This window comes from Muntiacus reevesi, chromosome 2, assembly GCF_963930625.1.
Source record: "Muntiacus reevesi chromosome 2, mMunRee1.1, whole genome shotgun sequence".
Taxonomy (NCBI): Eukaryota; Metazoa; Chordata; class Mammalia; order Artiodactyla; family Cervidae; genus Muntiacus; species Muntiacus reevesi.
The window spans coordinates 271,683,033-271,737,872 of record NC_089250.1 but is presented as its reverse complement, the minus strand read 5'-3'; the positions used below and the strand labels follow the sequence as shown (position 1 = coordinate 271,737,872).

Sequence of the window (54,840 nt, the reverse complement as noted above, 5' to 3'; positions counted from 1 at the left end):
GAGGGAAGGAACCGAAGGTGCCAGGAACAACCTGACATCCTTCACCAGAGACTTTGTACTGGAGCTGCAGGGAGGCGGGCAGAATCAACAACAGAGCAGATGTTAGAGTTGCTGGCTGAACCTAGGGCTCCAGAAAATGCCCAAGTTCCAAGTGAGTAGTTTTCTGCAGATTTGTTTTCTTTTTGGCTTTCTAGTGGATTTTAGGAGGTTAAATAATACATATGTTAAGAGAAAATGCTTATTCAGTATTTATGAAGGCTACTCTATACCACACACAGCATGAAAAGATGAATGTCTGATTTCAGAAAAAGTACTGAGACAAAAGATCAACTTCATAGTAAGGTTACAACAAGAATTTATAAATCATATGTTTATACAAATTGTTTGAAGTTAGAACATAGATTATAGCCTGTGAGGCTCTGCTGCTGCTGCTAAGTCGCTTCAGTCATGTCAGACTCTGTGCGACCCCATAGACGGCAGCCCACCAGGCTCCTCTGTCCCTGGGATTCTCCAGGCAAGAATACTGGAGTGGGTTGCCATTTCCTTCTCCAATGCATGCATGCATGCTAAGTCACTTCAGTCGTGTCTGACATTGTGTGACCCCATGGGCAGCAGCCCACCAGGCTCCACGGGATTCTCCAGGCAAGAATACTGGAGTGGGTTGCCATTTTCTTCTCCATGGGAGGCTCTAAATGTTTAGTAAAATCGAGCACATGGGAGTTCTGTGCTCCAGTCCTGGCAGTCCAGTGGTTAAGACTGTGCTTCCACTGCAGGGGGCATGGGTTTGACCCCTGGTTGGTGAACTAACATCCCACCATTCCTCACAGTGCACCAAAAAAAAAAAAAAAAAAAAGAGTACAAACTTGTCTGTGGTATCCCCTGTTTTTCCAATTATCTATTGTTGCCTTATTACCCCAAAATCTAATGGTACACATTTATAATCCTCATGGATTCAGTGGGTATAAATATTCTGTCCACACAGTGTTTTTGTGGGACACTGAATTGTAGGATGGATCTCCGAGTGTTTACATGTGTCCCATGAGTTATGGATGTTTCCAGAGAGCTTATGTAGGAGCAACACATTACAAATTTTGAAAAAAAAAAAATTAAGTATCCTGGAGTGCTTTTTGGATACATAATACATTTGTTCTATAAAGAGTGAGAATTTCTTAAATATTACAAATGGTGATGCAAATATACTAGCTTACAGATATGTACAATGTACTACTTTATGCTTCAAAAATGCAGGAAGATTTTATATATATATATATTTATTTATATAAATATATATATATATAAAATTTTAGATCTAATGAACAATTCAGTGGGCCATGTGGGCCATATGGGCCCTATGGGCCCTATGGTGATGGCGTGTATCTTTTCAGGTTTCAAAGGCCATCCTCAGGTTCAATGATTTGCTATAAGAGCGCAACAGTACTCAGCAATGCGTTTATTCTCATGGTTATGATTTATTACAATAAAAAGATACAGATTAAAATCAGCAACAGAGAAAGGTGCGTAAGGCCAGGTCTAGGAGACACCTGGCAGAAGCTTCCTGTTGTCTCAAGGAAGTCACTTGGATTTTGTTTCCTTTTCCCAACGGTGATTTGTAAGAACACATCTCGTGTGTGTGCCCAGCTGCTTCAGTTGTGTCCGACTCCTTGCGACCCCATGGGCTGTAGCCTGCCAGACTCCTCTGTCCATGGGATTCTCCAGGCAAGAATACTGGAGTGGGCTGTGCCTCACCTGGGGATCGAACCCGCATCTCTTACATCTCCTTCATTGGCAGGTGGGTTCTTTGGTTCTTCACCAGTAGCGCCACCTGGGAAGCCCAACAACACATCTCCGGTATTGCTAATTAGTGTCGAGGCTTTTTATTTGCTGTGGGTCACATAGGCAAGGCTGACTACATCAGTGGCTGACATTGGTGTCCAGCCCGTGGACAACTTCAGAAGTCAAGTTGCTACAATGTGGCCCAAGACCTCTAACATAAGTCACATTGATAGTATTAGTGAAGCTTAAGATGTTCTCAAAGTTTCATATAGTCCAAAAGTTTGTAGAGTTAAACCCATATGTTCCCCATCAGTCCTTTTTCTTTACCTGCAAGATAAATAATCCAAAAACTTTTATGTATATTCTTCTGACTTCCTGTATCAGTATTCACATATGTACATGTGTATTTGTATGAATTTGAGTTGAGGGTCCATGACTCAAACTCAGTGATTCTCTAGAAGACCTCACAGGACTCAAGAGAGCAATGTGTTATATTCTCTCTGTAAGCTAGTGTGTTCCTTCAGAGTAAAGGAGAGTCTTCCTTACAAAGGAATGCTTAATACATTGTCTGGCGTAGGTGCATACATACAGGCTATAGGTGGTTTCCAGATTAAAGATTTAAGGATGTTCTGTTCTTTTGTGAATGGATGAACATGTGAGTCTCAGGATGATTGAATAGAAGCACAAAAGATAGGCTATTTTAAATTTTAAAAAATTGGCTTTTCCTACAAAGTAGAATGCAAAACTTGTTACACAGAAAGCAGTCAAGTAGCTCATCATGGGAAAACTTACAGGAAAACTTATGAGACATTCGTATTTATCTTCATAGTAGTAACCAATGATAATTCTTTTAGAATGAATAGGAATGTTCTATTACAGGACTCGGTGTCATTCAAGGCTGTGACTGTGGTTTTCACCTGGGAGGAGTGGCAGCTACTGGACTCCCTTCAGAAGAACTTGTATCAAGATGTGATGCTGGAAAATTATATCAACTTAGAATCAGTGGGTAAGAAGAGCATTCTGGGTACTGTAGGCAATGGATTGCCTTTTCTTTCTCAGGGATGAAAGGGGCAGAGTCTTACAACTGTCTTAATTTTCTAGACTTGAGTTTCATACATAACAGATTTTAGTACCTTCTGGCCTCTTAGTTTTCTTTCCCACTTCCAAAGCAAAAGTCCTTTACTTGGCCAAGTTGGAATTTGTTCAACCCCTTAAATATAACCCTATCTTACAAAGGACTTGTATTTGGGTCTGTGGGCCCTCTGTAATTCCCCTTGAGTAGGGTATCATGTTACCAAAGCACATGCATTCTACCAGTTGCAACAAGAAGCACCATGGATAACAGGAAAAAATCCAGAGTCAGACTCATCCCGGTGAGTGAAAAACCAGCCCCATGGGATAAATGGAAGTATCAATCTTTGTTGACCAGAAAGAGGGAGGCACCTCAAAAATATCTGGAGAAATCTTGAAATTTTTAAGCTCTCAATATGACTCAGAACAGCTGACCTGAGTTCCCATGTAACATGAACATTGACTCCTTTTTTCTTTTCTTTTTTTGACCATGCAGCATGGCTTGCAGAATCTTAGTTCCCTGACCACCAGGGATGCAACCCAAGCCCTTGGCAGTGAAAGTGCTGTGATTTCACATTTTAATCTCTCTCATACTAGGTTTCCTGCATTGGCAGGCGGATTCTTCACCACTGAGCCACCTGGGAAACCTGTATTAGGTCTCTTTTGCCTGGTTTTAAAAAAAAACAACACACATTTCTTTATTTTAGATATTCTGATCAGATCCCTCTCTAGTCCATCTTGGAACTTGCTTTCCTAATTAATCTTTCTCTCTGTTATCCTCAGTGTACTTGCCTTCTCCTTGTCTCCATCTCCTTAATCCATGTTTATATTAATAGCTCTCTTTTCTTATATATTCAAGCATGCATAAATTCTCCATTCTTCTCATTCTGTGTATCTCTCATGCCTCTTGTGCGTGCATGCTAAGTTGCTTCAGTCGTGTCCAACTCTTTGTGACCCTATGAACTGTAGCCCGCCAGGCCCCTCTGTCCATGGGATTCTCCAGGCAAGAATACTGAAGTTCGTTGCCATGCCCTTCTCCAGGGGATCTCCCGGACCCAGGGATCGAACCTGCATCTCCTGCATTGGCAGGCGAGTTCTGTACCACTATCACCACCTGGGAAGATACTTGTAGTTTATTCCTTTTTTCTTTTCATCTTTAAATCTCCTTTTACTTATAAATGTCACAGACTTTAGGTATATACTCACAGTCTCCCTTCCTTTTTTCTCTTTGGCCTTTGCTGAGATTCTCTTCCTTCTGTTACATGGTTATTGTGGATTCATTGGTCTGTTTCTAGAAGACACCTGGCAAGTTGATAATTACAGAGACTGGCATGAAGTAAACCATGGCAACCTGGAAACTACGGAGAGTCACCACAGAGATAATGCATTTGGAAAAGTATCTTCTCTGAGCTTAAACCTTGAAGTTTCTTTAGCACAAGTATCTCATATACCTGACATACTTGGGAAATACTTGAAACCTAATCTAGAGTGTATTACTCAGAATAAAAGCTATGCAAAAAATGAAGTTGGATTTAATCAATATGACAAGTTATTTCTTTATACTAAGCATGAGAAAATTCTTAATAGACAAAAATACGACAAATATAGTGAACACATGAAAGCTTTCAGCCATAAGTCACAGCTTATTAAACACTGGAAAACTCAAATGGCAGAGAAACACTACAGCTGCACTGACTGTGTGAAAGCCTTTCCCCAGAAGCCAGACCTCATTAAGCATCAGAGAACACACACTGGAGAGAAACCCTATGGGTGCAGTAGGTGTCAGAAAGCCTTTAGCCGGAAGTCCCATCTCATTTTACACCAGAGAACCCACACAAGAGAGAAGCCCTATGAGTGCAACAAATGCAGGAAAGCTTTTACTGATAAGTCATGCCTTAATAAGCACCAGAGAACTCAGGAGAGAAATGGTTTGAGTGCCGTGTATGTCAGAAAGGCTTCAGTGATAAGTCACAAGTCACATTACATCGAAGAACACATACAGGAGAGAAGTCCTACAGATGTGATGAATGTCAGAAAAGCTTCATCAATAAGTCACAGCTCATTATTCATCAGAGATCTCACATGGGAGAGAAACCCTATGGTTGCCATGAATGCGGAAAGACACTTCCCCTTAAGTTTAGCCTCATTTTACATCAAAAAACACATACAGGGGAAAAACCTTATGGATGCAGTGAATGTGGGAAAGCCTTCATCCAGAGATCTGAACTCATCAGACATCAGAGAACTCACACAGGAGAGAAACCTTATAATTGCAGTGAATGTGGAAAAGGCTTTAGTGAAAAGTCACTCCTCAACACTCACTGGAGAACTCATACAGGAGAGAAGCCCTATGGATGCAATGAATGTGGAAAAACATTCTCCATCAAATTTAGTCTCATCCTGCACCAAAGAACTCATACAGGTGAGAAACCCTACAAATGCCATCTGTGTCAGAAAGCTTTCACCCAGAAGTCACATCTCACTATTCATCAGAGGTCTCACACAGGAGAGAAACCCTACGAGTGCAGTGAATGCCACAAAGCCTTCAGCTGGAAGTCGTATCTCCTTATTCACCAGAGAATTCGCTCTGGAGAGAAGCCTTATTAATGCCACGAATGTGGGAAAACTTTCTCTCATAAGTTTAGCCTCATCATTCATCAGAGAATCCATACAAGAGAGAAACCCTATGGATGCAGTGAATGTGGGAAAACTTTCCCTATGAAGTTTAGCCTTGTTTTACATCAGAAAACACATACGGGAGAAAACCCCCACGAATGCCATGAGTGTCAGAAATCTTTTGCCCAGAAGTCACATCTTATTATACATCAAAGAACTCACACAGGTGAGAAACCTTACAGATGCAATGAGTGCTGGAAAACTTTCTCCCACAAATTTAGCCTCATTTTACATCAGAAAACTCATTGAGAGAAGTCATGAAGAAAGTCAATATCCAAAAGTTGTCATTAAAAGGAAATAGCTCATTATACTCCTACGTGTAGGAGTGAAACCTTAAAACTGAAGCAGATTTGGGTGCTTTTCAGATTCATACTATGTTACTTTTATCAGACAATGGTATTGCATAGAATGCTAGACAGGAGGAAATACTTTTCCCAATAAATGTCAATTGAATGTAGGCTAGAGGGAACAAATAGGAACTTCTGTGTATGTATTAATGGTGGGGATGTTGTCAGTATGAAATTCAGCTACAGAGAATTAACATTTAGGGGGCAAGTCATGCTTTCATGGTATCATTTATGAGGGATTAATTTCCTGTAATTTTGACATAATACACAGCATTATAGAAATTATTAAATATGTAAATAAATACAGTAGTTAGAAAACAAAGCAAAAATTATATCAGAACCATGTGAAAATATGTAAGTGTTGTGTACCTATTTTAATAATAACATGATTTTCGTATTTGGGAATTGTGTGTGTGAGCATTAACGATTGTGACTCCCTAGTTCATGTGCTTAAATGTCATAAAATTTTACCACAGGATATCTGCACTGAGTCTTTGTATCATCATAATGCTACATGAATTATAACTGAACTACATGGTTCATTATTTTAGTAAAAAAATCTTATGACTCAATATCTTGCCACCTCTACCATGCCCCACTGTATGCTTTATTAGTAAGTGGGCCTGGAAATTTCTGAGTCTTTCTTGAGTAAAACTTTTGTTTTCATTGATCCGAAGATGGAAAAATTGTCCTGTGTATTAATAACGCTTAAGTTAAAATGCAGTACACAGTTGATTGCTTGACATATTTAAATGGAGAACTGGGTACGTAAAATATTAGTGTATCATACAACCAAAGGTATCTTAGATTGGATGAAATACAGTAGAAATCATCATCTTTATAATATTCTTCTAAACCAGCCAGATATTTAGGGTTTGAAGATGATGACTATTCATAGGTTTTATATACCCTCTTTGAATTCTGAACAGTTTGAGATAAAGTCCCTGGTGTCAGAAGATAAAATTAAATATTAGCTTGAGTCCTGATATTGCCTGATTGGATGTGTGGTTTGTTCCTAAGGACAAATAAAATATTTCCTATTTCCCCCATACAGCACAAGATGCACTTCCTTTTGAAAGAGCATAAACCAAACTTTAGAGATGTTTTTATTAATCCCTTTCTAGAATGTAATGCAAAATCTCAATTTTTTTTCTTAAATGGGAATTAAACTCTTAAGTTACAAGGAGTTTGACTCTGGTTTCCTTTTCAAGCACATTTTACATTAAAATAAAACACAAACCTTAAAGAACAATACACAGACTGGGAAACTATGTCTCAATGCTTAACTGAAAAAGATGAAAACTTAGAGTATATAAAAAACTCTTATGAATCTGTGGGTACAGAAAAATTAGGATCATTAAGACAAAGAGGACTGCTCACTGTCCAGTTTTGACAGGGGGCTTCCCTGGTGGCTCAGAGGGTAAAGCATCTGCCTGCAATGCAGGAGACTCCAGTTCGATCCCTGGGTCGGGAAGATCCCCTGGAGAAGGAAATGGCAACCCACTCCAGTATTCTTGCCTGGAGAATCCCATGGACGGAGGAACCTTGTAGGCTACAGTCCACAGGGTCGCAAAGAGTTGGACAAGACTCTGAGCGACTTCACTTTTCTTTTCTTTTCCCTTGTAGCTCAGTTGGTAAAGAATCTGCCTGCAGTGCAGGAGACCCGGGTTCGATCCCTGGGTTGGGAAGATCCCCTGGAGAAGGAAATGGCAACCCACTCCAGTATCCTTGCCTAGAAAATGTCATGGACAGAGAAGCCTGGTGGGCTGCAGTCCATGGGGTCACAAAGAGTCGGACACAACTGAGCAACTAACACTTACACTTAAGTTGTAACCCACTGCAGTTACTGACAGTACACTGAGAGGAATTTAAATAGAAAACAACAGGCATTCTGTGCTTAGAATACAAGTGAATAGACAGCCTCACAGATTGTTGGATGTATATCTCAGGAAGAATTTTTTAGTGACACTGGATTCTGGCATCTTCGCATACAGAGATAAGCCTTAAAAAGACTAACGTGAGACATTTTTTTTCCTTTATGATTAGCAGTAAATCTTTTACCAAGATGTATGCCTAACTGCACGTATTTCCTATACAGAAAGCATATATAAATGGGCTTCCCCCTTACCTTTTCAGAGCAATTTCCTCAGAGCTAATGTCATCCCCAAACTGGGTTCACCTCTTGGTGGGTGTCAAGCCAATAGGCACAACCAAGCCAAAGAATGGAAGAAGGAAGGGTTTATTACTTGCAGCAAGTAAGAACACCAGGGATCTTTCCCAAAGCAGTGGCTCCTGGGAACCGCAAAAGTGAAGAAGTTTTAAGCTAAGGGCACATGCACATTCATGAAGGGGCTTGAACAGAGAATTCAATATAAAACTGGGCAAAAGTTGAGTGTCCAGCTTTAGTAGATTGAAGTCAGAGGGTCAAGATCATCAGTTTGGTCCTTCAGCTGGTGAAAGTGACAGTTTAGCTGCTTAGTGTCATCCAGTTCTCTGCGACTCCATGGGCTGTAGCCCACCAGGCTACATCGAATTCTCCAGGCAAGAACAGTGGAGTGGGCTGCCATTCCCTTCTCCAGGGGATCTTCCTGGCTCAGGGATCGAACCCACATCTCCTGTGGCTCCTGCATTCGCAGGTGGATTCTTTACCACTGAGTTACCTGGGAAGCCCCTTTCTTCCCTTAAGATCATTGATTACGGAGACTCTTTAAGGGCAAGAATTATGGCCAGGCTTAGATGACAAAACAGCTTAGGCTAAAGTGGGTTCTCTCATGTCAAGAAAGCCACACCTGGTTCTCTCTTTGAGGACTCTCCCTAACCCATATGCTTACACTAACTGGGTGGCTGTGGTCCTTAGCAAGAACCTGAATAAAACTTAAAGCTCACAACTGTTATTTTGTGTGATCTTTCAGATCAATAGGAAAATGACAACAGTAAAAATCAATAGGTAAATATCCACAGAAGACATGATTCTGAATAGCCAGTTAACATGAAAAGACACTAAACTGCATTTTTAACTGAAAGCAGGCCCATTTTTGCACAGCCAATTCTCAGATTTTACTTCTTAATCTTAAAATTTATAGCAATTCCTGCCGGATAGGATAGTTTTAATCTTTGGGGGACATATCTGTAAAGTGACAGCTGACTGACTTACGGTGTCCTAAAAATTTGTAAGGAACACTTGATTTGTTTCTGCCAAAGTGTGACAGGATGGAAGGGGGCAAGGCACAGCTGTTAGGGGAAGCATGCTGATTGAAACCACCCACCCTGACCAGGCACCATAGTAACAACTTGCATGAGTTGTCTTATGACAGGAGATCCTGATAAGGAATATGGAACTAATAAGCCACCACCAACCAGAAGAGTTCAGGAAAGGTCGAAAGAAGACACTGCGTGTCCGTCCACTTCCCAGAATCCCTCTTGCTAGCATCCATCTTGGCTGAGCGATGCGTGCGCCACCAGGAAAGACTGAACTAGAATGACTGGCCAAAGACCACCGGGAAACTAATCCCGTCACCATAAAACCGAGACTGTGAGCCACACAGCAGAGCAGTTCTCCTGGGTTCCCTGACCCTCCTGCTCTCCCCCCAGGTGCCCTTTCCAATAAAATCTCTTGCTTTGTCAGGACATGTGTCTCCTCAGACAATTCATTTCTGAGTGTTAGACAAAAGCCCAGTTTTGGGCCCTGGAAGGGGTCCCCCTTCCTACAACACAGGCATTACAAGAATGACACAGCCATTGAAGATATGACATAAACTGGTTAGAACCTACAAGGCTTCGACTAGCCTATGCGACTCCCCATAGACCTTGAGCCTCATTATACACTCATTGTAGTACATTAACATGCTAAATAACACACCCACCAGTGCCAGGACAGTTTCAAGGTTGACCATAAAAGACCAAAAAGTGGGCGGTGGCCCAATTCCTGAAAACTGCTTTTCTCCAAAAATAGTTTAAATAATCCTCCCACTTGTTAGCTTATGAAATTATTCAGCCCATAAAAACTAACAACCCTCTACCCCCAGGCTGCTCTCACTTGCCTAGGGCATGTGTATTTCTCTGAATAAACTAACTTTCACTTTACTATGGCTCACTTGCTCCCGGACCCGGGATGTGACCAATCTGCTGCTCCCCACTTCTCCTGCAACCACAGCCCACTGCTGCTACAGCTGGAAGAAGCTTAGACTAAGATGTAGAGATAGGGTGAGGGGTGAACAGAGAGAAGGGGCTGAACATAAAAAATGACAAAACAGCATGAAGATGCCCCAGAATTGTCCCCCAGTAATCTTAGATGAAAGCAGAAGTGCTAAGGCCTTAATGATGTTGTCCCAGAAGAATGGTTGTGTGTATTTTGAGGCCTACCAGAACCCTGTGGGGCCTCCCGTTCATAGGAAAAATGCTTTGGGCTCCTTGACTTTCCATGAGTTCAAAAGGGCAGATTCAAATAGTTTTTCTAATTAAGGAAGTAAGGGAACTCAGTAACAACAGAAAAGCAGTCAAGAAACAATATTGCAGCAATAAAGCGGGATCCTGGTTCTTCCTCCAAGGATGTACATAACAATATACCTTTCAGCTTTTGGCTGAGCACAACATTCCTGGAACACTATCCATTACCTCACCATCAACCAAACAGAAGAAAGTCACTTATCCTGTAGCTCCCCGCCCCAACCCGTCCCGAATTTTGCTTTTAAAAACTCTTCCCCAGAGTTCCCTTGTGGTCTAGTGGATAAGAATCCTCCTGCCTGAATACAGGTTCAATCCTTGGTCTGGGAGGATCTCCACATACCTGCGTGCCGCGACTACTGAGCTGGGAAGCTTCAACTACTGAAGCCCTTGCACCTAGAGCCGGTGCTCCACGAGAGAAGCCACTGTAATAAGAAGCCGGTGCACTGCAGTGACGAGCTGCCCTAACTCTGCAACTAGAGAAAGCCGGCACATAGCAACAAGGGCCCAATGCAGCACGAAATTAATTAATTGATTAAAAACAAACAGGGACTTCACTGGTGGGCCAGTGGTTAAGAGTCTCCCTTCCAACGTGGGGGATGCAGGTTCAATCCCTGGTCAGGGAACAAAGAGGCCACATGCTTCAACTAAGCGTGGTGACTAAGCTCCCATGCTGCAATGAAGATCCCACGTGCCTCAACTAAGACCTGATGCACCCAAATTAAATAAATATTTAAAAAAAAAAAAGAAACAAAAACTCTCCCCTCAAAACCATCAGGGAGTTCAGGTTTTGTTTTTTCCTGTTTTTTTTTTAGCACAAGCCACCATTCTCCCTCCTTGGCCCTGCAGTAAACCTCTCTCTGCTCCAAATTCCAACATTTTGGTTTGGCCTCACTCTGTATCTGGCACATGAACTTGCAGTCAACAACCTGTGTCTCCTGCATTGCAGGTGGATTCTTTACCTGTTGAGCCATGAGGGAAGCCCCTGTATTGCCTTTAATTACAAAAAGGACTTATTGTCACAAATTTGGTCTTTGTACATACTTGGTCTTTCTCTCTGGTTCTTGGGAGAGTTTCTAAAACATCTGGAATTTCCTGAGAAATAGACGAGTGTCCTTTTTTTAATTCATAACAAGCTCCTCTGAACCATCTGTGAGTGTATACTAATGAGGTGATTCAGGACAGGTCCCTAGACAACTTTAAGATGGGAGCTGATTCCAGAAAGACCAAGCCTTGACTGGAATGTTCTGCTCTACCCTCTGATCTCAGTAGGCAGGAAAGGAACTGGAGATTGAACTCTGTCACTAGTAGGCAGGGGTTTAATCAATCATTCCTGTGTAATGGAACCACCATAAAAATCCCAACAGGGTTCAGAAAGCTTCCAAGGAGGTGGGCCGATCCCCGTGCTGGGAGGGTGACTCATCCCAACTTAATGGGGAAAGAGGTCCTTGCACTCAGGGCCCTTTTACACTTGGCTGTCTGTAAATTTTCATGTGGGTGTTCATTTATACCATTGATGAAAGTGAAAGTGAAAGTCGCTCAGTCATGTCCGATTCTTTGCAACCCCATGAACTATACAGCCCATGGAATTCTCCAGGCCAGAATCCTGGACTGGGTAGCCTTTCCCTTTTCCAGGGGATCTTACCAACCCAGGAATCGAACCCAGGTCTCCCACATTGCAGGCGGATTCTTTACCAGCTGAGCCACACACGGAAAGCCCAATATCCTTGATAATAAACTATAAAGATAAGCATAACATTGTCCTCAGTTCTGTCGGTTGTTCTAGCAATTTATCCAACATTAGCAGAGAAATTATGGGAACCCCTGAATTATATCCAAGCTGGACACAGATGCAGGGAACCTGGGACTTTGGGCTGGTGTCTGAACTGAAGGCAGTCTTGTGAGACTGAGCCCTTTAGTCTGTGGAGCCTGATGCTAACTGAGTTGTCAGTGTCAGATTAGGGCTGAAGTTGAAGAACAAATATTAGAACAAAAGATGTTCCTAGTGCTTTTACCACTTAGGAGACTACAAGGGTTTTAGGATCTCTGAGCCAACAACCAAGGACAGAGACCTCTATTATTTCACACCCTTCATTTTAGTAGTAAGAGAAACACTCATATTACAGAGAACTGTGTTGTTACAGAGATCGCCGACGCTGGAGGATGTGGCCGTGGCCTTCACGTGGGAAGAGTGGCAGCTCCTGGTCCCTGCTCAGAAGGCCTTGTACTGGGACGTGACGCTGGAGAACTACAGCGACCTGGTGTCCGTGAGTGAGGACGGCTGCCCTGGGTCCCTTGGACACTGCCTTTTCTTTCTTTGGCTTCTGAAAGCTTTGTTGTGTCTGTCGTGCTCTGAAGTGGTAGATTTTTGGTCTCTTCTCTTGTCCCAGACAAGAAGGTATACTCTCTTCTCATTTTAGAGAAAAGCCTTTAATTTACAAACATACAAATTGTGTAGTCCCTAAAAAGTGTACTGTTCTCAGCATCACAGATCCCTGGTGACATCTGATAAGCCTGAGTCTTCTGCCATTTCCCATGAACAGGTTATCAAGTTAGCAAACCTGATGTACTCTTCAAGTTGGAATGAGAAGAACCACCATGGATCTTAGACGATGAAGTTCCCAGTCACCTCCATCCAGGTAGGTGAGAGAGAAGAAGCAAGACAGGCAAGGCTGTGGAAATCACCTTCCAGTTCTTTAGAGAAGGCATCCCAGTGGGGAGGACACAGAAACAGCCTCCATTTATCCCTCTCTCCATATGAGAGCTCTTTTTCTGTGTGGGAATTTAAAGGAAAATATACCCCTTTATCTCTTCTTGGAAAGAATCCCTGGTTATTTCTCCTTAGATGTCAACATTCCCCCCTGTCACCACCCCGCCCCCCCCAGTCTTGCTTGGATTTTCAAATCTTCCCATACTTCATCATTTGTCAGAGTGTGAGTTTATGTTCCTTTCATGTCTCTTGCTATGAAACTCCTTTTTCTGCGTCTTGCTTCTAAGAGGAAACTTTGAATTCATCATTATCTTCTGACTCATACACGTTCCTGGCCCACTGGAAAATATTTCCCCTTATGACATCCAGCCACACCTCAGAAGCCTTTCTTCTCATGGTGACACGGTCTCTTAACATGTATTTATGTTTGTTTTTCTTTTTTCCCACTCTGAGCTGCTTCAAAGGTTCTGTTGTCATCCTCTGCTCTCATAGACTATAAAACCTTACTTTATTTAAATGTGTTAAGCCCTTGTTCTCTGTGGAGATTCCCAGTTGACATGTCCCGTAACAATGTCTAATACACCTGCTGCTACCATATATTTTACATGTCTCCATGGCAACTCCCAATAAGTTCACACTTTTTGTGTGAGACACTAGAACCATCTTCCCTCCAAGAAAATCCCTAGCATCCTTTCTGAAGTTGAGATTCTGTTGTACTTCTGTACATCTTAAATCCTGACATTACCTTGACTCTTCCTTACCTTCTGCGTGTGTGCATGTGTCACTTCAGTCATTTCCAGCTCTTTGCAACCCTATGGACTGTAGCTTGCCAGCCCCTTCTGTCCATGAGATTCTCCAGGCAAGAATACTGGAGTGGGGTGCCATTTCCTTCTCCAGGGCATCTTCCTGACCCAGAGATCGAACATGCATCTCCTACATCTCCTGCATTGGCACGCAGGTTCTTTACCACAAGCACCACCTGGAAAGCCCCTCTTTACCCTCTGTGCTCCTGTGTTTAACACCTTTGCTGTTCCTGTTCTTTGTTTCATTAGAGAAGATCTGTCTAAAATTTCTCATTCTCAGTTCATTAGGCTAGGGAGCCTAAACAAAATCATTAAATCTCATTAGTGAGTCTTATCCTTCCAAATAAATCACTTCTTCTACGTCTTGTTACTTCCTTTGCTTCTTCAAACCACTGTCACGTTTGAACTGCCTACTTTATTCCTTATCTTGTTTATTCTGTTTCCCTTTCTACCCGCAGAATATGGCTTCAGTTTAAGTAAAGAATTTTTTTGTGTTTCTACAACACCAGCACCATGTCTGGTTTATGGAGTAGCCATTTAATAAGGATGTGTTGAATGAATGTCTTTTACCATTTTGGAATTGGGTGTCCCACCAGCCTCTGTGAGGTGATGCTAACAGTGACGGTATTTAACTGTCCCCAGGGCCTTATTTATAAAGCAGACAAATCTATATTTATTCATGCTGAATTTACTCTATTTTACACTGATGGCTGACATCTTTTGGGTCATTTGGTGTTTTATATTATTGTGTTTTTAACCATTTCCAAGAGATAGGAATTAGTGCTTAATGGATGCAGGGTTTTTCAGTTGGGGAAGATGGAAAAAAAACCCAAAAAACTAGCGATGAAAATTGCTGATGGTTGTACAACATTGTGATTATACTTAATGCCACAGAACAGTACACTTAAAAATGGTTAAGGGAAAAAAAAAAAAAATGGTTAAGGGACTTCCCTAATGGTCCAGTGGTAGGACTCTGCTCCCACTGCAGGGAGCATGGGTTCAATCCCTGGTCAGGGAACTAAGATCCTGCATGGCCCAGCCCCCCCAAAACCACTAAAACAGTAAAATATATCTTAAATATATTTAACTATAATTTTGAAAAGTTTTTTAAAGATAAGGTACTTTTATACTTGGAATTTCTTTTATATTTCATATCTTGGGTTTTTCATTAAAGAGCCAGCTCACCCCAAGATATTTTTGAAATAGTTTTATTCCATCTGATGCTCATAAAGTGTTCATCATTCTCTTTCCTAGACATTAAGGGAGTGGATGATCATGTGCAGTTGCAATGGCAAAACCAAAATATGCTGAAGTGTTATGAAGAGAATGTATTTTGGAATATTATTCATCAAAGCAGAAGTTGTTTTCCTTTAAGGCCAAATCATGAGGTATTTGATTTACACAGGAAAACTCTGAAATCATATTTAGACGTAACTAACCAGAATAGAAGCTACAACAAAAAGGAACCTGCTGAATTTAATGGGGATGGGAGATCCTTGCTCCAAGCTCATCATGAACAAACTCATACTAAAATTGAACAATAGGAAATACACAAAACAGAGAATGCCCATGAATGTACTGAATATGGGAAAGTCTTCCTCAAGAAGTCTCAGCTCAATGAACATAAAAGAATTCACACAGGAAAGAAACCCCATGGATGTAGTCTGTGTGGGAAAACATTCTTTAATAAGTTCAAGTTCACTGAACATCCATGAACTTACAAAGGAAAGAAACCCCATGAGTGTTGTGAGTGTGGAAGAGCCTTCCTCAGTAAATTTCAGCTTATTGAACATCAGAAGACACATACAGGAAATAAACCCCATATATGCAGTATATGTGGGAAAGCATTCTACTGAAAGTTCAGGCTAACTGAGCACCAGAGAACTCATACAGGAGAGAAGGCCTACCAATGTACTGAATGTGGCAAAGCTGTCTTTGGGAAGGCAGAGCTCACTATACACCAACAACACAAAAGAGGAGAAAAACCCCATGTACACAGTGAGTGTGGGAAAGCTTCCTTCAGAAAATCACAGCTCACTCTGCATCAGAAAATCCATACAGGAGCAAAATCTTATATATGCAGTGAGTGTGGGAAAGGTTTCATACAGAAGGGCAATCTCCTCATACATCAACTAACTCACACTGGGGAGAAACCCTATGGATGCACTGAATGTGGTAAGGCCTTCAGCTAGAAGACATGCCTCAGCGATTCCATACAGGAAAGACTTCCTTTGTATGTACTGACCATGGAAAATCTTGTTTGCAGAAATCAGGACTCATTAAACCTCAGAGAATTCACACAAGAGAGAAACCTTATGTGTGCAGTGACTGTAGGAAAGCCTTCACCACAAAGACAATGCTCATTGTCCATCCGAGAACTCACATGTGAGAGAGGCCCTATGGATGCAACGACTGTGGGAGAGCTTTCTCCCACATGTCATGTCTGGTTAAACACAAGAGGACATACACAAGAGAGAAATAAGTAGATTCCGTGAAGGTGGAATACCCTTTCACGAAGGGTCATAGCTTCTTAGATACTAGAGAACTCTTGCAGGGGAAAAACCCTGTTAATATAGTGACTGTGCAGATGCCTTCTGTGACCTTTCAGACATCATTACACATCAGTGGACTCCTAGCAGGTAGGAATGTAGTCCTGATGGAACAGCCAGCTGCCAGATGTGCATCCTCAGGAGATAACAGAGAGCTAGTGCAGGAGAGAAAGGTTTATGGATGCCATTAATGTGGTTATGCCTTGAGTGTCAATTACATCTTATTTTATGTCATGAAAAATACATAGGAAAAAAGTGGTACATTCTATTTGGAAAAGCCTTGGGCCATAATGTATAGCTGATTGCATGGTTATATGTAAACAGGAAGCCTGTGAATGCAGAAGCTAGAAAAGCTGTGTTTTGGAAGAAAGACCCTATCATCAGTGATTACCATTGGTCATAGGTGAGCTCATAGTGGGTAAAAAATATGACAGTGGTAAAACCCTTGCCCTCAATAGGTATCATTACATACTAGAGAGAAACTGTTGGAAGGTAGTGAATGTGGCAAGCTTTTCAGTGGTACATTCTGCCTCATCCATCAGCTGGTGAAATCATACACAAAACACTGTGAGCATACTACTTGACGAATATCTTAATTAGTTCTTGTGAGGCAAAGCCTGTGAAAATGAGGGGTATTTGAGAGCTTTATGTACCATTTCCCACTTTAATGCATCACACAATATACCTGACATACATTTTTGGACAGGAAACCTGGAACCATATTCTTAGTTACTATGCTTAAAAGTGAAAATGTTAGTCACTCAGTCATGTCTAACTCTTTGTGACCCCATGGACTGTACCTGTCAGGCTCCTCTGCCCATGGAATTCTCCAGGCAAGAATACTGGAGTAGGTTGCCATTCCATTTGCCATGGGTTTGACCCAGGGATCGAATTAGGGTCTCCTGTATTGTTGGCAGATTCTTTCCTGTCTGAGCAACCAGGGAGCCTGGTTACTATGCTTATGTTTCCAAAATTTTAAGGAGATAATCTACCTCATATCACAGGTTATATTCATTTCTTATATTCATTCATTTCTCCTAACTGAAAAAAAAAATTATCTTCAACACCCACCCAGTATATGATAATTAGCTGCTACATTTCTTTGGCTCTAAATTTATTTAAATATTATTTCAGACAATTGAATTCTCTAATAAGAAAAATGAACATTAAGATCATAAATGCAATTTAATGTCCTTGGATGACCTTAACTTCAACTGATAAATAAGACCAAGCATTATACAACAAAGGTCACCTTAAATGTGATTTTTAAGATTTTCTAGACTTGAAAAGGTAGTGAAATGAAGGTTTGCAAGGTGAACTGAAAGCCCAAAGTCAATTAGTAATTTAAACCTATAAATTAGATAATAAAATACACTGCAACACAGACCTTGGTTTTTTTTCCTTAAAACATGAAAAGATGGGCAATCTGAACACAAATTAAGATTGCTTCTCTCCTAGCTCTCCCCTTCTCTGATTATCCAGATTATTCTCAGAATCCTGGGAATATGAAAGTCTACACTGGTTAACTCAGCTGCATTCTTCCTTCTGGACATAGTTTCCTAACCCTATCTTTTGCCTCACTGATGGGATGGAAACAGATGTCAGGAAAAAAGGTGGATGGTTCCATTTCCTCCTAACTCAGGCACTCTTGAGTCTAACATGTTTGGGAGTCACACGAGGAAGAAAGAAGTAGATTTCATAGAATCAACTTTGGCCTGTTACCTCATTCTCCACAGAGCTGGAGAGACTGAATCAGATTGGGAATGAGTTGAGGAGCCCTGCAAGAGTGGGCTGAATCTGGTTCTAGACTAGAATACTACAGGCCTTTAACCAATCTGGCAAATGTTTTCCAAATCTCTATAATCATTGAGCTGTAGCCAGAAGTAATGTCAGTAGTAATTAGTGTAAGGCTCAGGCCAAGCCTACTGCTGGAAAACTAGGTTTGAGGAAGGGCATTATGTCAGGTCCCTTAGGGAGAAGCTAGCGGTAGAGGCATGTAAGTAGATGAGATATCTGAATGGCATTGTAAATGTTTTTTGAAAACTAACACATGATGTGAAAACTTAAGACTCACTTGGAGTGAACATCTCAATTGTTTTCTTAAGGATTTTAATGTGGAATATATGAAGATCTTAGGTCATACATAAACATTCCTGTATTACACTGCTCTGGCTGCCATACCAAAATACCAGCGTAGGTGGCTTAAACAGAAGTTAATTTTCTCATAGTTCCAGAGACTAGAAGTCCAAGGTCAAGGTTCCAGCATATACAACTGGAGCAGAGCCCCACACTTACAACTTCATTTAACCTGAATTACTTACCTTAGGAGTCCCATCTCCAAATAGAGCCACAGTGGGTTTCAGGGCTTCAGCATGTGAATCTGAGGGGACACAAACATCTAGTCCTTAAAATTCCACCACTGGCCCTGTCCCCTCCATTCATACCCCTCTTGCATGCAAAATACATACATTTCATCCCAAAAGCATCCCAATAGCCCCCTGGATTAACTCTAATCCAGGACTTCCCTTGTGGTTCAGTGGTTAAGAATCCACCTGCCAATGCAAGGGAAATGGGTTTGACCCTTGGTCCAGGAAGATTCCACATGCCTATGGCAACTAAGCCTGTGTGCCACAACTACTGAGCCCACATACTGCAACTAGATAAAGCCCCTGCCCAGCCAGGAAGACCCAACACAGCCAAAAACAAATACCTTAAAAAAAGTCTATATACAAAGTCTCATCTGAGCCAAATATAGGTGAGACGTGATGTACTATTCACCCTGAGGAAAAATTCCCCTCCATCTTTGGACCCATGAAACCAGGTAAGTTATGTTCTTCAAAAATACAATGGTGGGACAGAGGTACAATACATACTTCCATCATAAGACAGACAAATCATAAGGAAAAACGAGTGACTGGTCCCAAGCAAGTCCAAAAGCTAGAGAAACAAATTCCATTAAATCTTAAGGCTAATGTCTTTGGTTCACTGCTCTGCCCTCCAGGCACTGTAGATCACGTTGTAGGTGGGAATCAAAACTCTTACTTTAATGAGGAAGACAAACCAACAACTTTCCTTTTACATTCTGCACACCAGTACTGAGACAGGCTGGGACCCAGGACACTTTGCTACAGTGCCTGCACCTGGACAAAGGGCCCATCCAGAATACAGAGGAACTATAAGGGACTAAAAATAACTGCCTGGCATAGGCAATAGGGGCAAATTATGAACAAGATACACAAAGACCCAAACCCAACCGCTACTTCTGAGGTACTGTGAGCAAAAGCAGGATCCTGTGTGTGCTCCCTGCAAACAGCCCTAAAAGGAATGGGCAGATCACCCAAGCCACCCCTCCCCTGGACCTGCCCTACCCTCACACCATTTAATGCACCAGCTCACCACCTGTCCCCTAGCAAGAAAGGGTACCTGTTACTTGTTTTCACGTCCTCCTGCTACAGCACCAGGCCCAATAAAGCCTTGCCTGAAATTTTTTTTTTTTTTTTTTTTTAGCCTTGCCTGAATTTATCTGGCCTCTTACCAATTTCTATTGGTTACAGTCCAAGGACCCTGGTCAGTAACAGAATGTACAGCTCAAAAGAACCATGCTATTTTTCCTGCATTTATACCTTTTATATTTGCAGCACCCCAGATCCCTGTTTGCCACAGAGTATGCATTTTATAAACATCTGCTGGGTCAATAAATAAATGAGTAACCCCTTTAGCTCGAAAGCTCTCTGAACAAAGTTGTATGATTACAGGGTTGTTTAGTCCCTACGTTGTGTCCGACTTTGGCGACCCCATGGACTGTAGCCCTCCAGGTGCCTCTGTCCATGGGATTTCACAGGCAAGAATCCTGGAGGGGGTTGCCATTTCCTTTTCTGACCTTCCTGACTTAGGGAGCGGGGCTTCATCAGTTGCGTCACAATACTCAACAGAATAACTTCCCTCAGAGCTTTTGATTCAAGTATTTCTCACCTTTGTGCAAGTAAAATCTTACCCCATCTTTGGCTAGTCCCACTGTGGAAGGGGGAACCACGCTTCTCCGCTGGCTTTGCTCCTGATCGAAAGTGTTCATTTCCCTCCACACCACTCATTAGAAGAGCTGTATTTTAAAAAAAGAAGAAGAAGAAGAGCTGTATAATCCCGCCGTTTTACCCACTCTCAGATCTGTGCCCTCCTGAATGGTTCTCTAAACCCTACAACACCCTCTCCAGTCCACATTCCTAGAATACTACTCGGTTCTCCTTCAATGGTTGCTAGGTTTGGTTTGGGATGCCCCCCTGTTGGATTTCTTTGAGACGGTCGCGCTTAAAACACCCTCTCCAGTCCACATTCCTAGAATACTACTCGGTTCTCCTTCAATTGTTGCTAGGTTTGGTTTGGGATCCCCCCCTGTTGGATTTCTTTGAGACGGTCGCGCTTCTTAGCTTCTCCTTATCTTTTAAATCAAATGGCCTTCAAGTCCGCGAACATCCCTGTCCAGCCTGCAGAGATCCAGGTACCCTTGAGTTTCTGAGAAGCTAAGCGTTTGTGCAGCGCCCCTGGCGAATGTTGCAAAGTCATGGCCCAACGGGTCAGGTGGACTGAAAATAGGGTGAAATAAGTCCTTTTCGATAGCTTCTCACCATTTTACACCTTCCCGCGAAAGGAAGAAAAACGAAGCCCTCATCTGTCAAACGGAACTAGGTGGGAAAACGGCTACTACAGGTAAAGAACCGCGAACCCGGCGCGGAAATATTGCGTCATCGAAGGCTCGCGAGAAGCCAGGATCCGGGTCTCTGGAACCGCTGTTTGTGGACCTCGTCGGCCGCCATCCTTTCATCTTCGAGGGGTCGTGTCTGCTTCAGAGGGTGGTCGCCTGGTTTTAAAACAGCTGTTCTGTGATTTGCCTCCAGCGGTGAAGACAGAAGGCATCCATCAGGTCAGTGTTGAGTTCTGGGCGTGTTTCAGGGCCAGGGAGAGCGCCTTAGAATGTTTGTTGTTGTTGTTCCAGATTGCGTAGGGGTAGGCGTTGGGGTGAAGCGAGTGGTCTTGCAGCCTGCTGCCTTTTGTGTTTGTGGACCAACCCGGGGATTCGTGTTGAGAGTTTTCCCTGTGGGGGAGCACGCGGGTTACTGTGTTGGATCTGTAACCTAGCTGGACGCCACCAGGCCTTCCTGGCACAGGCCTTCCCTCATATCCTCTGCTTCAGTTCCTCTTTGAAGTACCTAGATAGTCGTATTTGATGTACGTTTCATGAGTTGTTTTGCAGAGGTTAAAAAGAAAAAAACCTCCCCCTCTCCAACAAAGAAGAAGATATTAATAAGCTATTTAGTGAGGTAGAGCACAGAACCCCAGGCCTCCTGCAACCTAAGGACTGGTACCATTAACCCCTGTGAAACCACCCTGCTACCTCACTATTAGCCAATTAAAGAATTGTGCACAAGCTGATCTTAGATCCTGAGAACCCCATCCCTCACCTGGCTTTTAAAAGTGCTTTGCTAGATCCCTTCAGGGAGTTAAGGGCTTTTTAGGGCAAGAGCCGTCTTGTCTCATTGCAAGGCCTTGATGTAAACCTTTCTCTGTTCCAGACTCCAACCTTTCAGTTTGTTTGGCTTTGCTGTGTCTTGAACATGACTAACAGCAGGACAAATTGGGAGGTCTTTTCTGGAGAGTAACATTTGGGGTGTCTGGTTGGGGGATTGGAACTCGTGTCCGCGTTAGGGACAGCGTTTGGGGAGCTTATTGCATGTTTAATTTTAGATGTGGAGTTTCTGGTCTTGCATCCATGTTTATTGTATATTCCTATTGAAAATATGTTTTCAGGTTCATCCTAAAATCAGGGCTTCCCTGGTACTCAGCAGTAGAGTCTACCCGCCAATGCAGGAGACCGAGGTTCGATCCCTGGGTGGGGAAAATCCCTTGGAGAAGGGAACGGCAACCCACTGCAGTATTCTTGGGCTTCCCTTGTGGGTTAGCTGGTAAAGAATCCGCCTGCAATATGGGAGACCTGGGTTTGATCCCTGGGTTGGGAAGATCCCCTGGAGAAGGGAAAGGCTACCCACTCCAGTATTCTGGCCTGGAGAATTCCATGGACTGTCGCAAAGAGTTGGCTGAGCAGCTTTCACTTTCCAGTATTCTTGCTTGGGAACTCCCATGGACAGAGGAGCCTGGCAGGCTACAGTCCATAGGTTGGCAAAGAGTCAGACACGACTTGAGCAACTAACATGCTTTAAACACTCCTCCAGAAAACAACTCTTGTTAAAATTTAGTATATTTCATTTTTAGCGTTGGGATCAGGTGTGTAGGTATTGGTATGATTTTTGCATTTTAATCTAACATCCTATCATAACCATTTGAAAGTTTTATTTCCTTTTAAAAAAACTAAACAAAAAACAAAAAACTATTGCAGTTATGTTCCATCAAGTGGGTATTTTAATTTGAGAAGAAGCGATACAGATGTAGGTACTACACTTTTAGGAACGTGTAAATGGATTCCTTTTAACTCACGTTTTTTTGTTTCTCTGACGAGCTGTGACTTTTCTATATGTGTTTTGGACATGTTTTATCATGTTTGTTTGTAAACGGGTTATACTTTTGTCATAACTGTAAATAGTGTCATTTTTTTCCCGTATGACCCCGCTCCCTCTTTTTTGTGTCTTCTTATTTTATGTAAAGCACAAGAGCAAAAATTTAAAAGATATACTTATTTTGTCACCTCATTCCACTCGTGATATTACTAATTGATTCCTTCAAATTGATTTCTTTATGTTTTCTAGTTGAGCATCTTTGTCATCTGCAAATAGAGTTGGCCAGGTGGTAAGTTTATGGACTGGAGTAAGAAAAACCTGCTTCTCCCTCTGACGTGGGTAGGTTAATCTCTGAGTCAGGCTTCATCAATTGTGAAAAAAGCTGTCCTAATTCCCATTTTCATAGTTGTTAGAAAGATGAAATGAGCAAAAGTTCTTTGAGTACAAAGCATAGTATTTAATAGTCTGAATAAATGGTACCTGCACTTTATCAAGTTATTAATCTTTCTCAAAGGCTTCCCACACACTTTATTGAGATGTTATTGACATAGAACATTCTGTAAGTTTAAAGGTGTACAGTTGTGTTTATTTAATACACTTATATATTGCAAAATGATCACCACCATAAGTTAGCCAACATCTGCATCATGTGACATAATTACCATTTCTTCTTAGTGGTGAGAACACTGAAAATCTACTTTTTTTTTTTTTTTTTAATTAACTTTCAAGTGTATGTGCTTAGTTGCTCAGTCATGTCCGACTTTTTGTGAACCCATAGACTGTAGCCCACCAGGCTCTGCTCTCCATGGGGATTCTCCAGGCCAGAATACTGGAATGGGTTGTCATGCCCAACTCAGGGATCGAATCCAGGTTATAATACAGTATTTAACTGTAATCACCATGCTGTACATTACAGTCCCCTCAAAAGGCTTTTTAATTTTATTTTCATTGATAATTTTTCTCTCTCTCTAAAATTTTCTTTATGTTGCAAGATTTCTCAATATTTTATATTCCTGGAAGAAACCATACCTGTTCATAATGATTTGTTCTTTTAACATGGGACTGAATTCTGTTTGCTTATATTTTGCCAAATATTTTTGCGCCTAGAAATCAAAAAGTGTTTTGGATTTGCTTCAGAATAATCCAGTGGTGGTGGGGGGTGTAGATAAAACAAATTAGATTTGAGTTGGTAATTGTTGAAGTCACACAATGGATGGATGTGTGGAGTTTGATTATGCTGTTCTTTTTTTTTTTTTAATTTTTAAAATTTTGTTTATCTATGGCTGCACTGGGTCTTCATTGCTGCACACGGGCTTTCTCTGATGCAGCAAGTAGAATCTGCCCTCTGGTTGTGGTGCACGGGGTTTCTCACTGAGGTGGCTTCTCTTGTCACAGAGCACGAACTCTAGGCACACGGGCTCAGAAGTTGGTGTGCCTGGGCTTAGTTGCCCCAAGGCATGTGGAATCTTTCTGGACCGTGGATTGAACCCATGTCCCCGGCATTGGCATTGGCAGGCAGCCTCTTAAGCACTGAATCACCAGGGGGTCCCTGAGTATACTGTTCTCCATGGGGGTTTTTTTGTACCTGAGGTTTAAATTACTGTTCCTTCTTTTGCTTGAAATTAAAACAAAAGGATTGTGAAAATGTATAAGTGAAACTGATCTGTACTTTTCTTTAAAAGCTTTTTTCAAGTGTAACACCCAAAATTAAAGACTAGAATATTACAGAAATAAAAACCAAATAAAAAAAGAACAGAATATAATAGGGACTTCCTTGGCAGCCCAGTGGTTAAGACTCTGCCCTACCACTACAGAGGCATGGGTTCAATTCCTGGTCATCCCTGGTTGGGGAACTAAGGTCTCACATGCCAAACAGCATGGCTTAAAAAAAAAAAGAGAGTATTCTAGTGCCCTAGTAGCCTCCACCTCATAATCTCCCTCCACTCCAGAGGCAGTTACTTTCCTAAAAACATACTAAATTTGCCTATTAACTTTATGTAAGTGGAATCATACATTACATGTTTTCTTGTGTCTGGCTTATTATGTTTAATATTTTGTTGTGAAATTCATCTAAGTTATTGCATGTAGCAATAGATCATTTCTTTTCATTGCTATTAGTATTCCACTGTGTGAAAGTAAAGGAAATTGTTAGTCCCTCAGTTGTGCCTGCCTCTTTGTGACCCTATGCACTGTAACCTCCCAGGCTCTCTCTGTGGAATTCTCCAGGCAAGAGTTCTAGAGTGGGTAGCTATTCCCTTCTCCAGGGAATCATCCCGACTCAGGGATTGAACCCAGGTCTTCTGCATTGCAGGTGGATTCTTTACCATCTCATTTCTTTTTATTGCTTAGTCATATCTTGATTCTTGCAACCCCATGGACTGTAACCATCAGGCTTCTCTGTCCATGGAATTCTCTTGCCTCTCCAGGCAAGAAACTGGAGTGGGTTGCCATTTCCTACTCCACTATATTATATATATGTACACATTCTGTTATGTTCTTTTCCAGTACTGTTTATCATAAGATACTGAATATATAGTTCCCTGTGCTATACAGTAGGACCTTGTTGTTTATAGAGCCAGCATTTTTGTACTTCATTTTTCCTGAACTGGATCTGTGTGAGATCTTAGCCATGGACAAGACCATGAGCTGGTTTTTATTTCCCATCTTCTCTTCTACTTTCACTCTCTTCCAGCTTTGTCAAAAAAGGCATTCCTCTCACCCATTTTGTATGTTTCTGTGGGTCCCAGCCCCGTGATAGAAAAGCTTTCAGGGAGTTAAAGAGACTTGAACTATTGGGACATTGTGTTAGAGTGAGTACTCATGGCTAGAGAGAGCTGTGGCCACAGGTTCAGTCATTGAATTTGCTCTTGAATCCACAGGTTCTAGTCTACAGGACCATCTTCAGTAATAGAAGAAGGAGGCTCCAGTCTTGGGAGATCATGGATTCTGGCAGCAGCCTGACCTGAGATCCCTGACCATAACCTCCAGGCAGGTCTGGAAAGAGAGAAGACAGAACACACCCTGGAGTTACACGCCCTTTCTTAAGAACTGGAGAAGATGAGCAAGGTTCAGGTGAAGTTTGTGTTATCTATTTTACTCCTTTGTTTCCCAGGGGGCTGTGGAAGCTTCTAAAAAGCAGTCCGGTGAAATGAGAGCAGTATGAAGTGAAAAGTGAAAGTGATGGTCACTCAGTTGTGTCAGACTCTTTGGGACTCCCATGGACTGTAGCCCACCAGGCTCCTCTGTCTGTGGAATTCTCTAGGCAAGAATACTGGAGTTGGTAGCCATTCCCTTTTCTAGAGGATCTTCCCAACCCAGAGACTGACCCGTGGTCTCCTCCATTGCAGGCTGATTTTCTACCGTCTGAGCCACCAGGAAAGCCCTGAGAAGAGTATATGTTAATAAAAATTAGGATTTGCTGTACAGTAAGCTTAGGCTAAAATCTTAAGATAGAAGCAAATTCTTCCCTTATAACTTCTTAAACCCAGTTTCAAAAAATGAAGTCAGAGCCAATTATTCTTGGTTTGATCTTTGTATTTTTAATTACACAAAGGATACATAACTCCATTCACATGCACGAGGTTTAAGCACACAAAAGTCTTTGCATCAAAAGAGAATATCTTCTTGTACCTTTTTCTCACCAAAGAGTAGCATGTTAATAATTTGGGTCTCCCATCAAATTCATGTTTGGTAACATTTATCTATATTTATATTAATTTATATATATCTTAATATATGCATTTCTATATGCATACCTATGTAAACTTATAGATATGTAGCTGAATATGTTAGAGTTTTTCACATGTCTGGGATGAGACAATATACTATTTGGGGGCTTGATTCTTTTCATTTAAGAGAATGCCTTGAAGATCATTGATACCAGTATATTTAAATCCATCTCATTGATTTTAACGTTTGCATAATATTTCATAGCATGGAGGTATAGGATACCCTGTCTGACTCTGATAGACATCTAAATTAATAACAGATTTTTCACTCATATGAACAAAGACCTTCTTAACTGCACAGTATCTTTTATTTCTGTGCAAATATTATTTTAGTTCTTTTCTAGGCTGGGAAGGACTAATTTGTAGAATTCCACAGGGATGTGGTTTGAGTTTTGTGTGCCTCCACAATTTGTATGTTGACATTTTAACCCTTCAAAGATGATGGTATTAGGAGGTGGAGGCATTTGGAGGTGTGTAGGTCAGTCGTGAGGGTGAGGTCTTCACAAATGGGATGAGTGTCCTTATAAGAGAGAACGCACAGGGATCCCTCGCCCTTCCCTGTGAGAACCCAGTGAGAAGGTGCCCTCTGTGAACCAGGCAGCGGGCCCTCACTAAAATGTGGCCATTATGGCCTTTGATCCCAGACTTCCCAGCCGCCACACTGTGAGAAATAAATTTGTTTTTATAAGCTACCCAGCCTGTGGTATTTTATTATAGCAACCCAAGTGGACTAAGACACAGTCACGGGCTTTCCCTGGTGGCTCAGTGGTAAAGAACCTGCCTGCCAACGCAGGGGACACGGGTTCAATCCCTGGGCCGGGAAGATCCCACATTGCTACAGAGCTCGGCCCGAGCACCACAACTACTGAGCATGTGCTCTGGAACCCGGGAGGTGCAACCGCTAAAGACCTCTGACCTAGAGCCTGTGCTCTGCAACAAGGGAAGCCGTGACCCTGAGAGGCCCACACACCACAGCTAGGGAGTGGCCCCCACAGCTAGAGAAAAGCCCGTGCAGCAACAAAGACACAGCACAAAAATAAATAAATACAGATTTTTTTTAAAAAAGACACATGGTCTATCCTCTGTGAAGTAGCCACAGCCACAGTGCACATGATTTATCATGGGGAAGATAAACAGAATGTGTTCCTGAGACTTCCGTGGTGGTCTAGTGGTTAGGATTCTGGGCTTTCACTGCTGTGATCCAGGTTCAGTCCCCGATCAGGGAACTGAGATCCCATGAGCTGTGTCGTACGGCCAAAGAATAAAATAAAAATGAGATCTCTGCTGATTTATAAAAAAAATAAAAGAACATGTTCTTACTCTTTTTTTCCACATCACGTATTCCACTGCAAATTGCGCTGGGATTTGTTGTTACAGGGCTCTGTGTCATTTGAGGACGTGGCTGTGGGCTTCAGCCAGGAAGAGTGGCAGCTCCTGGGCCCATCTCAGAAGGCCCTGTGCTGGGACGTCATGTTGGAGAACTACTGCAACCTCGTGTCAGTAGGTAAGGGCAGCCTGTGCTCGGGCCACCCAGGATGGCGGCTCTCCTGCTCTCTGTCCATCTCTGGCTCAAGCCATGCCTGCTTCACCTCCACCCTACTCAAGTGACTGACCTCCCTATCTACAAACTTAGTCCAGCACCGGCTAATGCCCATTCTAGCTTTAGGTCAGAACGTCTCCACTGTGAGAGCTTATCACAGGGGTGGTGACAGGTGTGCCCCTCTGCTGGTTGCCTTGGTAACCAATGAGTTAACCTGACATCAGTTTCCCCTGTAACTGGTAATGCACCCCTCACCCCAGCAAAGACTGCCGCCATGTCCTGCCAGCCACATACTGCACACAGTGGAGTGTTGCTCCAGGACTTTGCGTCAGACAAGTAAGCTCCTCCCTCCGTTAAACCTTTGACGCCACTGTCCCTGACTCCAGGCTCTTTCTCTGTGGTTTGAAGTTGGATGAGTCTGGGGCTTGGAGGACTGCAGGGTGCAGCCCAGCAGACAGCATTATAGTCAGTTGCCTTTTCTTCCTCATTCAGTGAAATCTATAGGGTTCCTGGAATGTTGTATTTTATGGGTGGGACTAAAGCACTGTAGGTCCTAGAATGCATGTTCTCCCTTTCCAAGTTAAAGGTTTTTATTTTACCAAAGTACAAAGGATGTGGTCCCCGAAATCAAATTTTCTACAGTTCTCGTAGATCACCCCGGCTCAAATGCTCAGCACCAGCCATCCCGTGATTTCCCATTTACAGGATATCAGGCTCCCAAACCAGATTCACTCTTTCGGTTGGAACAAGGACGACCCCCGTGGAAGGTCAAGGGAGCAGCCCTGAGTCCAACCTGCCCAGGTGAGTAAGCACAAACCAAGAAGGTGGGAAGAAACGACATGAAAATTCAGTTAGTCAGTGACGGGTTGACACTTCTGAAATGTTATCTAGAGAACTTCCCTGACACTCGTTGGTGGCCCAATAGCCTAACACCTTTCTGCATGTTTTGATTAGGGCTCTTCTTCTTTGCCTGCTATTAAAGGATGATGTCTTCTTTTTTACAGTTTTCTGGATCTTACTGTGGTTTGTGTCATTCAAAACCTGGAGGTCTTAAGCTGGTTCCGCGCCTCCCAGCACACTCCCTCATGCCTTGTCCTTTGCTTTGTCTGCAGGGGCTCACTTCCTGTCCTCCACCTTCCTCACTATGAGGTCGCTCTCACCACCCATACAGATCGCTTTGCCCTTAGCACTGCTCCCTGCCTCTGCAGTATCACCTCCCCTTTTGACAGAGCTGTTCTCCCTCCCTGACAACCCACCTCACCTTCATTCATCTGAAAACCACACACACCTTGTCTCACAGGGGACCTCTGTCTACTGATTGACCCTCCGCTTCCCCGACTTTCAGGTTATGGTTTTTGTTGTTAATCTTCTGTTAAAAGTTTGACTCAGTCTCAGGGCCTCAGCTTTCTGGTCTCTGCTGGAGGGTCCCAGGCTGACTCCTGCTAATGTCTGACCTGCACTCTAACCCTCTGCGTGTTGCCAGCCACCAGGGCCGCTGGCCTGTAGTGCTCTACTTCCTGTGTGTGAGACCAGAATCCTCTTTTCTCCCAGATACTGTCTTCACCCTCAGAGTGTGTGTTCACACATATGGAAGACTTAAGCTCTCTGACAGATATTCCTGGGTTGACAACTCTCTTTCTATAGTCTAATCTGCCCTTTCATGCTGCATTTTGCCTGCATCCAAAGTAATTATCCTGTGAAATCCTTTTTCCTTCAGTTTCATGAATGAGATCATTTTTCCTCCTGGTGAATCCTTTTCCTCCCTATGCGTTTTGTTTAGGTTTTACCATCTTGCTCTGCCTTTTAGTTACCTTGAGTCTTCCCTGTTTGGCTCTGTTATTTCTGTGGTAGTCCAGTGGTTAAGGCTTCATGCTTCCTCTGCAGGGGTCACAGGTTCCATCCCTGGTCAGGGAACTAAGGTCCCACATGGCATAGGACATGACCTCCCCCCAACCTCAAAAAAAAATTGAAAAGGCATTCTGTATGGATTCCAGGTGCCTTCTTTTGGGCTTCCCTGGTGGCTCAGATGGTAAAGAATCTGCCCGCAATGCGGGAGACCTGGGTTTGAGTCCTGGGTCAGGAAAATCCCCTAGAGAAGGAAGTGGCTACCCACTCCAGTATTCTTGCCTTGAGAATTCCATGGACAGAGGAGCCTGGCGGGCTACAGTCCATGGAGTCACAAAGAGTTGGACATGACAGAGTGACTAACACTAACTAACTGCTGTTCCTGTCTAATTTTGTTTTATAATACTGTCATTTTTTTCACAGACCATAGGATACACTTCCATGTAGACGTTTCTCTTAGATTGAGATCTTATAAGAGCTAACTCAAACCATGGCATTTTTATACTCCATTCCCCCCCTAGAATTATCATGGATGTTTTCATTGTTCTTTTTCCTAGAAGAAATGTGGGAGATTGATCCTATGCAGTGGCACCCAGAAAACCAAAACAGGATTATAACTTTGGAAAAATGTCCACAAAGTTATGAAAATAATTTTAATTTATGCAAAAGCCTTGTTCCTTTAACACAAAGACACAATAACATTGGCTCACACTGTAATAAAAGTCTGAAGTCACTGTTAGGTTTAGTTTTTGGGAATAGAAGATACTCAGGAAAGGATTCTGATGGGTTCAGTGGGTATGGGAAATCATCTGTCTGCCTCCAGGATAATAAAACTCTTAGTGGAATCAGATACTATGGTTGTGTGAAACCCAGTAGCACTAAATCACCGCTCAGTGACTGTCAGAAAACTTATTCAGGAAAGAAGCCATATGCACGCAGTGAGTGCGGGAAGGCATTCTCCAGGAAGGCACAGCTCATTAGACATCAGACAACTGAAAGGGGAAAGAAGCCTCACAGATGGAGCACATGTGGGAAAGCATTCATGAAGATTCAGCTGACTGAACATCAGAGAACTCATACGGGAGAGAAGCCCCATGAACGTAAAGAATGTGGGAAAGCCTTTTCCAGAAGGTCGCAACTCATGGTCCACCAAAGAAGTCACACAAGAGAGAAACCCTGCGGGATGTGGTGAGTGTGGAAAAGCCTTCAGCCAGAGGTGCCAGCTCAAGAGACATCAGCGCTCTCACACCAGAGAGAAACTATATGGCTGCCGTGTATGTGGGAAGGCCTTTTCCCAAAAGGCTTACCTCATTGCCCATCAGAGACTCCACACAGGAGAGAAGCCCTATGAGTGCTGCAAATGCAAAAGAATCTTTTTTAAGTCTGACCTGACCAAGCATCAGAGAATTCACACAGGAGAGAAACCGTATGAGTGCAGTGACTGCAAAAAGGCCTTCCGAAGTAAGGCAAAGCTCATTCAGCACCAGCAAACTCACACCAGAGAGACCGTACAGCTGCAGTGAATGCAGCAAAGTTGGCCCACATGTTCTCATCAAACATAAGAAGACTCACTGGGGAGAGAAAGCTGTAGATTCCCCAGAGCTGAAGAAACCCTCCTCCGGGCGTCATAGCTCTTTATGCCTGAGCAAACTCGTACAGGAGCAAAGCCCTGTGAACACAGTGCCTGCGGAGATGGTGTCTTCGGGAACCCAGTCCTTATTAAAGAGTGAGCTGCTAATGGGCAGAAATGATGATTGTGGCCCAGCCGTTTCTAAGAAGTCAGGCCTCAATAGATAATCGGGGGTTTACCCAGGGAATAAGCCTCAGAAATGCACTGAATGTGACCACCCCTTTAGTAACAAATTGTGTCTTATATGTTACAGATACTGCATAGCAAGAAAAATCCTTGGGTATCAGAGATGGGGGAAAGCCTTAAGCCAGAATCTTCCCCACACTCATTATGTATCAGTGCTCACTTAGGGCAGAAATGCCGGACTTCCCTCGTGGTTCAGTGGTTAAGACTCCAAGCTTCCAGTGCAAGAGGTGCAGGTTCGATCCCTGGCTGAGGAACTAAGATCCCACAGGCTGTTGTGGGGTGCAGCCTAAAAAAGAAAAAACTTGATTTCAGGACAAAAATGCCATGGACGCAGTGGTCGTGGAGAACATGTCTATGAAAAGTTAGACTTAGTAAATATCAGTGAGATCACATGGAGCAGAAATGTAGTTCTCGTGGGGAACCCTTTTCCCAGAGGTGATATCCCAGTGGGTTTCAAAGAGTTCCCACGGGACCGAAACCTTAGGAAAGAGTGGGATGGTCTTCAGTGATCAATTATACCTTCTCACTTGTCAGAGAAGCATAGAAAGACAACCTTAGAGGTGCTGAAAGTGGAAAAAACATTTATAAAATGTGGAAGAATGCATAGAAAAGAGAAATCCCCTGAAAGCCATAAAAAAAAAAAAAAAGGAAATTGTATCCTCAAACTAAGTTGTGTATCACAGTTTTACCTTGGGAAATGGGGACCGACTTCTCTAAGTAAAGGAAATCTTAGACGTCAGGAATTGCACTATGGAGTGAAAACCTCAGAATATAATGAATGTAGAAGTACAGCTGTATTAATTTCTTGTGGCTGCTGTCACCAGTTTTCACAAACTCAGTGTTTCAGAATAACACAGTGTATTAGTCCAGAGATCTGAAATCCAAAATACATCTCTCTGGGCTTAAAAACAAGGTTGTTGTAGGGTCACATTTCTTTATGGAGGTTCTAGAGCAGACTCGGTTTCTTTGTTTTCCCAGCTTCTAGAAGCTCCCCAGATTCCGTGACTTTTGGCCCCTTTCCTTCCTTAAGGCCAGTGATGACCGATCAACTCTTCCATCTCTCATTTTTCTGCCTCCTCCTTCCATACTTAAGGACCCTTGTGATTACATTGAGCCCCCCCAGAAAATTCAAAATAATCTCCTATCTTACAATCAGTTAATTAGCATCTTTAAGTCCATCTACTAACTTGTGTCCCCTTTGGTTTATAATATAGCATATTGACAAGTCCTGGATATAAGGATGTAGACATCTTTGGGAGGCCATTATGCTGCCTATCAAAGGCTACCCTTTGGCACCCAGTGGTTCGTGTCCATCCCACATGTAAAATGGATTCACCCTATCCCACCATCTCCAAGTGTCTCAGCCTGTTACAGGACCAACTCAGAGTCCACAATCTCACCTAAAATGGATCCACTCGGGAGTGCGAAATCTCACCTTCTAAAGCTAATATTGGTGAGCCTCTGGGTATAATCTGCCCTGGGGCAGTTTCTCTCTGAACCTTAAAACTCTAGAAACAATTTATTTGGCCCTAAAATGGCTTAATGCCATCTTCTGCCTTAATTCCCCTTCACCGTACAATGTAACAGATTTCCAGATTCTGGAAATTAGGACGTGAACATCTTTGGGGTTTGCCATGATATTGCCTACCCCAAAAACATTAGATTTCAGAGAGTTTGCACTTCAGTAAATTCCTGCCTATCCCTTCAATAAATTTGGAACAACATGTTCCCAGTGAGGCAGTTATCTAAAGTAATTATGATCTAAGTACATTAACATTTTTTTTCTTTAATCAGAGAATCTTGTACTAATTCTTAGACATGAACACTGTGGAATGCTCTTGAAACATATGAATCAAATTGTCAGCACTGGAAAAGAACTCTCTCCTAATGGAACATGAGATTTTTGCTGCTGGAAATACTACCAAACATAACGTTTGTATCTGTTGTGAAATTGAATAGATTAATATATCCACATATAAAATTTCATGGGCAGAGGATCCTGGTGGGCTACAGTCCATTTTAATCAGCAGAATTACCAAGAAAAAGTGTAAAAATATGAAACACAAAACACTAAGCAGACTGTGAAAAGGACGCTTGTTTGCATTAGGAGAACTGAAATAAGACAGCAGCATTTTGCTCAGGCTCAGCCAGGATCATGCACATCAGGTGACTCAAGTTATTTGTTGCTCAAATTATTGGCTATGCGTGTCTGCAGATGTTCATGAAAGTGCTGTGATTATTGATTTTGGGTTAAAAAGAAATTTTAGCAGTCAGGTGAATTCACGGTTAAATCCATGAATAATGAAAACTGACTGAACTTTATTTTTAAATTTTTCTGCTGGTTTATGTACATCTAAATGGTCATTTTAATAATATTCTTTCTACATATTTTAGATACCCTGTTTCTCAATACAGTAAACCTTTATATTAAACATTCATATTACCTTGTGCTGATAATTCCTGTATGTGTAGTCATTTCATATCTGATTCTGTTATTTGTTCTGTCTGTTGAAAAGTGTCCAAAAGCTCCTTGAGGGCAGACTTTTGCTGTGTTTATGTGTTAGCCCTTAGTTCTTCACCTTTTAAATAGTTGTCTGAGATGTGTTATAGAGACATTTTATATCCCTGTTTTAGGAATATTTTACCTGTAAGATATAGTGAATATGCTTTTGAGAAACTTCTGATTTACTAGACTAGTTGATAATTAAGTGTTCAACTGCAAAATCAGTATAAGGGCATTTTATTTCTTTTCATAGTAACTGATGAAAACTGTTACCCAGAGAGAGAGCGCCTTGGTAACTTATGGTGAAAACAGCCACCTGTAGGTCTTTTGCTCATTAGTAATGATCACTACAGAGTTCCCAGGTGGTGCCATGGGAAAGAATCCACCTGCCAATGCAGGAGGCCCAAGAGACATGGGTTCAATTCCTAGGTTGGGAAGATCCCCTGGAGGAGGAAATGGCAACCCACTCCAGTATTCTTTCCTGGAAAAATTCCATGCACAGAGGAGCCTGGCAGGCTGTAGTCCATGGGATCACAAAGAGTCGGATACAATTGAGCACACATACACACTCACAATGATCACCACACACTGGAAGAAGAATATGTGATAATTAATAGGGACTAGTGTTATTTGACGGAGAAGGCAATGGCACCCCACTCCATTACTCTTGCCTGGAAAATCCCATGGACGGAGGAGCCTGGTGGGCTGTGGTCCATGGGGTCGCTGAGAGTCAGACACGATGGAGCAACGTCACTTTCACTTTTCACTTTCATGCATTGGAGAAGGAAATGGCAACCCACTGCAGTATTCTTGCCTGGAGAATCCCAGGGATAGGGGAGCCTGGTGGGCTGCCGTCTGTGGGGTCTCACAGAGTCGGACACGACTGAAGTGACTTAGCAGCAGCAGCAGCAGTATCATTTGAGGATATGTCCATGGACTTCACCTGGGAGGCGGGCTTCCCTGGTGTCTCAGATGGTAAAGCATCTGCCTGCAATGGGAGAGACCTAGGTTCAATTCCTGGGTTGGGAATATCCCCTGGAGAAGGAAATGGCAACCCACTCCAGTACTCTTGCCTGGAAAATTCCATGGACAGAGGAGCCTGGAAGGCTACAGTCCATGGGGTTGTAAAGAGTTGGACACGACCTAGCGACTTCACTTCTCCTTCTTCACCTGGGAGGAGTAGCAGCCACTAGGTTCTGCTTAGGAGAGCCAACATCAGGATGTGTTACTGGAGAATTCTAGTAACCTGTGACACTAGTTAATGATTGCCCTGTGTCAATCAGAACACAGCCAATAGCCTTTCCTTTTTTAGTTGCCCTCCCGTCCAAAGAGCCTCAAGATACTGGAGTTGAGTTTATAGACAATAGATTTTCAGTCCTTCTGTTCCCATCAGAACTTATGGGCTTTCATCTTTATTAGATCTTTAATCTGCCAAGATGAGAGTGTGTCCATTCCAGAAACATTTTGTGCTCTTCCCAGACATCCCCCACCAAATCCAATTGTAAGCATCCAAGTCTTTGTCATTTCCCATGAACAGGCTATCAAGCTACCAAACCAGATGTGATCCTTAACTTCGAGCCCGGAGAAGAGCCATGGAAAGTAGAAGATGAAATGCAGCATCAGTACTTTTCAGGTAAGTAAGCATCTGAGAAGCCACAAGATGAGAGATCTTGAAAGTAGTTGGACGTGAAAGGTTGACCCTTCCGAATGTGTTTAGCAAGGCTAAAACTGAAGGTGGTTGTTGTTTAGTCACTAAGTCATGTCTGACTCTCTACAACCCCATGAACTGCAGCATGCCAGTCTTTCCTGTCCTTCACTGTCTCCCAGAGTGAAAATAAACTCATGTCTGTTGAGTCTGTGATGCCCTCCCACCATCTCATCGTCTGTCACCCCCTTGTCCCGCCCTCAATCTTTCCCAGCATCAGGGTCTTCTCCAGTGAGTCAGTTCTTCGTATCAGGTGGCCAAAGTACTGGAGCTTCAGCTTCTGCATCGGTCCTTCCAGTGACTGTTCAGGTTTAATTTCCCTGCTGTCCAAGGGACTCTGAAGGTCTTTACAAACACCTAAATCATTGATGAGGCTCTCTTGCATGCTGTTTCCAGGAAAATATGTCTCTTTTTCTCTCTCAGATTGACTCAGTGTTCAGTAATTAGTTTCCTTACAGCATCCAAACTTCCTCCTCCTCCTTCCTCTTTGGCAGCATCATTCCCTTTCTCCACATTCTCTTTAGCTTCTTTTACCTTATCAAATAATGCCACAATTCTTCCAGTTAATACAGCAGCACCAGTGCCGGTGGCTTTCTGTGGGCCATGTGAGAATGTATCAGAGCAAGCCAGAAAGTGGAAATATTGACCACAGTGGTGGTCTGTAAATGTGATATTAGAGTGTTGGGAAGGTTCATTGTCTATTGCCTGCAGAATTAATTAGACAAGAAAGGATCAGTAAGATAGGGTAACTACACTTTAAGTTAAAAGCTGAGGATCCTTTATTCTAAACTGCTTACCCCAGATGTTTGTTCAAGACTTAACTTGGCGTCCTTCCTTTGTAGTCATTGTTTGTGCCCAATGAATGGACCTTCTCCATACTCTGGGCATCTAAAGTCTTCAGAGTTGAAAAGCATGAAGCTTCATCTTTGCCTGTTTCTGTCATTTGCTAACCAGTGTAAATTCATTAAATTTCTTGACCTTAACCATACTATTTATTTGCTGATGACCCCCAAATTTCTGTCTACTGACCAAACCTTCCCTCATCCTCATATAGTCACCTGATACTTCTTTTCTGCACTCAGAGATCTGATACCTACCTCATATTCACATCACTTTTTGTTCCTCTTTTCACTCACACCACAAATTTAATCCATCAGCAAGTTTGGTCTCACTCTCCTTATATCCCAAGGGCTCCACTCTTTTCTGTTACTATTATTTTCACTCACACGTCAATGTCCAGTATTTTTTGCCAAAATTGTTATAGTTTTCTTGAAAATACTCTTGACTTCTTTAATGTTGCTTCTCTCTGTTCTCCACACAATAATCAAGTGATTTTTTTTCAAAAATTTTGCTATTTTTATATATTTATAAAAAGGAAGTAAGGAAAGTCAGTGTTTCTATAGCTACTCACCACCCCACCCCCCACAAGGGTCATGAGCATAAACTTCAGAAGCATCTAGCTTTTTAAAGACATAATGTCTTGACAGTTACCTGGATTGAAAAAACCGGGTATGGCAAGATAAACCATCACGTAGAACAACCTTCTGAGTGGGAGGGTAGAGAGCAAAATCTAAAGTGTAATCCAAGAATGATACTATATGACATAGCAGGTCATTACCAGTTTTCATAACCACAGTCCACAAGCCTAAAAATAGTGTATGTCACAGTGTTTGAGACCTTGTAATTCACATACACAAAGGATGACATTTTTGAAGTGAAAGCCTAAGACGTCTCTCTCCTAGTATTGCCTTGAATGGCATCCTATTATTGTTATTAATAATATAATATCTGAATTCCTTCCAGAGTCCTCCTACACGTGAACATTTCCTGACTACTGCCTACTTTTTTACTTCTTGTAAAAATGAAGTATAATGAAGTTAATTTTTGCAATCAACCCATGGTGTAACCAACATTTCGATCGGGAATGCTAGAGTACTGTGCAGGATGCCATTTGTGGGAATATGAAACAATTTAGTCATTCTGCATTCAGGCCATTATGAGTAATCCTCCTATGTAACTTAATATAGATGTCGTTTTTTATTTTCTGTTTTTTCCTTTTGAAAATATTTATTCCTAAATAGTTTAAACTTCATCCTAATATTATACACAGATTTCATGTACATTGTTTCTGCAGGTTCCCTTAAGTGGTAGTATTTTACCACATTTACTTTATCGTAATCTGTCATTTTACACACACACACACACACACACATACACACACAAGTACATATTGCTTTCCTGAACTCTTGACCCCTAATTATAACCCTTTATAAATACATAACTGTATTTCCTAGAAACAGGTAATTTAAAAAACATAAACAGAATAGTTATCAAAATCAGAATATTACTGCTTATACAGAACTATTATCCAATCTAGAGTTTCCTCAAATTTTACTAATTATCTCACTCTTATTTTTATAATAATAATAAAAAAAAAACCTTTTTCTGGACCTTTACTTGCTATGTTGTTCATTCTGCTATGAGTACTCTGGCTTTAATCTAGCTGTCAGAGTTTGCTAATTATAACTCAACTTCTTTAGGCAAGAAACTATATGGATGCAATCAAAATGCAGTGGATACTTGTCAACCACTCACAACCATGCCTTGGAGAACTCACACAGGAAATAATTCCCATGGATGCCGTGATTATAAGAGAACCTTTCCCAGTGAGTTAAAGCTAGTTACTCATCAGGACACTCACACAGAAGAAAGCCCATATCGATGCAGTCGATGTCAGAAAGCCTTCATTACAAAGTCAGCACTCGCCTATCATCAGAAGACCCGACACAGAGAAGGAAAGTCCCACAGATGCAGCAAATGTGGGAAAGCTTTTCCTTGGAAGTCAAAGCTCAGCTTACATCAGAGGACTCATTCAGGAGAAAGACCCTTCAGATGTGGAGTTTGTGATAAAGCCTTCATGGTGAAAGCACATCTCACTGTACATCAGAGAACTCACACAGGAGAGAAGCCATATAAATGCTCCGATTGTGAGAAAGCCTTCTCAAAAAAGGCTCAGCTTCTGATTCATCAGCGAATCCACACAGGAGAAAGACCATATAGATGCAGTGAATGTCAGCAAGCCTTCATCCAGAAGTCAGATCTCAGCGATCATAAGAAAAGTCATCACGCGGCAGAGAAATCCCACGAATGCAGTGAATGTGGGAAGATTCTGTCCTCTAAGTCAACTCTCATTGTACATCACAGAACCCATACAGGCGAGAAACCCTTCAAATGCAGTGCATGTGTTAGAGCCTTTACATCAAAGGCACATCTCGTTATCCACGAGAGAGTTCATACAGGAGAGAGACCGTATGAATGCGCAAACTGTGAGAAGGCCTTCTCCACTAAGGCGTATCTCATGATCCATCAGCGAATTCACACAGGAGAGAGACCGTATGGATGCAGTGAATGTCCGCAGGCTTTCATCCAGAAATCAGGTCTCACTAACCACCTAAAAAATTGTCATGCCAAAGTGAAATTGTGTGAATGCCCCGAATGTGGGAAGGTTCTGTCGTGTAAGTCAACACTCATTATACATCAGAGAACCCACACAGGTGAAAAACCATTCAAATGCAATGTATGTGACAAGGCTTTCACAGCCAAATCCTATCTCACCGTACATCAGAGAATTCATACAGGAGAGAAACCATATGAATGCCCCCACTGTAAGAAAGCATTTACTACTCTGTCAGCTCTTATCAGTCACCGGAGAACTCACACAGGAGAGAGGCCCTATGGATGCAGTGAATGTCAGAAAGCCTTCTTTCGGAAATCAGTGCTTGCTAATCATCAGCGAACTCAGCATAGAGGAAAATCCTGTGCACAGTGACTGTGAGAATGTGATAAAGCTCTTCTCATTAACCTTATCTACGCACAGAACTCATAGAGAATGGAAATGCCATAAGTGCTCTCATTATACAGACTGTTCTGGAACTCCTTAATAGGAAAGAAGCCTTGTACATGGAATGAAAGTTGTACATATTCCATCTGAAGACATTCACCTTGTTATACCTTAGGGATCTCGCCAAAAAAAGAAACATTATAGAGCCAGCGAGAATGGACTTTCCTGGTGGTGCAATGGTATAAAGAATCTGCCTGCCAGCGCAGGAGATGCAGGTTTGATCCCTGGATCGGGAAGATGCCCTGGAGTAGTAAAAGGCAACCCACTGCAGTATTCTGGCCTAGTGAATTCTGTGGGCAGAGGAGCCTGGCAGGCTGTAGTCCATGGGGTCACAGAGTCAGACATGACTGAGCATGCAACATAGTATAAAGGCAGTGATTGTCAAAAGACTTTATTTGAAAGTCACAGGCTATGCATTTAAGAGGCAGCCCATGTGGGAGCAGGAAGAGCGGGAAATTTTTCTTTCTCAAGTCATGTTGGTTATACATTAGGGTATTCATTCAGGAGAGGGACCCTGCAGTTGCAGTGAATACTAGCAAGCTAAGAAAAGTCACATCTCATTGTACATAAAATTGGGAGTTTCAGGAATGTTTTGATAATGACAGTATCCCCTAGAAAAGTCAAAACTTTTTGATCATCTTGTACAGGAGAGAGATCCTATGGATGTGGTGAATGTGGTAGTCTTCCCACATCAACGTGATGTAAGATCTTCCTTACATCAACAGACTCAGAGAGGAGGAGAGCCTTGTTAATGTGGTTAACATAGTACCTCCTTCATGTAGATGATCTCCTTGGACTGCAAGAAGATCAAACCAGTCAATCCTAAAGGAAACCAACACATAATATTCATCAGAAGGACTTATACTGAAGCTGAACCTCCAATTCTTTGGCCACCTTATTCAAAGAACTGACTCATTAGAAAAGACCCCGATGCTGGGACAGATTGAGGGTAGGAGGACAAGGGGGTGACAGTGGATGAGATGGTTGGATGGCATCACCAGCTCAATGGACATGAGTTTGAGCAAACTCTGGGAGATAGTGGAGGACAGGGAAGCCCGGCATGCCGCAGTCCATGGGGTCACAGAGTCAAACACGACTTAGCAAGTGAACAATGACCCAGGAACTCCACTCTTGGGTATATACCCAATAAAGTTGAAAACAGCTAATTAAATACTTGCATAAGAATATTCATCACAGCACTCTGTTCATAATAACAAGAGGGTGGAAACAACCCAGAAGCCCATCAGTGGCTAAATGGATAAACAAAATACATGTATATATGTAATAGAGTATTAATCACCCATACAAGTGAACTGTTGGTACATATTATAAAATGAATAAGCCTTATAAACAGTACACTGAGTGAAAGAAACCAGACCCAAAACACCACGCGCTGGGACTTCCCTGGTGGCCCGCTCGCTAAGACAGCACTTCCAATGCAGGAAGCCTGAGTTTGGTCCCTGGATGGGGAACTAAGATCCCACATGCCACCCAACTGAAAAAAAATAAAAGATCACATATTTCTATAAAATGTGCAGAATGCATAACTCTATAGAGACAAGTTTCCCTGGTGGCTCAATGGTAAAGAGTCACTTGCCAGTTCAGGAGACCCAGATTCGATCCCAGGGTCAGGAAGATCCCCTGCAGAAGGAAATGGAAACCTGCTCCAGTATTCTTGCCTGGAAAATCCCATGGACAGATGAGCCTGGCGGCCTACAGTCCATGGTGTCTCAAAAGAGTCAGACACGACTGAGCGACTAAAGAACAACAACAACATAGAGGCATAAAGGAAATTGGTGGTTACCAGGACCTGGGGGGAATGGGGACTAGAGACTAAATGATTAATGGCTGCAGAGTTTTCTTTTAGAATGATGAAAATGCTTTGGAATTAGATAGAGGTGGTGGTTGCATAACATTCTCAGTGTACTAAATGCTCACTGAATAGTTTGAAATGGTTAACTATATTTTGTGAATTTTTACATCAATAAAAAAATATTTGAGAAGACTAACATTGCAAGAACCTTGGCACTCAAAATACAAATAAAAATCATTTGTTCTTGTCCAGTAGCTAAGTCATGTCTGACTCTTTGTGACACTATGGTCACACCAGGCTTCCCTGTCCTTCACTATCTCCCAGAGTTTGCTCAAATTCATGTCCATTGAGTCAGTGATGATACTTATAGAAAAAAAAAAAAAAAACCCTGCACAGCAAAACCAGTGTAAATATGCAGCCTTTAACATAATAGATATTAGCTACCAAAACTTTATAGCTAACATCATGTTTAATGATGAAATTTTGAAGATATTCTCTAGTTATTCATCAGTGAGGTACACAAATCTGTCTCTATTCCTGCTAAACACTGCTGGAGGTCTTAACCAACATAGCATGACAGTAATAACAACTAATGGGTTTAAAAATTGGAAACAAAATTGTCATTATTTGCAGATGATTTGATTGCCTATGTGGAGAGATGAGAACCCATAGACAACCATATAGAAAAAGTCCACTGCATAGTACAGGGAATATCCCGTGATAAATCATAATGGAAAAGAGTATAAAAAAGGATGTATGTGTATAACAGTTATTTTGCTGTACAGCGGAAATTAACATTGTAAATCAACTATTGGGAGGGAAGTGGGAACAGAAAAGGTAATGTAGGAACATTGGTCTAATCATTTTCATCTAGGGAGCAAGCTAGATATCATCCAAGCTGACATAAAAAGAAATAGAAGACAAGCACATGTCAACAAAAAATTAGTCAATCTAAGGAAAATTTTATTCAAGCCCAGTTGAGAATTATAACCCAGGAACAGCCTCTCAGAAAGTTCCAAAACCTGTTCTGCCTGTTGAAAGTCAAAACACACTTATATACATTTTCTGAGACAGATGACTGTATGTTAAATGGTATACCGTTGACAGTTTACACAGTCCAGATCTAAGCATCATTGTGGTCCCTTACAAAGTCAAGAAGGAGTATGAAGGAGTTGTCTTGATGCTGGGAGAATGTTGCTCTTTATAGTTGAGCCGGTATTTCTCCTGATGGGAGAGGTTTGGTCGATGCCTAATGTAGGTACACAGGCACAGTGGGGGGTGAGGGAAGGCCACCAGACAGAAAAAATTTATTATATTTAAATTTTTCTGGGAATTCCCTGGTGGTCCAGTGGTGAGGACTCCATGCTCTCACTGCCAAGGGCTGGAGTTTGATCCCTGCTTGGGGAACTAGAATCCCATAAGGTTCGTGGCACAGCCAAAGGATAATAATATAAAAAAACACATATTTCTTGTCTTACCATAAAGGGTGAATTTTATCTCACATACACATAAAGTATAAAAAGAAATATGAAGACAAGTGTACAGTTAACCCTGGGCAGTAGAAGGAAAAAAAAGAGGAAGTGGAACTATACGAACCGGATCATTACATATAGTAGGCACTCAAGAAGTTAGGGCAGAAGCACTTTCAAAAGTGATTGGGTCACTTTTGTTGACTTGGCTCAAGATGGTTCAAAAAGACAGATTTGGGCACGAAAGGTGGAGGGACTAGCAGGAGTGATCAGGGCTCCTGCGGGCGAGAAGAAGATCCAGCCAGAGCCTTCCCAGCAATCCAGCGCCTCAGAAACAGCCTGTGTCCTTAAGAGTGACACACTCTTAGCCAAATGCAAGTTCGGGTGCTCGACCCGCTGTGAAACCAAACAACCTGCAATGTGAGGGTTTGGAGCAGAGAAGGTCGTATTGCAGGGCTGTGAAGGAGACAGGTGCGTCGTGCTCAAAAAAGCCCCAACTCCTGGAAGGGTTCAGCAAAGCCCTTTTAAAGGCAAGGTGAGGGAGGGGCATGGTTGGTTATCACAGACTTCTTGGTGTGGGTATCCTTGCTTCTTGCAGCTGTTGTCCACATAGGTCAGTTCCCTTTGTTCCTGTAAACCTCCAACGAGACAAAGGTTATTGTCTCTTCTGCAACTTTTTATATGAATTGACTTTTTTTTTTTATGAGGGGAGTAAAATATATAGATCTTTTATTTCTTTTTTAATATTTTCATTCTTGCTTCCTATTTTAATGTTGCTAGTAGACAACAGAAAGTGCCTGACATTGAATCTACACCAAAGAAGTACCATTGTTCATTTCTGCTTTAGTTCAGTTCAGTCACTCAGTCCTATCTGACTCTTTGCAACTCTATGGACTGCAGCACGCCAGGCCTCCCTGTCCATCACCAACTCCTGGAGTTTACTCAGACTCATGTCTGTTGAGTCAGTGATGGCATCCAACCATCTCATTCTCTGTTGTCCCCTTCTCCTCCCACCTTCAGTCTTTCCCAGCATCAGGGTCTTTTCAAATGAGTCAGTTCTTCACATCAGGTGGCCAAAGTACTGGAGTTTCAACATCAGCCCTTCCAATGAATATTCAGGACTGATTTCCTTTAGGATGGACTGGTTGGATCTCCTTGCAGTCCAAGGGACTCTCAAGAGAGAGGGACTCTCAAGAGAGAGAGAGACTCAAGTGAGATTAAAAAAAAAAAGAGGTTGGAGCACTTTATGAAGCAATCATTGATTTTTTAAAAACATTTTAAAAATACGTATTTATTTTTTACTGCATTAGGTCTTCACTGCTTTGTGCAGGCTTTCTCTAGTTGCAGAGTGGGAACTAGTCTCGCGTTTCAGCGCACGGACTTCTCATTGCAGTGGCTTCTCTTGTTGCAGAGCACAGGCTTAATGGTCAGAGTCTTGAGATGGGCTGTCCTATATATTTCAGGCTCTATGCAATATTCTTTTGCAAAATGTGCATTATGACTAAGCACAGGCAACAGAGCACAAAGTTTAGAAAGAAACAGGTCTAATACGGAGTCAGATTTACTCTTCCCTCTTACAGCACCACAGCTCAGAGTCCAACATGAACATGATAGGTCTCATCTTTGTGACCCTGGTTTGCAGCGGGGGGCGGGGAGGTAGGAGGGGCGGGGGGCAGGACTGGAGGGTCCACTTTGCCATCCCAGCACAGCGCTGAGTGCCCTGTCTGTCCCGCACTCCCTTGGACACACAGGATTCACTGCAGTGGGGCCAGGAAAATGTTGCCCTCAGCTGCACCTGCTTTTAATTAGTTCTGTCTTAATCCCCAGGAACTGCGGATGCCGACTTGTCTTGGGACTGACGTTGGCAGCTGCTTTGCAGATGTACCACGGTCCCTCTGCAGAAGCTGTCAGTGCCTTGCAAGTCCCAGGGTAATTGCAGCTCTTTGGGTGGGGGGGGGGGGGGGGGGGAGATGAGCTCAGGGGATCTCAAGACATATAGCTGCCGTGGCTTGCATGGCACATATTCACTGACAGCCACGGTCCTGCTGCCCGTTCCAGCAGCAGTGATCAACCCTGGTGAGTGTGTCCTTATGGCTTAGACTCCAACAAGGTGAGGGAGACAGTGTCCAGGAGGAGAGGGCAGCTGGGGAACTGGGCGGGACAGCAGCTTTTCCCCCTTGCGTCTCAGGACAGCTTTGTCTCAGCAGGTCTCCTTCCTGGGCAGAGAGAGGGACGGGGCAGGTGTAACAGCAGAGGCCCCCAGGGCAGGCAGGGGAGGGCGGTGGGTACTTGGCTGGAAGGGGGATGGACGTTGCCCAGGCTGTGCCCAGCGTGAGAGTGAGGGTTGCTTTTCTTCCTCCTGCTTTTGCCCCTTAAGATTGGAGACGAGATTTTCCATCAACTCAAACCACTCGGCGCTGGACCCAGAGTTGAGATATTTTGATGTTTAGAGCTCAGGGTTAACATGCAGGCTCTTGATCCGTGGCCCCTGTTTTCTGCACACACGTGGGCACTCACACTCACACTGCTCCACTATGGCCTCACAGACCGATTCCACAATCTGGAAGGACCTGGAGAAATGGACAGGCGTGGGGCCTAGTGGGGTTGTAGTATCGTACATGCTTTTCTTTGCCACCAAAAGGCACAGCTTCGAAGCAACACTGAGTAAGAGGGGGCCGGAGCAGCTCATCTTCAGTTCCTGGCTCTGCCTCCTCCAACCTGGGGGACCGGGGGCTCCCGACAGCAAGTCTCAGCCTACCAGCGGTGAGCCGGGACTAGGACAGTATCACTCTGAATACTGAGCAGGGTGGCTGATGTTGAAGAGGGTGACAGGCGGGTGCACCGCAGGTCTCTGGTAAATGGTGGTCGTGATGGTCTCACCTGCATGATGCTAGAGCCAGTATTCTGCAGCTAGACATACACACAGCTGGCAACAGCTGTCATCAAATTTCACCCCATCTCTTGGTGATTCTGTGTTGATTTCCCAATTCCATCTGATGGTGTTTTGAAGATTTTGTGGGATGGATCTGAATGACTTGGTGTATCTGTGTGTGTGTGTGAGACAGAGAGAGAGTGTGTGTAAGAGAGACAGAGACAGAGACAGAAAGACTGCCTAGACCATGCCCACATTTACCAGCCCACCAGTGATTTAATCCTAAGATACTTATGAAAAATGAGACAGTACATCCAAACATGATGTCTTATTCAGCAAAGAAGGCTATTGCGTTTAGGAGTTTCTTCTTAGCAAAGATTTCCATAGTAGAGAAGAATAACCCCTTTACAACACAGATCAGTGTTTTTCTTTCTTTTTTTTTTTTGCTTCAGCTTTGTGAAAGTGCCTCTTAGACCTTAAAAGGTGGGAGTGGTGCCGGGGAGGGGACTGCTTTTTTAAAAACTTTATTGAAGTGTGGTTGATATACAGTATTAATTTCTGCTATACAGCAAAGTGATTCAATTATGTGTGTGTGTGTGTAACTTTATGAATTATTTTCCATGCTGGTTTATCACAGGATATTAAATTTAGTTCTCTGTGCTATACAGTAGCATAAACAATAAGGTAGGACAAAAAACTGCCTCTGGGAATTCCCTGTCCAGTGGTTAAGATTCAGCACTTTCACTGCCAGGGCCCTGATTCAATCCCTGGTTGGGGGACTAAGACCCTGCAAGCCGAGTGGTGCAGCCGAAAAAAAAAAAAATTGCCTTCTTAAAATTGGCTAGTAGGATTTGAATTACCCACTGACTCACTTAACATATTGAGTAAATTTTAGTAGAAAAAGAGAAACCGATTTGGTTTCAAGACTAAAGAATGAATTTATTTTTTAAAAAATCAGAAGTACATACCTTGGGTCACATCAGACCGAGGCTGCAATTTACTGGAACTGAGTGACCTTGAGAAGGTTAAAAAAAAAGTCTCTCTGGCTTATTTTCCATCCATGTAAAATAGGATAATAATATTCATCAGATAATGATCTTTGACATTGAACATTCAATATTAACTTGGCCCTATATGCAAAAGCTCATCAATAAATTATATCTCCTGGTATATTCTCTGAATGAACTGTGAGCCACTTATTGGGAAGTGAGTTAAAAATACAGAAATTGGGGCTTCCCTTGTGATTCAGTGGTAAAGAATCTGCCTGCCAATGCAGGAGACGCAGGTTCGATCCCTGATCTGGGAAGATCTCACATGCCACAGAGCAACTAAGTCTGTGCATATTAAATTAAAAAAAAAAAAAATACAGAAGTTGGTGAAAAGAGAAAGTGAAAGTCACTCAGTGGTGTCCAACTCTCTAGGACTGTACAGTCCATGGAATTCTCCAGACCAGAATACTGGAGTGGATAGCTGTTCCCTTCTCCAGGGGATCTTCCCAAGCCTGTGATCAATTCTGGGTCTCCCGCATTGCGGGCACACTCTTCAGCTGAACCAACAGGGAAACCCAAGAATACTGGAGTGGGTTGCCTATTCCTTCTCCAGTGGATCTTCCCAACCCAGGAGTTGAAACGGGGTCTCCTGCAATGCAGGTGGATTCTTTACCAGCTGAGCTACGAGGGAGGCTACAGAAATTGGTAGCTCTGTTAATTACTTCTGTCTTCCTAATCACTTCCAATTCTTTTCTCTCTCAAAGAATTCCCGTTTGGGTGATCAGGCCTCTTCTAAGGCCATTCTTCATTACTTTTTTTTTTTTTTTTTTAAACTGTCTTCACGTCAGTCTCCTTGAAGATTCAGGGTTTATTTCCAGCGCTGTTACAGCTGGTAGCTTTCTCAAACGTCACAGTCCCTGACTCCAAAGAGCAAGTCTAACCATGCTTGACTCACCAGCACTTGACCTGATCTTTACAATTCCATTTACGTTTTCATATTTGTTTCTGCCCGATGCTTGCCCCTGTGGCACTTGGAACACTCAAGACATTTTTTTCGCTTGTCCTTGCTGTCAGTTTAATGTTTTTTTTCCATAAAGAGACACCCCTGAAGCACCAGGCACCCAGTGGAAAAGGCAGAACCAAGAGACATCTTGAGTCCTATTGCAGTAAAGTGGGTAGAGACAGGACCCCTAGAACCTGCAGTCCTAGAAGCGTGCTGGACTGCAACACGCTATGGTGGACTGTTTGGTATCTGGCTCCATGCAGGCACATTCAGGGGTCAGCCAGAGTCCTGGATACACATTCTGGCTAAGATTTATGGTCACACTTTTCTGGCTCTCTTTCTTTTCTTTTTCTTTTTTAAGATTTTTTTTTTTTTTTTTTTTTTTTACTTTGCAGCCTCTGTGGTTATCCTGTCGTTTGGTTCTTTAGACCGGTAGGATTATGGGGAATCTATTTGGGCTTTAGGCATGATGCTAGCTACAGCCTGCCCTCAGGAAGAGTCATTTTAAAAAAGAAAGAAAGAAAAGGAAACTCGTGCTTTTCCAAGTGTCATCCAGCAGGATTTGCCTGCTGTTGTTCACTCTTCAGTGAACTACTTCTGTTGTGGTTTAGTCGCTCAGTCGTGTCTGACTCTTTTGTGACCCCATGGACCGTAGCCCGCCAGGCTCATCTGTCCGTGGGATTTCCCAGGCAAGAATACTGGAGTGGGTTGCCATTTCCTTCTCCAGGGGATCTTCCCAACCCAGGGATCTAACCCACATCTCCTGCATTGGCAGACGGTTCTTTACCACTGAGCCACCAGGGAAGCTGAACTAACTCTATAGATATTCATTTAAAAATATAAATATAACAATATAAATAAATATATGTGTATATGTATATATCTATCTCTTTTGTCCAGAGTCTATGATTTGTTATTTGTAGAATTTGCCCAGCTGTTAACAGAAGCAGAAACTGTTCTTTGTCTTTTATTTTACTTATAGTGTTTCATGAAAACTTTCTTCTTTTTAACCTTTATATAGTTGATTTTATCAATATTTTATTGTCTTTTGGTATTCAGTCATAGTTGGAAAGCCTTTCTCTATGTCCGGGTCATAGAGGAATTCACCTATAGTCTCTTATACATAATAAATCTTTTAAAAGGTTTTGATCTTTCACCTGTTTTGCTCAGTTTGTCCATCTGTATGCGAGTACGGGCTCCCCAGGCAGCGCCGTGGTAAAGAACCCACTGCAATATAAGGTATATGTACTATATGTATTATATATATTATATCATACGTACGTTACATGAAAGAAAAGTAAAAGTCGCTCAGTCATGTCTGACTCCTTGTGACCCCATGGAATATACAGTCCATGGAATTCTCCAGACCAGAATACTGGAGTGGGTAGCCTTTCCCCTCTCCAGGGGATCTTCCCAACCCAGGGATCGAACCCAGGTCTCCCGCATTGCAGGCAGATTCTTTACCAGCTGAGCCACCAGGGAAGCCTGTATATTATATTATATTTTTAAATGAATATACAGTTAGTTCAGCTTCCCTAGTGGCTCAATGGTGAAGAACCACCTGCCAATGCAGAAGAAGTGGGTTAGATTCCTAGGTTGGGAAGATCCCCTGGAGAAGGAAATGCAACACATTCAGTATTCTTGTCTGGGAAATCCCATAGACAGAGGAGACTGGCAGGCTACGGTCCTTGGAGTTGCAAAGAATTGGACGTGGCTGAGCACACACACACACACACATGTGAGTACAACGCTTTGTAATTAATTACAGAGATTTTGAATTATGTTTTAACACCTACTAGAACTACTCCATAGCCCATCACACTTCTTTTATGCTCTTCCTACCTAATCTTGCATGCTACTTTCCTTGTAATTTAAAAAACCAACTCATTTGGTTCCAGAAAAAAAGCTTGTTGTTATTTTTACTAGCTCCATTAAATTTTAAAATTATCTTAGAACTGACGTCTTTAGAATGTTTAGAAAGCATGCAATGTCCTTTCACTTGACTAGAATTACTTTGATATCCTAGTGGAGTGTTTAAATTTTTTTGCATTAGATTTTTCTGTTTTTGTTAAGTTTATAAATCTTCATTGATTTTGTAAATAAAATTTCTCTTCCATTACATAATCTGATTGTTTTATGTGTATATGACTCATATATTAAGCTTTCTACCATGGGGCTTGGGGCAATCTTAGTTCCCTAACCAGGGATTGAACCCAGGCCCATTGAACAATGGGCAGTGAGAGGGCAGAGTCCTAACCACTGGACTGGCACGGAATTCCCATAAATTATTTTATTAGTTGAATTAGTTTCAACATGGATTCTCTAGGATTTTCATGCTATACCATCATATCATGTGCAAGAATAATTTTACTTCTTTTAAAATGCTTATGCTTGTTTGCTTTCTGTTGTGTAATTATATTGACTTACACTTAGAGGACACTATGAATTATTAATTGAAATACCATTCCTTCTTGCTTTGTTTTGGCAATATTTTCCCTTCAGTAAAGTGCTAGTATGTAAATTCATAATCATGCCAAGGAGGTATCCATAAACTCCTGTATCCTTGAGTGTTTTTTTTTTAAAAATCATGTGATTGATTTTTGTCAAAGGCTTTTTTAACATCAATGAAGATAGTCATATGAATTTTCTTCTTAGATATATCAAGTGGATTTTATAATATCAAGATATATATATGGTGAATTTTGGTAATAAAATTACTTGCATTCCTTGTTTCACATGGCCATGGTATATTGTTTTCTTAGTGTCAGATTTTCAGTATGATTTTTTTTCCCTTTGGTTTATGTTTTATGAGAAAAAATGCTTTAAATTTCTAAACATAAGTGGCACATTTAGTCCTATACTTATTATTACTGATTGCTAACACACATGCACACTTTTTGTGTGAATGGGTGTGAAAGAAAGCACACCTAAAATATATGATTATCTCAGGGGAGAGAGGAATAAGACTAAAAATGAGAGACAGAGGACACAGATGAACTTTTTCCTCTCTATATCTTTGTAATTATTCTATTCCTTAATAGGAGGTGCACATATTAATTTAATAATTTGGGAGAGTAGTTTTACCAAATTAAATGTCTATATATTATCACAGATTCTTTTAAGTGCTGGAATCCCTGACACACGTATCCACAATACTATTTATATCCTTTATTCATTTTTGCATGATTTCTGTTTTATCTTCTTATATGTTATATAGGTGTCTCCCACACTAGGCTCCCTCCCCTTTGGAACAATCATCCAGGTCAGCTAATTTTTGTATATCTATGCACTGACAACCTGTCCTGGCATATAGTAGATGTTTAAGAAGAGTTATTTATATGAAATATGAGGGTTTATACCTTGGAGCTTATGGCCTCAACACATACATTGAAGGATTTGGGTAATGGACTAAATAATGAACCATTTTGCATGGCTGTATGAGCATAAGCAAACATATGCCAAGACGGCTACTCTGAGTGGTAATTTTGAGCTCATTGCTGTGGACTCCCCTCCCCAGAATTGAAATCTCTATCCTCAGAAAGGGAGTTCCTTAGGGCCCAAGAGTCCCTATAAGATCTGGGAATAGTGGAGCAAATCTGTGACTAGTGCTATCACTCTGAGTTCTAACTTCATGACCCTCAGGTTCTTTTCTGAGCTGCTTCCTCCCATGATCTCATGAGAATGATTTTTGGTGACTTGATCCTGAGGCTACTCTTCCTGGTCCAGATGGGGCTTGGGGTCCTGGGAAACACCTTTCTGCTCTCAACTTATGCTTCTACATCCTGCACTGGCTGTGCCCTGAAGCCCATACACTTGATTCTCACCAACATGGCAGTGGCCAACTTTTTGGTTCTTCTCTTCAAGGGGATCCCCCAGATGATTTTTATCTGGGGAATGACACATATCCTGGGCAACACGGGGTGTAAACTTGTCTATTACATCCATAGACTAGCCCGAGGGCTTTCTCTCTGCACCACTTGCCTCTTGAGCACTTTTCAGGCAATCACCATCAGCCCCAGAACCGGTGGGTGGATGAGGCTCAAGGAGAGAGCTTGGAAGAACATCCTTTCTTCCTGCTTCCTGTGTTGGATCTCCAACCTGCTGATAAACGTCTTTGTCCCTATAAATTTAGAGGCTCATCAGCATACTCACAATTCAACCAAGCTACGGGATTATGGTCTGTGTTCTTCGAAAAATCCTGAAATGTCTAGTGCTGCAAAATACACCATTATCATGACTTTCCCAGATGTTGTGTTCATGGGACTCATGATTGGAGCCAGTGTTTACATGGTCCTTCTCCTGCATAGACACCACCAGCGAGTGAAGCATATTCACACCCTCAGAAACTGCCACAGCTTCTCTCCTGAGGCAAAAGCTGCTCAAACCGTCCTGCTTCTAGCAAGCACGTTCATTTTGTTTAACTTCACCAATTCTCTCCTTACAATCTATACTGTTTTTTCCAAGTCTCACCTCTGGGTGCAGCATGCTACCACCTTTCTAGCTGCATGTTACCCCTCCCTGAGTCCCCTGATACTGTTGCTTCGAGATCTCCAAGCACCAAGATTCTGTTCTTAAATGGTGAAAAGAAAAAATCCCAAATGACTAATGGCCCATTCACAACAGTTTTGTCTCTTCTTCAAATAATCTGGTTATTCATTTGTTCAAAGCAAAGATATATGGATGTCTAGCACATGACACATACACTCAAGATACTGGAATGTATCTTGATGACAATGGAAAGATTTAGAAGACACTGACTTAACTGTATAGAAGCTTTCAGCTTCACTAAGAAGGCAGACAAATAATCAAATGAATACAATACTGCATAGGTGTTAGTATTATCTTGATGCTTTGTGATTGTTTTTTCTTTGAAACAGCTGATGAAAGTGAAGTTGGATAGACATAATTTTGGGACACATCAAAAATGTGAACGGTTTACTAGGGCAATTATTCAATTGGATTCAGGGTCTTCTCCTCCAGTTAAGACTCCATCTCCCAATGCAAGGGGCACAGATGGGTTCAATCTCTAATTGGGGAACTAAGTTGGGGAACTAAAGATTCCACATAATGCACAGTGTGGCCAAAATTAGTAAAAATAAAATGTCTAGCTTCAATAGAAAGTTGTGATACACAAAGCACCGGAGGGTTTTACTTTTTACCTTTACACACATAAAGTAATCCATAGATATTGTCACTGAGCAGTCTCATGTATTAGATTTATTACACAAAGACATTAAATCAGCTATTATAAATATAGTCAGAAAACTAAAAGAAACCATCTCTGAAAAACTGAAAGAAAGTATGACAGTGATGTTTCATGAAATGCAGGATATCAACAAAGAGATGATTTTTAAAAAAAGAATTTACTAGAGGGGCTTCACAGCAGATTTCAGTTTTAGAAGACAGACTAGGTAAACACAAAGATCAGTCAGTAAAGATGTGAGAAACAGGGAAAAGTCAAAGAGAAAAAAGTGAAAAAGAAAAAGTAAACAGAGCCTCAGAAATTTATGGTACATTCTCAAGCATACCAACATATGCATAATGGAAGTCCTGGAAGCAGAGGAGAGAGAATAGTGGTCATAAAGAACATCTGAAGAAATAATGACAAAGGGAATTCCCAGTGGTTAGGACTCTGCACTTTCACTGCTGCAGGGCTGGATTCAGTCTTTAGTTGAAGAACTAAGATCCTGCAAGCCACCCAGTGTGGCAAAAAAAAAAAAAAAAAAAAAAAAAAAAAAAAAACCTTCCAAATTTGATGAAAACAATCTACATATACAATCAGGTCAACAAACTCCAAATAGCATCAAATTATTTTCTTCCTCAAAGGTTTTAATTTCAGGATACTAAACAGGAAACTGGTACTTTCCAGAGATGGGTACAAAATGAGTTCTTATTGGATGAATGCTGAGAACATTTCTACAGTGATCTGAGATATGATAAATAGAAACTCTACTTTTTTCTCCAACTTCTGCTGCACAAAAAGCAAATCACTTCCAAATCAGTTACATATAATCCAAAACCAGTCACCAGTAGCTTCTCACAAGTTTCTTATTTAAAAAATGTTCTTACGTATATAAAAGCTCATAGTACCATGGACATCCTTATACTATCATATAGATTCAATAAATGTTAAATTCTGCCGTTTTATTTTGTATATATCTTCTAGCTATCATGTATCTATCCATCTCCTCCTGTCTTCTATCCAATTTACTTCTTTGGGCTGAACTATTTTGAAAGTAAATTGCAGACATCAGGATCCTTCACCCCCAAATACCTCAATTCGAATCTCCTAATAATAAAAGTATTCTCCTACAAGCCACAAGGTCTTCATGATGCCAGTCTTTTGAGAGTGTGGTATTGGGAAAGAAAAAGGACCAGATACTGGAGGACATCTGCAAATTGAAAAAGAGAAGTCTAATTTCAATAAAAGTTTTAGCCAAGAAAGCCATAATGAGGCTTCCTGAATCCAAAAAGGCGACAAAACCAAATAAACCATGTAAGGCAACAACAGAGCCTTCATTATATTTGAAAATCATATGACCAGGTTCAGAATCAGGCCCCCACTAGGTAAACTTCCACGTGGTTATCAGGTCTTGGGACCGAACAACCACAGTCCTTTAGGTTGGTCAAATTTAAGACTGAAGTTCTCTAATGCCTATAGAAAAAGACTAAAACAATTGAGTTCATCACTGAAGACCCAGCAGGCGAAAGAGAAGGAGGAAAAGTGGTGGATCTTAGGATAGTACTCCCTCTCTTTTTAAAGATTTTTCTTTTGTAA

General features: G+C 42.0%; 1 protein-coding gene, 1 long non-coding RNA gene and 2 pseudogenes across 3 annotated transcripts; 3 read left to right on the top strand and 1 right to left on the bottom strand.

Moving 5' to 3' along the window:
* Nucleotides 1-1,467: 1,467 nt before the first annotated feature.
* On the bottom strand, nucleotides 1,468-21,096 carry LOC136161637 (uncharacterized). 2 transcript variants are annotated; one of them, XR_010661745.1, is made up of 4 exons: nucleotides 20,995-21,096; nucleotides 20,345-20,471; nucleotides 18,694-18,752; nucleotides 1,468-2,100 (listed from the first exon to the last, which is right to left on the bottom strand). It is a non-coding gene; the product is annotated as an uncharacterized lncRNA (long non-coding RNA). The 2 variants fall into 2 exon arrangements; XR_010661746.1 differs by having other exon boundaries at nucleotides 20,367-20,471.
* LOC136159287 (zinc finger protein 182-like) lies at nucleotides 4,460-5,769 on the top strand (annotated as a pseudogene).
* Nucleotides 11,283-17,898, top strand: LOC136159276 (zinc finger protein 649-like; annotated as a pseudogene).
* Nucleotides 21,097-21,132: 36 nt separating the features above from the next.
* ZNF577 (zinc finger protein 577) lies at nucleotides 21,133-34,315 on the top strand. The gene is given in 9 exon segments (XM_065926636.1): nucleotides 21,133-21,290; nucleotides 23,128-23,217; nucleotides 25,758-25,950; nucleotides 27,984-28,110; nucleotides 28,852-28,947; nucleotides 30,732-31,165; nucleotides 31,167-31,489; nucleotides 31,491-31,739; nucleotides 31,741-34,315. Coding segments are annotated over 7 exon segments (1,389 nt in total). The 5' UTR covers nucleotides 21,133-21,290; nucleotides 23,128-23,217; nucleotides 25,758-25,935; the 3' UTR covers nucleotides 31,886-34,315.
* The last annotated feature ends 20,525 nt before the right edge of the window (nucleotides 34,316-54,840 follow it).